The sequence below is a fragment of the Ambystoma mexicanum genome, chromosome 10 (genome assembly GCF_040938575.1).
Source record: "Ambystoma mexicanum isolate Mex_15411 chromosome 10, UKY_AmexF1_1, whole genome shotgun sequence".
NCBI classification, from domain to species: Eukaryota; Metazoa; Chordata; class Amphibia; order Caudata; family Ambystomatidae; genus Ambystoma; species Ambystoma mexicanum.
Genome location: NC_090932.1, coordinates 637,654,009 through 637,726,097, shown reverse-complemented (window position 1 = coordinate 637,726,097; position 72,089 = coordinate 637,654,009).

The following is a 72,089-nucleotide window of genomic DNA, read 5'->3' as shown; positions in this document are numbered from 1 at the left end:
GCACTGGACTGGCTGACCTCTTTCCTCACTAACTGCTCTTCTCAAGTCATTCTGGGCATCTCCTCCTCTCCTCCTTCCCTCTTCACCCATGGTGTCTCCAAGGCTCTATACTCTCCCCCTGGCTCTTTATCATCTACCTTGCTCTCCTTGCATGCCTCATTGCCTCCTTCTCCTCCAACTTCCAGTGTTACTCAGATGACACACAGCTCTTTTTCAAACTCCCTGCTGACCCTCTTGCACCCTCCTTCATCCCTGATTGCCTATCTGCCATCAAGTCCTGTTGTGCCTCCAATGATCTCTGACTCAACGCCTGTAAATCTGAGTTCCTTCCAATCAGGACCCCTTCTTCCTCCTTCTTTCCCTCACTTTGACCTTCTTCCTTGGGCTCTGCCCCTGCACCTTCAACTGAAAGCAGAAACCTTGGAGTCATCTTTGACTCCTCTCTCTCCTTCCTCCCTCACACTCAGGACATTGCCAAGAAGTCCCACTTTCAGCTCTTCCGTCTCAAAGGAATTTGACCTTTTCTCACTTTCCCTCAGAGGTTCAATGTAACACAAGGCCTGGGGCTCTCTAGGCTTGACTACTGCAATAGCCTCGGCCTAAATCTTTCATCTTCCACTCTGTGACCCCTCCAGCTAATCCAGAATAGGGCAGCAAGACTTATCCTTGGCCTTAAACCCAGGGGCCGCATCTCTCCTGCACTAAAAAGTCTTCACTGGTTCCCGGTTGCTGCACGGATTAAATTAAAATCCCTCTGCATCATCCACAAGGCTATCTGGGCCCGGGGACCACGCGATCTTCAACTTTATTTCACTAAATACTCTCCCTGTTGACCAGTATGTTCCTCTGGCACCAACTCTTTGTGTGTAAAGTGGTTTGCTAAACAGAGAATAGGTAGTTGTTCACTTTCCTCTCTGGGCTCCCTCCTACAGAATAGCTTCTCCCTCCCTCTATGTCTTGAGCAGGATCTTGTTAAATTCCAGAAGCTCCTTAAAACTTTCCTCTTTTCCTTCTCCTTCCCTTCTTCCCTCCTCTGCTAACCCCACAGTTATTTTGCGATTGGCTTCCTGGGCCCTTATGCATTATCTGGTCCCTGAGCTCCCACACCTATTCTGCCCAGCCTCTGTCTATCCACAGCACTTGCATCTGCACACCCTCACCCTGGAGGTTCGCACTTACTCCTCCCTCGGGCTCAGTCTGTGTAGCACTCAACATTACTAGCACTTCATCTGTGGCTCATCCATGAGCTCAGATCCCCTGCACTTACCCCCTCTTCCCTCTTCCTTGCTGCACCTGCACGTTCTGAATACTCACAAGGCATAGCAGGTTCATACCTTGTACCTTTTTCACCCCTCTGCTCTTAAATATTGTGTTTTAAATGTATTTCCCACCCTTGCTCCCTCACTGCCCTGTGGCGACTTTTTCTTATTGTGTAAGCGCCTAACAAGCAAACAATAAATTCACAAATGAAATAGAGCAACCAGTTAGCTGATGCCGAACAATGGAGATCCTTTTTGGAAGTGGCTAAATCTTATGCATGATTTGTTAAGTCCTTTGCACATAAAACAGAATCCCTGCGGCATCTACTAAAATAAGGGGCTAAGTATAAATGGACTGTTGAAATAGAGTGTTGTTTTAGTCAGATAAAGAAGGATATTAAACACTCTAGAGCCTTGCACAGGTTTGACATTAGCAAAGCATGCACCCTTAACTTGGATTCCAGTACCTATGGATTGGGATCAGCTTTGAGTCTCTGTATATGAGGTGAGATGAGGAAACTTCAGGATTGTTAACCTAGAGTGAGCAGAACCATTCCATAATTGATGTGGAAGCCCCAGTGTGCACATGGGCTATGGAAGATTATAAAATGCAACTGTGTGTAAAGAATTCTCAATGTGTACTGACCACAAGTACATTTTTGAGTGTGCTTATGCCAGGTAGTGAGATGACATTATCATCCAGATTAATTAGACTGGTAAGAAAATTGCAACAGTTCCATTTCTGTGTTGAATATGTGCTGGGCAGGAATACTGTTGAGGCGGACTTCCGTTCACACTTACCCTTAAATGATGTGGCATGTGCTAGTGATGATGAATGCAAGGGTGCATGGATGGACGAGTGGGAACAGGATATTTTAATGTACTTTTGGTAGGGGAACACAGACTTTCTGCTTATGAGTGGGAGAATCCAAAATTGAAGGATAATATCCTGTACAAGGTAGACAAATATTGCTGAGAAGGATGCCACCTTCATTTTTCCTTTGTAGCGAGCTGCAAATTTGAACAGCTGAGTAGAAGGAAGGGTTATTTGGTTCAGAAAGAGAGAATTGTATCCCCATAAAGGATTTATCACATGCCCTTTGCTTGTTGTTTGGACATATTGTTGTATGGCCTTCTTCCTGCCTTGTCGGGTCAGAAAATCTCATATAAAGGTCATGTACTTGCCCAGAAAAGGCCCAGCTCCCGAGACTGTTTGGTCCCACTCCACATCTGTGGTGCCTGAAAGTTTGGGTGTGGGTCATGAGTGAAACCCACAGAGGTCCCTGATTGGAGCACTTCTGACTGTTTGAATAGTGCAGATCCTTACCACGGTTGGGCTGGGACTTGCTTCCAGGCTGTATTTTGGATAAGAAGAGGAATCCTGCAGCTATGTCATCAGATTATTGTTGGAGCCAAGAATCCTGTGCAGATGTAAAACCGACTGAAGATATGGTATGATGTGGCATTTACAGCACACCTTTACACAAGTGTTTCTAGGAGCAACAAGACAAGGAGGGGGAAACAAAGGGAGGACACAATAATGAACTTTCTATGCCTTGTATCATTCAGATTGCGCAAGTGTGGGGAAGAGGGAAGGGGAGAAGTGTCAGGAGGGATTTCTAATAAGTGCAGAGAGAAGGGACTGTAGGGATGCAGATACAGACCCTTAAGTGCTGGAGAGCCAGGATGCATTGTGAGGACAGGAGCCTGGGCCTGAGTTCAGAGGGTGACTAGTGCACGGAGCAGAGAGGTGCATCAGCAGGGGAGAGGAAGAGAGAAAACGGAAGCAAAAGGGAAGGTCTTGAGTTGCTTCTGGTCCCGGAGGTGGTTCTGCTCAAGGTTGAGAGAAGCAGGGAGGCTGTTTGAAAGGGAGGCCTCGGCTGAGGAGATAGATCTGCCCCCACTCTTTGCTTGGAGAAGCATCTGACCCTCAGAGAGTTAGAGGTGGATAAGTGGAGAGCACGAGAAGGAATATGTTTTGGAAGAGAAAATTGGATGTAGAGCAGTCCCAGGCCCCAGAAATCCTTGTGGATGATGCAGATGGTCGTCAAGTTCATACTTGCAGCCATGGGGAGCCAGTGAAGAGATTTCAGAGCTGGAGAGATATGATCCATGAGCTTGGGGAGCCAGTGAAGAGATTTCAGAGCTGGAGAGATATGATCCATGGGCTTGAGGCAAACAACAAGTCTTAAAGTCTGGTTCTGGATAAGTTGTAAAGGTTGAAGAGTAGAGGCAGGAAGGTTTAGAAAGAGGCTGTTGCAATAGTTCAGCCTAGAGAGGACAAGAACTCTGGAGACAGTGGGCTTCTGGGGGAAAGTGAGAAAGGAAGAATACTTCTGAGGAAGTGCAGCTGATAGTTTGACTTCTTAGAGACATCAGAGATGTGAGGAGAGAAGGAGAGGGTGGAGTCGAAGATGACATCAAGGTTCATGGCCTAACAGGAAGGAGCAGGAAGAGGGCCCTGAGTGGGTCGCCAGAGCAAGAGAACAAAGGAGGGAACGGGTGTCACAATGAGGAGGATATCAGTCTTACTGACATTAAGGCAGAGTTCATTGATTGCACACCATCATGAATTGCAGCCAGACAGTCGGGTAAGAGAGAAGAAGCAGAGGTGGCTGAGGGGAGCCTGAAAGAGAGCTGAGTGTCATCTGCATAGCATTGAAAATTGGAGCAGAAAGTAGCAATGCAGGGGGCAAGCAGTTCCACCTATTGGTTGAAAAGCCAGGGAGAGTGGTTGGACCCCTGGGGAACACCACAAGTAGAGAGAGCCATAGAAGAGAGGAAAGACCCCAGCTGGACCCGAGAGGGTCTGTCCGTGAGAAAGGAAGTCAACCAGGCTAGATGCAAAGAAGATTCCTGAAGAGGCCCAGCAACCCTTTCTGCATCTGTCCATGTAAATCCCTGATTGACTACCTGATCTGTGAAGTCCTTGTGCAGTGCTTAAACTCATGGACTGGCGGGACCAACCATTCTCGATGTGTGCTCGAGGATCCAGCCATCCTGAGCCTTCAGAACTGTCCCTGGACCACGCAGTGGACTGACCGGCTCTCCATTTGGCTACCTTCGCTAGAACCATTGCTGTTCTGCATTTGCAGTCAGAACTTTGATGGTTACCAGCTTGTGGTAAAAGTCAACATCCAAGCAACATGGGACCCTGCTCTGGAAGGTCTTCTTTAACTGTGACTGGAAGGATGCCTTCCTTTATCTGTGTGTAGTGGCCATCACTGGACCTCGCCTTCCTCCATCCGGTGAAGTGTCCCAAAAATATTTACATCAGTGCTTTCTGCATTTCCCCATCACAAAGGGTTGCACTCAGCCCCTGGAGCCACCCGGAATAAGCCTTGCACCTGCAGCTCCTGGGTACCTCTCATTGGAAACAACAATTAGGAATTCTACTTCCAGCAACCCTCAGTTGACCAATCCAGTACTCTGGAAAATCGGTGTCAGGGGGGTGAGTAAATGCATAGCATTTGTCTCCCCATGTCCTCCATAGGATAATATTGAGAACACGTTTTTTGATTGTTGTACCTGAGCAGTGTAACCTGAACGATAAGAACACATCTTTACTCAGCAGTACATATATCGCATCTCTTCTCTTGAACATTTCACCAACACAAGCACTTTACCTGCATCAGATATATTGTGGGGAGAAGCCTTATGACTTTTAGGCACAAGGCCGCACTCTTCATAGGGATTGGACTTCTGAAGCTAGGGCATATTTTTTGTGACTCAGCTCTATTTTACTGCATCATTTACTTAACCTTTTTTATGAATTTAACAAATTGAATCTATATTAGCTATGATAACTGTGTATATGGTTATTATTGAGTGTTGAGCAACATCACCACCTGCTCATTTCATTTTATTAGTGTGTGTTTTGGGCTTAGAATTAATAAAATCATTTTGTACATACATGTTTTAAATGTAATTATTGCGTGTTTCACTGTGTGGACACATCGTGAACCCCTGACCCCACTCACACTCTCCTGAGAATAGCCTTGACTGCTCTCCATTGCTACCTTGATTGGGTTTTGGCTAACCTCTCAGAGTTCCCCTGATCACTATAACTAGGGAGGCCTTCTAAAATCTGTCCACCAGGCCAGATTCTAGAAATCCATCTTAACGCTCACCTCACAAAAAGATGGTGGCCAATCAGTTTAAGGTGTTTGCCTTCGGATTTTGGGTCCAGAAGCATCAACCATCAATATGTATAGATAGTTTAAGGTTAAAACTTTTCCCGTAACAGATGTTCACTGGGAGGATAGCTTGTGCTGTCTTTGAGAACAGGACAATGCTGTGCAAAACGGGTTTGAGTCCTGGTTGTGCACTTCTAAGCAAGAGGAGTCCAGCATTAGGCACTATGTAAATCACCAATTAAAATGAATATTGTTTTTTTATTTTCAGAACACTTTACCTCGCCTCGCAAATCTGATGTGTGTGTGTCCAGCAGCTTTCGTTAGGAAGATGTCCTACTGAAGGTTGAACTGGATTTGGACATTAAGCGACCACTCCTCTATAACTTTGGGATCCTTGACGGATCGCAACAAAATGTTCCAAATATACAACAGCTGACAGCATTTTTTCTCTGATGATTCGTCCAACAGCATTACATTTATTAGCATCTCAAAAATAGGTCTTTCAAAGAAAGAGCGAACGGAACTCTGACAGAGACTGCACACAGAGAATGGGATTGTGCGGTGAGATAATGAGTGGTAAAAGAATAGGCTTAGCCATGTGCTATTTGCAGAAACATTATTTTTCTGCACGGGGAGAACGCATTCAGTTTCCTGCAGATTCTAATTCCTCCTGGGATAAATTGTTTACCCCACACATGAAACGAGCGCTGTTTGGTGATGTGGCAGCTCTTGATAGAGATGTATGCCCTGAAATGCCCTGTGTTGTCTGCCATTTAGCTTCATTTTTCTGTGAATAGATAATAAAGATGGTTGGAGGAAGACGTTCGAATGGGATACTTGATTATAGAGAATAATGAGTTACAGGCGAGCACATAACTTCAGCATCAATGCTTTTAATATTCAGAGCAGAAGATGAACGGAGCACGCTGGATATAGAACATACAGCAGGCAGCTATAATTTAAAACCCTGAAGAGGTATAATTACGCAGATACACACACACACACACACAACATAATGTTCGCATGAGATGGAAATCTATTGTTACAAATAAAAGCAATTTGAAGTCTGCCAGGGTGCTGTACACAAAATTGTTTAAAAAGTATTTTCTTCCCAAAAACATTTACATAAAAGTGATTAAGGAAACATGAGGACTGTTGAGAATTTAAGAGCAGTGAGATCGGGCACTGAAACGTCTAAATTAACGGTTTTGAAAGGTTGGCATTCAAGAGGGGGCAGGGGGACCCAAGACATTCTTTATGATGCGTTTTCAACAAATAAACAGATTTCCTTATTCAAGAACTGCCCATATATCTAAGACCATATGCATTGTAATGCAGGCTCCCTCAAAGGTACTAATCAAATAGATCATAGTCCAACAGGCAGAGGCAGAGGCCATTATTAAAGATTATTGACTGACCCACAAATTATGCCACGGTAAAGCCAAGGTCCTTAATTTGATGAAGAGTCATCACATCAAGCAATAATGCCCCCCTACCCACTCCCTTATATGTATAAGCCTATTAGCAAATAGTGGTAATCCAATATACATTTTTGAGGTGTGTTGATGAAGTAAAACATGTTACTTTAATAGAGAGAAAAGAAAATACACAAAACGGAATAGTAAATGAAATGTGATTTTAATTTGCAATTGTCAGATAACAAGATTGGCTTCATAATGTTTGCATTTTAATTGCAAACAATTCAATTGGAACAGTTTGTGCATGGGTGTGCGTTATGTGTAACGTAAAAGTGAACAGTTTCTCTTTAAAAAGTGAAATCATTGTTCTATATTTTAGCTTTCACTGTGATGCGTTAAATTGGATGTTCCTCCTTGCGTTGGTGGCACAGTAATAGAAATCTTGCAGGGACATCTTTGAGCTCCTTCCTGAATACAAATATGTTAGCACCCGGCACACGCGGCGCAACGGGAATACTGCGTGGCGATTGGCTCATTTGCGAGCCATACCACACGGTATTCCCTTTTACGCCATGCGTGCCGGCTACTATCTTCCCGGCGAGGGGCGTGGCAGCCCCTCAGCCAGTGAGGAGGCTCGAAACGGGGCAATCCCCGCTCTGAGCCTCCCCATGGCTGGAGGCTTCCTTCGTCCCCCGCCGGGGACTCAGGTAAGAATTCTTTTTTTTTCCTCCCTCCGACCACCTCCCACCACACCCGACTTACCTTTTATCCTGCGATCTCCGGCGGGGGACGATGGAAACCTCCAGCCATGTGGAGACTCGGAGCGGGGCCATCCCCGCTCCAAGCCTCCACACGGCTGGAGGCTTCCATCGTCCCCCGCCGGAGACCGCGGTTCTTTTTTTTTTTCCTTCCCCTTTCCCCTCCCTTCCGCCCTCCCAACTCCACTTACCTTCTTTTTTATTCTGGTCTTGTGTTCCCAGCGCGTCCGCTCCCGATGGCTGCTACGGAAAGGGAAAACAGACTACGTTTTCCCTTTCCCGGCGGCCTTTTTATTTATTTTTTTCTGTTTCGAAACAAGCAAAACAGAAAAAAAAATGCCATTAGCACCCCGGTCTAACGGGCCGGGGTGCTAATGGCAATAAGACCCTCAGTGGCGGGCCAATACCACCCACGGTAATGCCCCCGGGGCTTCATTAAGGCCCTCGCTACGCTCGGCCTGTAACTACGGCCCTGGGGGCATTACATGGGGCGGTATTGGCCAGTCGCCTCGGGTCTTATTGCCACATTATGGTGCTTCATGGTCAGAATCCTAGAGTACTAATGTTTGTAATGCAGACACCAGTAGTCATTGACTGAATAATGAACTTTCTAATTGGCTGAGAGAAGGTCAATAATGACCTCCACGAGCAGATTACAAAAACGTTTGCACCATTGCGAGTGCAATTTATCATTAGGTCAAAGTTTGCCCTAGTGCAAAAAACACTTGGGCCACGTTAGAAAACCTTTGCAGCATTGTATTGTAATCTGGCCCAGGGTGCTTTGTAAGTTAGTAAAACCATTTTCTGGAAATGTACAGGGTACAGAAAAAAAATATCCAGTTTATTTCAACTCAATTTCTGAATAATGCTTGTCGTAATTAATTAGGACTTTTGTTAACACTGATGCAGCCACGAATATGCTTTTGAGGAAGGGTCCAGCATGATCAATATGAATAGAGGGGCTGGAGGGGAAGGAGATCAATGTATGGTCAAGGGGCTAAGTGAAGAACAGTGACTACACAAGTGAATGGGAAAAGATTCAGAAGGACTGAGTTTTTACGTGATGGTGACAACACACTGAATCCTTGACATCCAAGATTGGAATTGATTTGCCTGAGGACCATCATGAGTTATGTGTTAGCTAATCTGAGTAGTTGGTATTTATGGCCTCTGGACCACATCCTTGAGCTAAGACAAGATTAAAGTAGTGGAGAGCTTTGTTTGCAATGCAGTTAATTTGAAACTTACTACAGTTCTGCAATGAATGCCAGTGCAGAAGCATTTTTACAGGTGTGATTGGGTGTTGGAGATCATCCACACTGCTTCGTTATTGATGCAGTGAATGTTAGAAAACAAGTAAAGGCTCAAGCATAACACATTTCCATAATACGGCCTGGTGTTTGTCACAGCTGCACAACTTTTTGATTAATGTGAAAGAAGAATACGGGATAAAATTAACCCTCATATTCTTGTCCCCAAAGGAAGGGAAATCAAATGATTCTTGTGAGTATGCTTTGCCTCTCAGGGTGGCAGCTCATGCCAAAACCCAGTTCATACCACCTCAGAGTTGTAAATGGAGGCAGAAATAAATAGCTACAATTCTATTCCTCAATAAGGATATTCAGAACCTAGGTACACAGTAGTATTAATGAAAAATAAAATAATTGTTAAGCAATATTACAAGAGCAGGGTGGACATTAATAGGCCAGGTAATGCCCGCTTTGCAATGGTAATATTGCGAACAGTATAACGGCACAATGTAGTTTTTTTTTTTTCAAGTTGAGAAAGCACGCAGTCGTTACTCAACTTAACAAAAAAGAAAAATGATGGGCGCCATGCATCCGGATAAGGGACTACATTGTCCCTTCTCCCTTTCCATGGTGGCGTGTCACGCTTTGGAAAATGCCTGGAACACTTCTGTTTCCGGCACAGTGCAGGACAAGAAAGGAGAAGTTCAGGGGGCGGGAGTGAGAGGGAGTGACATCTCTGGGAGGCGGGGTGGAGGACGCAGGGTGGTACTTGTCTCATTCCACAGCAGGGAACATGGCGAGTACTGGGATCTGTCGGCCACCAGCACTGAGGAGTATTGGAGCAGTGGGGATTATCATATGTCTTCTTAAATCGGTTAATAGTTTGATAAGGGATTTGTGAAATGTGGGTGATTCTTTGTGTTCTAAGTGGTGTACTCTAGTGCCACAGTAGGAAGGGATCTGATGGTGAGAGGGAGATGGCTAGTACTCCCTCTGAGTGTCTCTCCCACATTTGTGGAATTAAGGTTTAGTAAAGCTTCTGTTATGGAGGTTGCCATATGGTGGCCATTCACAATTGGTAATAGGATATCACAGTACTTCACAGTACCCTTCCCTTAAACTCTCAGACACAGCGGCAGTGTTAAGGTCTGCTCCCTAAAATTAGTGCACCCTAGTATTGGAGCTGAACCTGATGTCAGATGAGGATTTAGATATGCCCCATGCTTTATTTTAGTCCCACAAATTGCTGAGGTTTCCAAAACATACCAAGTCAGAGGGTAAGTTGGCAGCTTGGATGTCCCAATGTCCTCTGAAGCAACGATTTACTAATCTAATCCTACACGTATAGGCATTTTAACGAAACATACAAGTGGGTGAATAGGTGATATATTTCCTCCAGTGTTTCAGTTATATATTTGGGAGATAAAGCAATACAATTCCACCGCTAAACATGTGTCAGAATACCCCCATGCTTAATGGTGAGACAGTAAAGGAATTAATTTACAAAACTGTTTAAAGGTCACTAGACAGGTACGATTCTTTCTTTTTTTTTCTGAGAACAACATTGATGAGAAAGTAGCAAAATGATTTGTAAAACTTACAGTGGGGGCAGACAATTTTGGAAATGTTCAAGTTAAATGTTAGTAGAATCAGCATGTTTAAAAATACTTCCACGGTGGAAATGATGGATGAACTCTGGAAGCACATGTGTGCCCGTACCCATGCCGTATCATTTTACTCTCGTTTTAAACTAATTCAATTCAAAATCCTACATAAGTAAAACTACACCCCAATTAGATTGCATCACATGTCAAGGACCACTCCCTCAGGTGTCCTAGGTGTGGATCTGAAAATGCTACATACATACATATGATCTGGTCCTGCCCACGCCTGTCTCAGTTCTGGCAGGAGATCTGCTCCACAATGTCTGAAATTCTCGATTACACTATTGCCCTGTCCCCACTGCTATGCCTCTTCCATGAATTCCCGGTGCTGGGTCGAGACTCCAAAAAACTGGGGGGTCTCTGCATGCTCCTCACAGTACGCTGTATTCTACTTTGTTGGCTCCGCCCTGGAGCGCCCACACATACGCAGTGGCTCAGGGCAGTGACCTGGGCTTTGGACACGGAGGAAGCCTGGTCGAACCAGCAGTCACTCCACTCCAAAGCCAGAAATGTCTGGTCTCTTATATTGCCTCTACCTCACATGCCCTTTCTCAGTGGAGTTTACCTCAGAGTGTAAAGCACATAAAGCAATATGCGAAACGGAACAGTGACCTGCAGGATCATTGATTTTCAACAATTGATGTGAGTGTTGTCATGTCTGTCTACAGGACCTGTTCAGAGAATGTGTACTTTTGGCTAGTACGTTTATAAAAAAAAATAAACCTACTAGCAAAAATAATTCTACACCCTTGACAAATGGTAACTCCTCACATGACCAACAACAACAAACACCCTGAAATATAGACATGGCTCTTGGCTATGAACCTCAAGAGACTCACAGCCCAGATGACCACCTGCACTTACTCCCTTGGGTTCTACATAAACACACACCTCTTCTTCAAAGAGGACATAGCAAGAAAGATACAAATGTCTGGGTGGCAACATCCCCACCTGTAGAAAATCAAGCCCTTCATCCAAGAAAAGTACAGATCTGCTGTATGAGCCTTTGTCCTCTCCCTCCACCAACAGTACGACAATACTGTATACAATTCCAAGCCCAGTTCTGCCACAATCAAGTTGTAAAGCTCTTCGCTGAACTTAAACTAGGTGTGAGCTATACACAATAAAATAAATATAATAAAGTAGATGGTGTCAATGCCTTCCTGGAAAGCAGCAATCCAGCAATCACCTTGGCACTATTGAGATGTGTTTCACATGCTGCAGCATAACTCATCAAAGCACTCTGCAAATTCAACCATATCACCCTGACCCTCGTCGAACCTCACTGGCTCTTGCTGCAAGCACATACCACCTTCAAATCCTGCTGCATCATCTAAAAGAACATCACTCTCAAGCCCTTAGTTTACTTCACTTTGAAGTCCAGAATCTCAAGAGGCCTTTGAAACACCAAAGGCCAGGGCACGTGTAGAGGTGAAAAAAGACCCATAAGACAGGCTTTCTCTGTGAACTAATCCAGTCTCTGGAACCAGCTCACCATCAACATCAGGCTCACCCTTGGCTTCTACATTTCAGTTAGGAGCTCAAGTCACTCCTCTTCAAGCAACAGCTCCTCCTTGACATGTAGGTCAACACCCCTTCCACTTCCCACCTAACCTGAGACTGGGTGATCTTTTTTGGATCCACCACCTCCCCTGTTATTAGCAACCCACTCCCTTGAATTGATCTCTTGTGATCTGATTCCCTCATCATGTACTTACCCCTATGAGTTGAATTGTGCTCTGTTGCTTCCTGAATCTAGGTTTGCCCTCAATAAATAATAATAATAATAATAATAATAATAATAATAATAATAATAATAATAATAATAATAATAATAATAATAATGTGCTGGCATACTTTCCCCTATCTATGAATTATTTTGTGTATAAGACCTTGGGGTGCACTCCCCTCCCAATAAAATGATTGTGATTTAGGAATATTTAGCACTCTGCCCACCTACAAAAATGGTGTTCACCTAAGAATGTTTTGGTGTGCTCCCTTACCATCTACAAAAGTAAAACATGCCTAAGGCTGATTTTGCCATGTTCTTCCCACCCACATAGTAAATATATTCCTACCAATGTTTTGGTGTGTTTCCCCCTCCAGCCATAGTTCTGAAATAAAGTACTGATGGAAAACAAATATCCTTGACTTTTGAATAAAGGCACCATAGTCAGCTGAAACCAAAAGACAACATATCTGTATAGGGTGTATTTGATGAATTCCATGCACACCCACAGAGACAAAATAATCCATGCAGTATTGTTCATGGGCACTGTAAATGATCACTTTCATTCTGCTTAGCTCTAAACCCATTAGGCAGTCTAATGAAGTTTGGATTTAGATGTAGCCTTAAGCACAGGTAAAATGCAACACCAGTAAATAATTTGCTACGATTTGTAGCTGAGATAAATTCTAAATTACACAACTTATCTGATAAGCATCTGATGCAACCTGCTTAGAAGAACGCGCATCAAAACAACTACTCAGAACTTCAAATCTTTAAAGTTTATTTTGCTGGAGTTTCCTTTCATGCTGAAAAACAATGGGTCTCATTACAAATGTGGTGGAAAGGCAACAACGACGCCGGTAGTGCTACCGGCACCGTTGTTACCTCTCTGCCACGTTACAAGTTCTGCTTGCCTGTGCCGGACTGTACGCATGGTCTGCCCAGGCCCCTGATTGTGTAACCATGCTCCCGACCCCCGTTCTGCCGGCAGAATGGGGATCGGGAGCCCGGCCATACCGGCATCCACGAATGGGCAATTACCGGCCCATTCATCTTGTAATGGGCCGGTAATGGCCCATATGTGGGTGCCGGGGCTTTTAGCGAGTTTGTCGGTAGCCGTGCCCTTAATAACTGCCAAACTTATATTGAGGCCTAATGAGTGGTATTGCAGAACATTTTACTATCACATTCTTGAACAGTATCCAGCAAATATATTAACCAACCTGCTATTCATAAACTATCTTGAGTATCAGAATTATAGATTTACCATGTAAGCAGCAATGCTGAATTTTGAGAGTATTACCAGATGGCAAAAGGCCTCTATTCAACTTAATATGGCTGAATAAAGTGAGGGCCTTTAACGAGGGCCTAGGGGTGTTAAGATCTGGTAATGGGCAATGGAGCGGAGCATTAATGCTATTAGAACATTCCGCCCAGAGAGGGTGGAATGTTCATATAAAAACGAAGTAAAAGTGAAGGTGAAACATTGGAATGTTGGGGCAGAAGACTTATACCAGCCATTATTTTCTGCAAATGAACTGCCAATATTCCTATATTAAGATACATCTGGTTTGATGTGAGAACAAGTAAAGTTAACACACTCTGCAGGTAAGCTAAACAAATATGAACAGCAATACAATGCGCCATTTACAGAATGCTAACTTTCTGCTGTGGTGGCTTGTAAATGTTCCCTTTAAGAGGTCATGCTTGGCTGGAGTAGGTTACGCAACGTTCCTGTTCATCAGCGGACACAGCCATTACTGCCCACTGGTCTGGGTTAGTTACTGCTGAACAGAAATGACTCCACTGGTCCGAGAGCTATCATTTGTGCCCCAACCAGACGATAGCCATCAGTGAAGGCCTCCTCATACTTAGGAGGACCTGCTGGGACGGTCCCAAATGAGAATGTTCTCACCAAGACCTATGTGTGCCCCTGATAAACCATTGTGAGTTCAATGAGTTCACTAAAATACTGTTCCAATCAGAAGTAGTTGTCTTTTTCTCACTTGCAGCTCTGTAATACTGATTTGGTGCATGGAGCCAGTTTAAAAATGGAGCAGGCTCTATTGAATGGGAGACGCCCCCATGTAAAAAGCCCTCATGCATTCACTTCATCAGCAGTTGGCCTGCTGACACATGCCTCTCTATGGTCAAGGAGCCCTTCAGTAAGTTGCAATATTCTTACAACATACAGTGGTTGCCAATGTTCGTACATATTTGCATTACGGAGCATTATACCCTTAAAGGTGTGAAAATGCTTCTCAAATTCATAGAGGACGACAGGGACACTTTCATAGCCCACAGTCAGAATTGCAATTAATTTCTTTCTTTCTTTCTTTCTTTCTTTCTTTCTTTCTTTCTTTCTTTCTTTCTTTCTTTCTTTCTTTCTTTCTTTCTTTCTTTCTTTCTTTCTTTCTTTCCCAAATTCTAACTCTGGTGAACAATTGAGAACTACACATACTGTAGGCTCTCCAGTTGCGACTCCTTACCCGAATGTGTTTCAGTAAATCAGTCAGTGTCGGCAGACATTAATTAGTTAATTAGTGGGCAGAGTGAAGTCCACTGGCTTTGGTGTTTGAGCACACCTAGATCTACATAAGGATCACCAATTGACCACAATTGTTCTATTGCACTTGCTTTGTTGTGTTGTACAGGGAAACAGCTAAATGCATTTTGGGCTATTATTGAGCTATTTAGAACCAACTTGTGTGTACCACGTTTGTACTTCAAACATCTCAAAGCATAATTAATTAAGCAATAATCCCAGAGCACGGCGGTATTACCACTTCAGGCATTACCTGCAGTGGTAATGCCCCCCCCCCCGACTCCCGCAAGGTGCGTATTGCTATTAGTACTCTGACACAAGACCGGGGTACTAAAAGCGTACTTTTTTCTCTGTTGCGAAAAGTGGCAATGGAGAAAAAAACGTATACAAATTGGCCTCCAAGGAAGGGAGAACATAGTCCGTTCTCCCTTTCTATGGCAGCCACTGGAATTAGTAAAAAAAAAAAGTAAACAAAAAAAATGTCCACCATGGAAAGACAGAAGGGACTACACATAGACGCTCCCCCCTTTCCACGAAGGCCATTAAAAAATATAGGGAAAAACGTCAGCAAAAAAAATGGCCACCATGGAAAGGAGATAAGGGACAATGGACCTCATTCCGAGTAGGGCGGTAAGGGTTAACGGTCACCGGTAACGAGACCGGTGCCGTTAAACCCTTACCGCCCTACTACGAGTTCCCTTTGCGGGTCATTCCTGCGCAAAGGGACTCCGGGGTCAATAACGGTACCGTAATTTACGGTACCGTTATTGCCGCCTTCCCATTGAGCCCTATGGGGGCTCAAATGGGAATGGGGAATGGCCCTGGTGAATGGGGCATTACCGGTCCCTCCGACTTCGGAATGAACCGGTAATTACTCCATTCACCAGGCCGGAGTTTGGACGAGTTCGGAGGCAGCCATGCCGCAAATAGCGGCGTGGTTACCTCCCAACTCGGAATGAGGCCCAATGTGTGGTCCTTTCTCCCTTTTCATGGAGGTGTGCCACAGATAGGCAGCGGATGCGCCGGGGAAAGAGGTGTACCTGGCACATCCACTCCCGATAAGGAACAGCTTAAGGTAAGTGGGTACTAACAGCACATTCTCAGTTTTCAATGCAGCTAAATATACACAACTTTCAGTTCAAATGAATAAAGCATGTATAACAGTTGCCAAAACGTTTTGAAATTCCATTACTGGCCCACTATACATTTGAAGGTGCTAACTTAAATCTTGTTATTTTGTACATCACTTTCTACTTTTGATAACAGCCGGTGCAAACATATCATTGATTACGTGCTGATTTCAATGTGATGGTGGGGCTCTATCCTGGGCTTTGAAATATTGTGAAGGCCTTAAGGCAACCACAATCCTTTACTGGATCATGCTGAAACATTACCGTTTTATACTCTGAACCATATGGAGACATGTGTGAGAAATACTTGTTTAGAATTCAATTCAATTAAGATGAATGTCATGGTATTGCATCACAGAAAACATATAAATACCTTGATTTTGAAACTGGGTAGAAATACACTTAATTTGGGAGTGAACAATGATTTAAAGAAAAAGGTGACTATATAAATAAAAAATATCATTTGAGATTATTTTAATTTCTTCTTAACTGCACTAAAACATTAATTGACACCAATGATTACATATGGATTGGAGGAAAGGACAATAACATCAGAAAATTGTTGACTCAATAGACGTGCAGTTTCGGGATCCAGGTTTGAGTTTGGCTAAAAAGATTCTGTTACAATTGCTATGTTGTGCATTGGGCTTAATATGCCTATTTCCATTAGTAAATATACGGAGATGGATATTTTATTTAAATATTAACTCACTGGGGAATGATCCACTACATTTGATGATGAGGGAAACTTTAGGAAAGAAGAATTGAAATGAAAGTATGAATTTTAGTGAGGTAAATTAAAACTTTTTTTAAGGAGATTGATTGGAAGATAGATTGGGATTTACCTATTTTGATATTATTGAGAATTTCCAAGAAAAGGTCCATCCTACGGGACTGAAATAGGAACTTGAAATATTTGAATATCGAAAGCTTCTTAAGCACTGTGCACAGATATTTCAGAGACATTTGAATTTGTAATATTATTTGAAGAACATTAATTACAACAATATTAGGAAAGGATGAAATTTACAGTTATTATTTAGAAATTCTTGACCCGAAGTCAATACATAAAACTGAGGTTTGGGGAAATGTTGTTCTATATGTAAAAAAAGGTGGGATTAAAAACTGTGAGAATTATTGATTTACTGTAAGAAATTAGATGAACGCTGAGAAACGTATCTAGGGAACATGTGGAAGAGGTTAATGATAAAAACAGAAGAAGATGGGCATGCTGCTTTAAGGGATTTCAGATGTACTTGACTACTGCCCTAAGTGGAATCTGGGTTTATATACAAAGTATTTTGAAAACCAGGGACTATCTTACCTTATGGCTTCACATTAACATGAATTATACCTATTAGAATGTTTTTATCATTATGAAATAAGGCCTTTAATTGTAAACCAGTTCAAAGAGTAAATATATTTAAAGCATGTCCATAAGGTTTTCTGTAACCTATGACACTTATTACATACATAAAACAATAGTGTATATTTTGCAACTTTAAAGTTAACTGGCAGATTATTATGTATTATTATTAGAGATTTATTTAGGGTGGACATGGCTCCGATAAGCAATGGAGCACTTTACAATTATAGGAGGATAAACATGAAGAGGAAAACACAGAAATAGGGGACTGGGGTGTTAGCAACAGGGGAGGGGCAAGATGGGCAATTTGTCAGCAAGTGATCTGCAAGCAACCAGGGGAGTAAACAGTGGGAATTAAATGACCCAGTCTCTGGTAAGGTAGGTTGTGGATGGTGTGTCGACCTAGACGTTAGAACAAAGTCATTCAATTAAGAGGGGGGTCTTGCGCGCCTTCAAATGCTTGTTCTTTGAAAGTTAACCATACTTGGGATTCTGAACTCTGAAAGTTAATCATACATCTTCCTCATGTAACTTACTTTTAATTGTAAGGAATATGCAGAAGTAAATGCTTGCTTCAAAGTAAAAAAAAAAGAAGGAGAACCATGTTTCATTTTAGAGGGCATAATGTACGAATAACAGATTGTGAAAGACCTACCACAAATCGCCCATGTCTTTTCTTGTTTGCTTGGTCTAATGAGGAAATAACCAGGGAAATGCATATGCAGTATTGTTTCCGCACTACAGAGGCCCCCTTGGACGCTGTATGCGTTTAGGAAACAGAAAGTCAGGTAGCAGTCAAGTGTTTTGACTGCTACGTCATTATGCATGTTCTACGCTGCTGCACTGAAGCATCATCTGGCATTCTGATACCGGACCACTCGCATTGCAATGCTATGCACTTGCAGGTATGCCGCTGTTTCATTCTCCCTTCATTTCCTCCTTCTTGTTCCTGCTCCGTGCCTATCCCTCTCTCTGCTAATCTTGTCCTGAGACCTGGGTACTTTCTAGAATCTTCCCTTTTTTCATTCTTATCTCTACTGTGGTTCAGGATGCCCTCTTGTCACTCTGTTTCTTGCTAATATTCTCATTGCCTTCTGCCAGCCAGTCCTACATCATGTACTCCTGGAACCTTTTGCCACTCCAGCTTCTCCTTCTCAGCACCTGGACACTGCATCATGCAGAGCATTTTCTTCCCCAGAGGGTTTCCCCCGTAGTGGTTGGACTGTCTCCTACGGTGATTGCGCTTGGTGCCGGATACCTATTTGACCCCAGGTTGGCCTCGCATAGGGACATACCCTATGTCTTCAAAACCATTGACCAAGAGACTCAGCCAAAATCAAAGGCCTCCAGAGAGGAACAGTCTTAAAGGTGAAATGGAAATCAACAAACAAGGTACCATTACTGACAATTTGCAATGCCAAAGTGGCTTACATGGGTACCAGTTTGATGGAAATGCCCTGGCTTGGGTAACACCCATGGTGATAGCCAGTAGTCCTGTCTTGAATGCTTACCCCACATTTGTTGATGCTATCAGAGCAATGTTTGAGAGACATGATATGCAGCCTACACCGCTCAAGAAACACTCCTTGCTGCTTGGACACCCTGACGTATGGAACCAAGTTCCAGCAACTGGCTGAAGAGACTGGATGACCAAAAGAGACCAGGTTCCCTTTGCAAAGGAGAGGCTTATCAGATGAGATAAAGGATGAACTTACTCACATAGCTCAACCTGCATCGTTTTTAGTGATCATCACCATGGTCCTACAATTGGATTACCGACTCCAAGAAAGGAAGTCAAAATGTAAGAAATAATGTGTTTATACATGCAGCCTTGAACCAGGCCACACAACCCCTAAACCGAAACAGGATTATGCAGAAAGTATGTACATTGGAATAACCAGAGCTCCTATTACTGAAGAAGAGAGAAGAAGGAGGAGTTCATTTGTTCCTTGCAAATACCTTGGTGGACGAGGTCATTTAGTTAAGGAATGTCCTGTAGCACGAGGTCATAGACAGGGAATGCTCCCTCCCGTTCCTAAGTGGTACCTTGGCACAGGAGACTAACCACAGTTCTGCATCTCAAAAAGAGGAAAAGGATAAAGAAACTTCCCTCCTTGTACTTAAGAAATGAGTGTCTATTTCTGGAAATACTGCATATAAAATACATGCATAGATTGACTGTGGATCCGGCAGTTTGTTATTGAACATTCAATAGGCTATTCAACACCTATTACCCAACTGAGTTGTCTAATCCATGGAAGGAGCGGACAGACAACCATTTAGTTCAGGTTCTGTTATAGAACAAACCACTGATATGACCGTAATGATTAGACCACATGTTGAAACCTTACATCTTGATGTTATCAAGACGGTTAATTAAAAACCCATTTTAGGTATGCCATGGCTAAAAAGACATGAGCCTGTTGGGTATTTTTGTGGAGATTTGGGGCCTGACAGTATTTTCTTACTGCCAAAATAATCATTTAGATTTGGCTATGTATAACAATAACACAGTGCATATGCATTATTTCAGCACACAGACCTATTTAGATGGCATGCGCGGTTGGTATGTATGTATAGTGGTGAGCATAATTCCTTTGGTTTATTTGTGACCCCAATATCCAGAACCCCTTGTTTTGTTTAGATTCCGTGTGATCACTAGAGAGACCTCAGGCCTACATTTCAGAAATACCACATCTTCAGTTTTAGTGTGCCACCATGGGCGAGTCCCACTGAATTATTTACAACCGTGAGCTATATGTGGTAATTTTCACTACCTCATATACGGTAGTGAACTATGTCCCGGGTCTCTAATTTTTGCTGACTCATGTACCTTCAGCAAAGGGCTATTTTACACCCAGTCACTTATTATGTTCTGTCCAGAAAACACCCACTTATATACTGAATGGAATCATGCAGACAACTACCGCCAAGCCTTATTTTTAAGTTACCTTAAAAATGACAATTGCACTGTTTACACATTTCCCCACGTTTAAACATTTCCCCACCACAAAGGAAAGAGAAAAATAAAACACACTATCCGTCTGCTTTCAGACATTTTTTTGTATAATAACAATTGAAATAAATGAAATGGCACACTCAATGTTGTCAGTAACAAAATGAGAATAGAACGACAAGAGCAGTCTAATTCGCAACTTTAAACATGTTGATAAAACACTGGAATTCCCTCTCCTACACTGACTGAAGAGCTTTGCACACATACACTGCCCCCACACGCTGCAGAGTAATTACCTTATCTATTCCGCATGTATTTTTCTCCGGCTGTTCATTTTCTGAATGTGGCAAGTCCCTTGAAGAGCACCCCCAGTGAAAACAGACATCTGTTCTTAAACCAGGGTTATTGCCTGGAACTCCCAGCTTCTGCAATGTAGTTGGGATCTGCTTCTCCCTCAATTATGAACTGCCCAGCCAGCCAAAAAGGTCCTTCTCCCAGCTCTGCCAAAATCGTCTGCCTTCGCCTCCTTTTCAAGATTCTACAGGAAAACTTGGTTACCGAATGCTTGTCCAATAAGATTCTATCATGCCCTAACCACCCTCTGTACACAATGGCTTGGCTTATACAGTTGCAACTGTAACCAAACTGATTTCCTGCTTATTCGAAGTCTTTGCTTCCTGCAGTTACTGTGGACAGAGCACAGAAAGGCAAAAGAAAAAAAAAACTTGAATGTGTGTTTAAAACTGATTTTCCGAGTAGGCCTCATTTTGCAGTGAAGACACATTCTTTTATTAATGAGTTATAATTATTAGTCTTGTTAGTGAGATTAGTTTGTTAATTACCAAATGTGTCTCTTGCAACATAGGCATTTCAGGTGAGAAATGGTGTACATTTTGAAGGTACAGATGTGTGCTTTTAACTGTGAAAATTGTATTTGCATTTTATATGTAAAAATCGTTTTTGACTGAATAGCCTGCCCTTACTTATATGTCCATGTTACACTGGCAACACATAGCTTGAAACAACTGCATCATAGCAATGCAGCAAACCCATGGAGTGGTGCTGCATAAAAAAAAAACATGCTACACATTTATCCTGTGCAGTAGTGCTGTACTCTGGGCTGTACTCTCTGCTGTAACACGCCAAATAACCTTACAAGCCATATATAAATTGGGTAGCAGGTACCCTGGCTTTAGGTTCTGAATACTGTATCAGAAATTGTCTTGTTCCCAACTCTTGTCTGAGATAATAGACCAGTCTGCTAAAGATAACCTAACAGTGGCCACAGTCTTTCTGTTCCTCAGGAATAGTCAGACTTCAGTTAAGTATTTTTTTAACCATTGGAAACCGAGTTGCCACCCCGTAGAGAATAAGATTGTGCCATTGACCTTGTACCAGGAGCAACCTTACCCATTGGCCGCATTTACATACTGTCTGAACCAGAGAAAGAGGCCTTGTGAGAGTATCTGGACAAACATCTGAGTAACAGCTTACTTGTGCATTATATGGCCCCAGATGGGGAACAATTGTTTTTTGTATGTTTAAAAGGAGACCAATGAACTGAGACCCTGTTTAGACTACAAAGGGCTTAATAAGATCACTCTCAAGGGCAAGTACCCCCTGCTCTTGATTTCTGATATCCTCAAGACTGTGCTACCATCATTTCTAAATTAGATCGTCGAGGGGCATATCATTGGGTGAGGATCAGGGAAGTGGGTGAATAGAAGACCACATTCCGAACTCCCTTTGGTTTGTATGAGTACAAAATGGTGTCATTTGGGTTGGCCAACACGCCAGTGGTCTTTCAATGCCTTATAGGTTCGTTTTTCTCAGACCCACTCTTCATCTCAGTGATTGTGTATCTGGAGGATATTCTTGTGTTTTCCAAATCCACAACTGATCGTGTTTTCCATGTTAGAGAAGACATTTGTGTGATAACCATTTAAAGTCCAAGGCAGAGAAAGGCCAGTTTAACGTCTCCTGAGCACATTACCTGTGATTCATCCTTTATGCTAACAGTGTCGAAATGGATCCACGCAAGACCATGGCAATAAAGCAATGGCAGATTCCATCTTCTGTAAAGCAGCTACAGCGATTTTTGGGACTGGCAAATTTCTATAACAAATTCATACAGAATTTCCCACATCAGGTATATCTGCTATACCAAATACAGACACGGAAGGTTGCAGTACCTGGTGGATTGGAAAGATCACCCAGCTTGTAACTGGATATAGGAACTTGCATACCATGTTCATGGACCGATATTGCTTTGAATGTTCCATCGTCTTCACCCGGGCAAGCCGGGTTCTCACGTTTCAGCAAGGGGCATGCTCTCATGTTTCAGTGCTACCAAGGGCCCTTTGGGACTTGGCATGCATTCAGGAAACATAACGTTGGGTAGCAGTTTTGTGTTTTGACCTCTACATCATCACGCACATTCTATGTAGCCTCCCAGAAGCCTCACATGCCTTGCTGAGACCGTCTTGCTCACGTGGCACCAATATACACATGCAGATACACTGTTGTTTAGTTCTTCCTCTATTTCTTACTTCATGTTCCTGCTCCGTGCCTATACCTCTCTGTTCACTTTGTCCTGCAACCTGGTGTACATCCTAGAAACATCCTTTTTCTGCTCCCTACTGCTTCTCAGGGAGCTTTCTTGTCACTCTGTTTCTTGCTCCTGCTCTCGGAGACTTCTGTCAGCCAGTCCGCCACCAACTACTCCTGGAACACTTCACAACTCCAGCTGCTCCTGCTCAGAACCAGGACACTACTTCACGCTGAGGGTTTTCTTCCCCAGAGGGTTTCCCCGTTATGGGATGGGTTGTCTCATGGGGTGGGTTCGGCCAGTGCCTGATAGCTTTTTGGCCCCCAGGCTGGTCCTCCATAGGGACAGACCCTATCTCTTCAAAACCAGTGATCAGACACAGCCAAAATCAAAGGACTCCAGAGAGGAGCAGTCTTAAAGGTTAACCAGAAATCAACAAACAGGTTCCATTCCTTACATATGTTTCTTCTTACCCACAACTGCTTTTATATTGGGGTCATGCCATATTCAAGCCTAATAAATTGTTGGACGGAAGGTCTAATTAATTTCATAGTTGTCACCTTTACTGTTGCTTACCCTTTAAAGAGCGATGTTATTTTTTATGAATGTTAATGTTGGGATTTAAATGATGGGTTAATAGAAAACTACAATCATACATTTCTGGCCGGTTTGAACATCTTGTCTATTCATGGAAAAAATGGACATGAAGGTGCACATGGGTAAAAAAAAACAAATACTAATATGTGCAATCCTTTGCATGTGTTCAGTATTTGTTTTGTATGAGCTTTTTACGATTAGTCAAAAACATTCCATCAAACTTCTCCAGTATGTTCATGAAGTCATTTATTTCAAAACAAGTCCATGCAATGTAATGGGATTATGTAAAATGCTAATGGGAATCTTTTTGCCATCATTCCCCAACCCCTTTTTGCTTTTCAGTGAACCCATGTCTTGCATCTGCAAAGAATGAGGTCATGTGGGTGAAAAGGATGCAAAGCTGCCATGTGGACGACAATGCCTAGCACTTTCATTTGACTAAAAGTGGACTACAAAGGCTCCTGGGATAACATGCTAAGCTGCTGAATACTCTCAAAGTCTTACAAGCACCGCTCTGACATACAAGAATAAAGGAGCATTTGGTTCAGAACAATGCTATTATGTCTGCCAAGTGTGGATGAACTAGATTGCACTCTGAAGAGGAAAATATCACAGTGATTGTATTAGATGAAATAGCTTTTAAAGTATTGACCAAAGATAATGTTAGTCTTTGACAATCAATGAATAGGCTAAAATAGTGCACTTTTTGTTATCTCGACAAAACATTTTATTTAATTCACACATTTAAAGTGCAAATATCTTTACAGAAAATGATTTACAACAAAGCAATTAAAGGAATTTTTTTAACATAGACATTAAGATCAAGCCGTACAGAAATTAACTAGAAAAGGACTCATTCTGGAGCATTCAACCGGGTCAATAAAAGATTGGCAACTACAGGTACTAGAAACAATCTTCTGATATTTGTAGTACTCATTTAGAAATAGTCACAAATATAGGTCGTGCATCAATATAAAAATGGAGAAGAAAATATTGGACTGTTAATACCTTTAGTGATATTCCATCGAGTTCCAATAACTGACATATTTATCTTTAGAGCAACTTGAAGGACAGAAGAAGTATGGGAACGAACGTCCTCCTTCAGAAGTGAGGACGTGAGAAAGAGCCTACCTACACAACCCTATTTCGGGGGTGCTCCAGATTCTTGCCCATAATAAAATGGGACTAAGTAAGGCTCTATCTGATATAGAACAAATTTTGCACTCCATATGGAGAGAAGCATTTGATGAGCTGTTTGGAAGCTTCAGTTGTAGCTTTGAGAACTTATTCTCAACAATTGCCAGGGATGAACAATTTGAGTAGCCCCAAATTTCGACACCATGGAAATTAGATTGAAGATCCTGCACGTTTTAAATCTCAATAGTAGGAGACATAGGGCCTCATTACGACCCTGTCGGTAAGGGGTTAACGCCAGCGTTAGCTGCGCCGACCCCTTACCGCCAATTACGAGGTCCCCTAGCGCCATGGTGCTTTTAACACCTGCTTTTAGCAGGTGTTAAAATCCATGGCGCTAAGGGACCATGGAGTTAATTACGCCACCGTAATTTACGGTGGCGTAATTAACGCCTTCCCCACTCCCATTATGCCCTATGGGGCAAAAATGGGAATGGGGAAGGGTAAATGGGGATTGGGGACTTACCGCCCCGCCTAGGTCGGAATGGGGCGGTAAGTCCGCCAACCACCATGGCGTAAACGTAGTTTACGCCATGGTGGTAAAGTCACGGCCCAGGCGGTAACTTACCGCCTGGGTCGTAATGAGGCCCATAGAACTACACATTTGATTTACTGCAAACTTCTGTACTTCCCCACTATTTTTCTCCAAGTTAATACATGATTTAGTAAGCTGATCTTGCCATAAGCCATTTTCATGGAACCAGGTCCCTAAATAGTCATAGAATGGGACCTGCTCAAGCTTGCTTCCATCTACCTCCACAATCAACCTACGAGGCCTGGCAAATTTTGTCCGGAAGCCTGTGACTTTCATTTTGATCTTATTGAGCTCCAGCCTTAGTTGATCGCATTTATAGATGAAACGGCATAAGGTATATCTGAGCCCCATTTGGGAGGCAGCAAACACCACAGCATCATCGGTGAAAAAGAGTGCTGGGAATTTGTAATTTCCCAATCTTGCTGGATCAACACAGTTCCCAGTGAGTTCAGTGATGACCTTGTCTATATACATGTTGAAGAGGAGCAGGGCAAGCACACAGCCCTAACTCACTCATCTTCCAACCCTGAATTTGGCCGTCTATTCGCCACCCAGGCCCCATCGCACAACTGCTTTATTGTCAGTGTATAATTTGGAAATAATAGACAATAAAAGGTTCGGAATGGCCCTATTGCTTAAAGCATACAACAATTGCGGGGAACAATGACAAATCTGGCCTTCAGGTCAACAGATACTGGTAAAAATGAACGTTCTTTATGATAGTTTAACTCTGGAGTATCAAGAATAACCTATAGCTCTGGTCAATGGTGCTCAAACTTGGTTTGAATCCTGTTTGAAGATGGATAATTACCCCACTTGACTCCACCCACTGTTGAAGGTGATTCAAGACCACCTTTGCAAAGGTTTTACTTACCACATCTAGTAACAAAATTGGTCTGTAGTTTCCCTGGAACTCCCAGCCATCCTTTTTAAAAATTGGGACTATGACAGCCTGTTGCCATGAAGTAGGGATAATACCTGTTCAGTACACTGTTTTATGAAGTTGGTGTCCATATTGTCAGCTCAACCTTAAACAAGTCTATGGGTACAGAGTCCAGCCTAGGGGCCTTGTAGGGTTTTGCAGAATTCAGAGCTTCTTTAATTTCTTCTACAGTACAGTCTCTGGTGGATCCCTCTTGTTAGTGATACTGGAGAGGTCGGAACCTCAGGTGTACCTATTTGAGCTTTATATAGCCCCGAAACGTCTTCCTGCCATCCTTCAGGACGGATGCAATTCCATTGCCAGTACTTTTTTTTGCAGTAACATTATTATTTCCAGTTTTACAACAACACGGAAATCAGACTTTGTCAGTGAAGTGGAGGATTTCCTTCCAGCTCATAGCCTGAGGTAAATACTCAACTTTACCTCCAAAAATTGCTGGATTTGTCATTGTGGGATTACTGCTCTCTGTAAATTCAACAAAATATCCATTGAGTTCTATAGAATGGGGATTAAACTGCCTTACTACCAGTTAGAAGCAGTGGTAAATCCACACGACCAAGTGGCAGAATCAGTAAATGTATTTTGCAGTACTTATTGCATAATTACTGCCAAACACATAATGTGGGGGACTCTTTCTGTATTGCCCAGACTCAGTGAGAAGTAGTACCCCAATAAGAGGAGATAGTGCGCCTCACTACAAGTTTTGCAGTATTCTGGTGGTAAATCCACCTGAATACTGCAAACAGAAATACTGTTAGCGCCACTTGGTCCAGTGGAATTACTGCTGGATTACAAGTGGTGGTATGGTGGTGTTAGTCCTATTTATGTAGTCCATGCATTCCATGAGGATTTTGGCAGAATTACCGTCAGCAGTAATTCCACTGGTGGTAATTCTGCCAATCTGGCATTTTTTGGTGGATAAAGCATCAAAATCACCTCCAGTTTTTTGCTGGAGGTTTTGACTCTGCCTCGTCAGCAAAGTTTTAGTATGGCAGTCCGATAATGCAGTGGTAATGCAGTGGTAATGTAGTTACCACTGCATAACCACCATTTCTCCCTCCCCACTGCCGTACTTGTAATGAGGCCCAGTATTCTTTCACTCACGTTGATACTGAGCGCAGAGGGCAACTCACCCCTGTGTCGCTGTTGAATATCAGCAAGTGCATATGTCTTTCAATGTGGAGTTCTTCTGTATACAGTATGTCCACAGGAGTTTGCAGTGACTGTTGTCTCAGTGAACATTCCAGTGTAGACAGAGGCAGAGGTAAACGTTTCTGGACATTAGGTAGAACAACAGGATGGTTTTGTAGAAGCTAAGAATGAATGTGTACAGCAAGTGTGGGAGTGGTTCAGAAGCAGAAGGAAGTTATGGGTGTGCTCCAAGTGGTGAGAAGGAAATAGTAATACATAAGGATGTTGATGACTGATGCCTGTTGGAGTTTCTATGAACACGTGGGGCCAGAAGGATAGTAATGAGTCAAAGAAGCTGCTTTGATCATTACACTGGGTGACTAACAATCCCAGAAATAACATATTTTGAAGTGCAACTTGTATATACAAGTGCTTTGAGATTGTAACATTTTGAAGGTGGGCCCACATCTCTGACCTATGCAGTATTTTAAGATTGCATGTTCCATATTGAAAGTTCGTAATGAATAGTGTCATTAGTAAACTAGTTCCAAGCCACCATCATACGTTTTGTGATCAAAACAAATGCAATACTTTATCTGACGGTGGCAAAGAAGTCGTTTCTTGTTCTAATGTACAAATATCTGAATCCTGCTGGTTGATTCGTGATAAGCACAACAAACACTATCTCAAAAAATCGCCCAGTAATAGCTGTAAGCATTAAAGTTAAGGTTTTTTCAAATTTCTTACAGCTCACCTCTAAGGCTGTGTAGTATGTTGTTTCCCCCTGGGGGGTTTTTGTGTTATCTAATTTTCATTAACATGCAGAATCAATGTATCAAAATAATTGTAAAGAAAATGGGGTAGTCCTACCAGACTGAGAGGTATTGCTGTAGCGCGGCTGGATAGTTAAGTCAATTTAGAATGTTTTTATATTGAATACATGAAGATCTCTAAAAATCTAGAAGGATCAGTCAATATTCATGTGTTTTTTTCTTAAAATGATTGCAGTCACTTTTAATCATTTTGAATATCATGATTTCCTGTATCTTCCTCTAATCTTTCCATCGTCTTACTTGGAAATCAGCTGTTTGGGCAGCGTTAACTCTACATGTGTTCTTGTTTGGTTTCCATAATGATGCATTCCAGTTTATTCTTCTGAACCCCCTCTACCACGTGTTTTTTGACAAAGAATTCAATCAATCAGCCCAATGGTGTTTCATTATGACCAGCTCTTAAAACATCTGGAAAACTCTGTCTTTGTTAATTTGGCAGACATTTAAATAGACTTTATCAATGAATTGTGTGTGGTAGAATGCCCAGACAATGGAGTGATTATGATGCATCTAACTATTGAACATGGACCAATTCTAAAAGAAAATATATATTTATATATAATATTTCAAAGTCATTGAACATGCCATACATTTCTCCATTCTAATGTTATTAAGTAGTTATTAGCATTGTAGACTCGAGGCAAATAGCTAAGCTTGTTTTTTTTAAAGTGTTTTTCCAAGAGAAAACCTAATGGCCGGCTATAGGATATGTTTATGAGAGAGGTTGACAAAAACGAAATGGTTCTAGTTGGAGCACAATAAATGGTGGTGAGTTGGGTCGTAAATAGATGTGATGATCTAACATTTAACAAATAGTCTTTTTTGGCAACTCATCACTGCCACCCAGGCCACCTTTAAATTCTAACTTAATAGCCATGCTATTTTCTACAGCAAAATCAATGATAAGCATGTTTATTTTTTTAATTAATTACGTGTGTTTTATTATTACAACTTTTCAAACTACAATATAGGTAATATTTGTTTCATATAAAAACTATACAAATGCAATAACTACTGTGTGTACCTCCTAAAGTCAATCACTATTTAAAATTCCATCATCATCAAAAACAATGATGATATAGTTCCATAGGTGCATAAGTGCAATACATAACACACTAGTGCTGCCTGCTATAAAACAATTCCAAAACATATCAGGGTGTATTGACCCAAAATGTTAAAATCTGTTATAGGGAGGTCTGCTCGGATGGGTAGCTGTCAGAAACGTTCCCAACTAATAAAGGCGTGAAGCTGGACCCCAATACTATTTATTTTATATTTGTCTGATTTTATTTTAGCATGTTTGGGAAACGGGGGAAAACGTCCCTAGTCTGAATGGTTTTAATTTGGGGTTTTTAGTGTATGCGGAGATACCACCCTGATCGATTTAACTCCCAGCGGGCTCCAGCACAGCCTTTTGTATGACGAGGCATATTTGTCTTCACATGAGCTGAAATTAATTAGAACTAAGACAAAAATGTTGGTCTTTGGCATGGGCTTTACATGACATCTTGGTGGATAACCGGTCAAGGTAGTTAAATCTTATTGCTATCTTGGCATGTTATTCGCCAAGAATGGACAATGGACAGAGCACTTTGCAGCCTTTACGGAGAAGGCCTCTGCCAGGTTGGGTGGCCTTCTTAGACTTTATCATATGTATGGCAGACATATGCTTGATAAGTGTCTGGAGGTGTACCAAACCAAGGTCCGCACCCTGATGTCCTATGGGAGCGTGATATGGGGCTTTGTCAATTGTCACATTTTGGAGAAACTCCAGAATAGAATAATGAAAGAATTAGTGGGCCTCCCACAAAGTACACCAAATAGTGCGCTGCAGTTGGAACTGGGGAATCCATCATTGGAGGTAGAGGCACAAATAAGGTTTGCTGGTTCTTTTTTTTTAAAGTCTGTGTTGGCCAACTTAATAAACCCAAATGTAAAGAGAGTGATAGGGGGAAATCAGGGATCTCCAAAAATTGAATACTAATGGTATAATGAGGGAATTAAGTTGTTGACTAGGTGGTAAATCCATTACAAGGACTTTAGTTCCTGCTATACGTTATCTAATATTGTGAGTATGGTAAAGCAGGAAGCAAGCAGGTGGGATTTGGAGAGAAGTGTCGGGATGGCACGTTTATTGGCCTCACTTGCTTCTTTTACAGCCTTAAGACATTTTACCTATGGGGTGGGGACATTTGTTCAGTCAGATCAGGGCCCTACAGAAGACTTATAATAATAGGTTGAATCTGTTACCCTTGAAGGATAGAAGGAGGTGGGAGCATAAAGAAATGTCTATGACAGGCCTCTGTAATCATGATAGAGTTGAGGACATGGGGCACTTTTTACTTTTATGCCCATTATGCAATTCGTTTAATTATGGAGTATAATGATGAGGAATGTTTGAATAGCATATATAATTATGTTTTTAGACCACTTCATATTTTAAATATTGTATAAGTTATGGCAAACTGTAATATGATAATGTATGTTTGTATGAATTTAAATTTAAATGTTTTGTTGCTAATGATGAAATCCAAATCTAATAAAGAAATTGATTGATTGACCAAACATCTTGTACAAAATTGGCCAAAATGTGTCATATGTACGCGGCGTAGAGCAGTGCAACATGTTAATAAGTCACATGTGCTTTCTAGGCAAGCGTTGTTTTTACACAGTCTACATGACCTTTGGTCTTGGGGTATCTTTAGTCTTGCACCAATCACCATGAACAACAGAGGTAAATTGAAACGAAGTTGCAAAAAAAATATTCGCAATGCATCAGACGGGTATATTACAAGCATTTTTGCTGCCTTTGCGTAGGAGGTATTTCAGATAAATGACCTTTGTGGGAATTTTGTTGGGATATATATTCAATGTTTTTCCTCCAAGTTACATATGCATGTTTTAATTACCAATGTACTTTAAGTCGATTGTGTTGTCGATTAAATATTTGGTCCAAACAATGTAAATACAAAAGGGTTTTTTACTTAAAACATTAGTGATAGGCATTATTTATTTTAAGACTTGAAGTAACCAATAGTGGCACATCAGATGACCAACGTAAGGGTTACTGTCACTAATCTATCCTTTTTACTTCGTAACATTTGATACAGAGAGGCAATCATTAATTGTAAAATGGCTCTGAAAAAAACTGTCAGTGTTCATTTTGGGGGCTGGTTTACACAATACCCACATAGTGTATTGCTATTATCCAAAGTTCCATTGATGATTACTTTAATTTTTTCTTAATACATTACACATACCACATATCTAACTTCATTCATTACTCTTTCCTTAGGTAAATTATAGACAATTGTTTTGTAACTCAAAAATTCTGCGTTCGCATGTATTTTACTCAGTGACATGTGACACAGCTTCATCTGTTATTGTTGATATAAAGTGCATCCTGGTAAATTTAATTTAATATTGTCGCATATCTCGTTATTGATTGGCTAATCAGAATGACATGTCAGGCCGTATATTGCAAGAGAACCCATCAGCTTGCATTGTCTCTTTACATTGTAACATAGGTTCCTTTCTCGCATAGTTATTGAAGTATGGCAGACTAGATTGCAGTTTAGCTCTATAATTACGGTAACACAGGGTTTACTAAGAAGATTAATTGTGATCTAGCCTGTAGATGTCAAGGAATCCATTTTTTGATAAGTTCTCGACGCCCCAATGTGCATTTTTACACAGTAAAATATAGTGGTCTGAAGTGTTGAACAGATTTGCATACTGGGAGTTGATGTCTGTCAGTTTAATCTGTACTACGCTGATTGCAGGATATTAGTTTGGCTGTGTACCTGGTTAGAACTAAACACTGCGTGTGTTGGTATTGTTGTGCACTTGTTGTGACCTGCTGATTGTTCTTCCTTTTGAAAAGCCGAGAGAAAAAGCACTCTAAAAGCAACATGCAGTGAGCGCACCGCGGTAAACTACACCTCCCATAATTCCGAGAATCACCTTAATGAAACATCAGGCACTTCATCGCTGGCGCTTCTGCGACCAGCCAGTCTTCGCCCGTCCATGACGGACGCACCGCATACCATGTCCAGGACGCTTACGAGTTTGTCCTGCCACCTGCAGAGGTACGAGTTGCTTTCACTTAACCCGGCCACAGTGCAATGGATTCTTCTAGCGTCTTGTCCCCTCAAGACCAGTACCACTCACCAGACCCCCTCACCTGTAACACTACTCCAAGCAGCTCCCTCAAGCTCATGCACCACCCACCAGCCCCTCTCAGCACTGCCAATACCCTCAGGCAGCCCCCTGACAGTGTGTCACCTTACCAGTCCAATGTATAGTTGCAACTCACCTGAACCTCTGTGGTCTGCCTATACCATGAAGAAGACATCCAACATATCCACTACCAACACAATCAACTGGTAGCACTGCTGAGCAATCCAGGACCGGAGCATCTCCTGTCACTCCCTGCAGACATGAATCTGCAGTACTTCAACTGGACAGTGCAATGTTGCACCAACAACTCTGTGGACAACCCATCCACATGTGATTTGTGAATGCAGTGCAATGTGCCATGTGCATATTGGCCATGGGTTGTTGCAAAGGCTTCAAAACACAGCAAGTGAATGCATGTTGAGGACAGAAGCACACAGAATCAAACATTAGGCATATCCACAAATAATGACTAGGCATATTACAGCCTGTGCATAAGTGCCCAGGCGGTAGCGGTGGCAAAATCCCTGTCAGGGATGAGAACATGACAGGCCTGTACATGGGTGATGGGAGGTCAGTCAGAGAGTGCTGCCACACAGAAACAGCAAACATGGGACACAACTACATTCCAGTGGCAGAGGCGGAGCATGACATGAAAGCAGACAGTATGTAGACTGCAGATGTCGCTGGGCGTGTGAGCATGAGATAGGAGTGACACAGCTATGTAATAACAAATGCACAAGTGATGTGTCCAGGCCACCCATCCACAGTGAGCCCAATTACTACTACAGCACCCACAATGATAAATACACACTACAGTGAATAGAGTGTGGGCACATGCACAATCCCTAGCAGGTTCAAAGGGGACACATGAACAACAGTGGACCTGAAATGAAAACAATGAGAAAGAGTGCAAATACACATGAACAGGTGTCAATCCATCCCCAATGGGAGACAACAAAAGAATTCATAACACATCCATATTTCACTGCAACCATACCCATATGTACATCATCACACACACACACACAACAGAAGCCTCCACGCCTACCACATTGACACACTGACGCCAAATGCACAGTGACACTGCAAACATAATTGAAAATGAAAATCAGCGAGTGCAGTCACAAGTCGTCTGATGGCCTCACCCCCACATGTCAGGCACATGTGCATTCCTCCACCTGCAAACATCACAACATCAACATTACACACACAGTCATGCCACAATACACATGATCTGCAATGAAGAGATGCACTGGGCGATATTGAAACAATCAAAGGTGCAAACAGACACATTAACTGTATGTGGCATGGAATGAACTATATACATGGAAAACTGTGTAGGAATGTCTCTGAAGTCCAGAGGGAAAGAAAAATAAGAAACAAAACCTATACCTAAAGAACTTTATACAAAGGCAGCTAGTCCTCCTCTCCAATTTCCCACAACATGTCCACCAGGGCTAAGTCACAGGCCACGCCCTCCTCCCTCAGGTGGTCCTCTGTTGTTGCCTGGAGGGCTTGCAGGATGGCCAACAACTGATGCTCTGCATCCTATGATGAACGTGCAAGTCACCTCCAGGATGGCAGCCTGCCCCTGTGCCCGACGGAGTGCCACCTCATCCCTGGGCACCATGACTTGCATCTCATGTGCATGCTGCCTCTGTGCAAGCAGCTGACTCTAGTATCACTGGAACACAGATGAAATGGCTTTCAAGCCCCCCTATCATCCTCCTGCCTCATTGGTGCCACCTGCCTACTCAAGTATTTTTGTCCTGTGACTGTCTGCCTCCTCACAGTTGCCATCTGCTGACGCCATGCCCAGTGCATGCTGTGTTGTTATGCCCTCTGACATGACCTGTTGACATCTGTCAGGGGCATACAGCACCTGCACTGCTCTGAGGTACCTGCTGACCCTCTATTTCCTGTGGCCATGTCAGTGCCTGTGTAGGCATGGTGACCACCTCAGCTGACTTTGATGGGACTCCCAACTCGGGCAGGGAAGTTGGCTCCACCAGATGAGGCGTTGGTGGGGGAATGGATGGACAGAGGGCCGTGCTGGTATGCGGCTTGGAAGGCACCCCAGAGGATGACTGGTGCATAGAGGAGGAAGCCGAGTACGGGGTTGTGGCAGAGAACAGCCCATGGAGCCTACCGGAGAACAGGGCATTTGCAAGCAAAGCCATGAGATGTCACAGATTATCGTGATGATGAACAAGCATACCACAAGTAGCCTGTCCATCATCATGAATGACTGCGGTCCACCTCGTGAGACCAGTGAGCAGGGGCAGCGCATGATCTCTGATGGACACATCATCTGGCATTGGGATGCTGGTGTGGGTGGAGGCATCCCAGAAGGTGCCCACTGCTGCTTCTGATTGTCCAGGGATAGAATTTTGTGCAGGCACCTCTATGGTGGCCTGCACAGTCTCATTCCCCAGGGACAGGGTTGCAGCATGAACTACCTCCTCGACACCCCCACCTGACCCATGGGCTGGGCTGCAAAAGCCACCTCCACCACCTCCGTCAACCTGGATGACTCCAGGATGTCACCCCCCATGGATGGCCCTTGTATGGCATCACCCTGTCCCACTGCTGCTGAGGAGTCACCTGCCTCCTTCACCTCCTGGGACTTACCCTCAGCAGTCATGCCCAATGTTCCTGGCGCTCCCTCAGCCACATCGCTCCCTGAAGATGAGCTGTCACAGGGGAGTGGCTGGTGTCTGCGTCTTTGTCTGGTGGACAGCACGAAGAGGGTGTGCACAGACACATACCAAGAAATATGACATAGCACAATGGCAAAGGAAATGTGACCCAACTGCAACCTGCTGCGTTGCTACGGGAGATATGGCACAGGATCACAGGGGTGGGCAGGGAGTCAACTGGTAGGTTGACCAAACACAGAATGCATGGAAGCACATGATGGTGTGGGGTACCACTGTGTACACATTGGTGGTAAGACACACAGTGTAGACACTCATGATTGCACTAGTCACAGCATGGCCGTGCCAACACCTATCTTGGGCATCTGTCCACACAATCAGATCAAACAACATGGCTCCCTGACAGCCTGAATGGTGAGCATGCAACATATACCTGGCAGAGGCACATGTGATTATGCTATAGCCCTAAGCACATACACATTGCATGTGGCCACATCAACTCAGAGTACACATGCAGTGGCATGATAGGAATTATCAGTCATGCTCCATACTCTTCTGACTCTGTTGATTCTGATGCAGAACCAGTAGTGGATGACTCGTGAAGGGAAAAGGTGAGTTGCCAAACGGGCAAGTCAGATGGGGCTATTGGATATGTGGCGGTGCAGCTGCCTTTACAAGGCCAGTCATTGGTGGGCCCCCCGTCTGCGGTGGTTGTGGCTGCAAAGCCACCCTCCCATGTATTGGTGTCAGGTTCTGGGTCTGATGACCAATCGAGGGATGCAGACCTGCAGCCAACAACAGGGGCATCACAGCAATGGGCCTGATCCCTTGCATCACACCACCATGGGCCCCATACACCTGGTGGAGGTGTGCATGCTGGGAAGACAGTGTGGGAGCGGCACATGTTGCATACCATTATGCAGCATCAGAATGTGTTGAATTGAATTGTAGAGGGCAGGGATCGACTGGCCGAGACCATCACCCCACCACCGGCCCAGGATGCACGGTGGCTGCAGATCATGTGGTCCTCCAGCCGCACCCACAGACTGGCGTGGAGGCCAACATCAAGGGCCAACGGGCTGATCTCAGGTTTCTGCAGGAGTCCCTGCATGCAGATGCTTGGGCACATAGAGATGCCCTGAGGTGTGAGATGTTAGCATCTTGTAGATCACATCACCGTGAGATGGAGAGCTTGAGGACTGCACTGCATGATGAGCTCTCAGCCACAAGGACACTTCTCCACGAGGAGATGGATTCCTTGTGGCAGACACTATAACAGCAACTCAATGCATCATGAGTGAGCCTGCATACAGACTCTGGGCCTCATTAGGACCCAGGCGGTAAGGGGTTTACGGCGGCGTAAACAGCGCCGACCCTTACTGCCTGATTCCGAGGTCCCTTAGCGCCATGGAGGATTTAACACCTGCTTTGAGCAGGTGTTAAAATCCATGGCACTAAGGGACCTTGTTGTTAATTACGCCACCGTAATTTACGGTGGTGTAATTAACGCCTTCCCCACTCCCATTATGCCCTATGGGGCAAAAATGGGAATGGGGAAGGGTAAATGGGGATTGGGGACTTACCGCCCCGCCAACCTCGGAATGGGGCGGTAAGTCCGCCAACCACCATGGCGTAAACATAGTTTACGCCATGGTGGTAAAGGTACGACCCAGGCGGTAATTTACTGCCTGGGTCGTAATGAGGCCCTCTGTAGCCATTCGCGATAAAGCGCATTGTGACCTCACCTTCATTGGGATGCTGGTGCATGCATCCATTTCACGGCTGGCCCTTGCCAATGAAGACCAGGCATTGGCACTGCATGGATTGGATCCACCACCACACCCTCCTGCTGATCAACTTCAGGATGTGGGCTCAAGCACATGCCTCCTCAACCACAGTTGCTGGGAATGTCCATGAGCCCATGGAGGGTTTTTTCTTATTTTTTTTTTTTTCACTCATGTGGATATTGACATGCACCCTCCCCTTCGCCCCCCCCCAGGGTGTAAATTATAAATGATTTTTACCCCCAGTCCAGGATGGACATTTTCTTTTGCACCTCTTGATCAGTATGGACCTATTTTTAACATGTTCTAATACCCCTGTCCAGGATGGAGGCATGTGTTGTTTTTCCCCAATCCTAAATTTACTTATTTTGTTGTATTTGTTTTTTTTTCCTTGAGAGATGTGCTATTGCTGTCTCAAAGGAATGATGGTTGCAGTACTGGAGATGCAGCCATGTGCAGTGGTGTCAACTGCCCTGGTTGCCTTGAGAACTACAGGATGACATGTGCAGGTAACAATGGGTTTTTCTACATATGTGCTGTATGCATGTGTTGAACTATGGCTGGTGACATACCATGTCCCATGTTGGTGCAGTGATCCTGATTCATCTAGAGACTGCACTGCATGGGAGGTCCACCCGGTGCCCTTTATAACTCTCTAGTCCCCTTGCCCTCTGCCAGGCACTGGCCCTCCTTTTACAAATGTGGAGCTACAGTTTCTGGTGGAGGTGATGAAGGAATCACATTAAGGCAGCTCCGTCAGCAGGTAAGTATGATCAGGAATCGTACCAAAATGTCGCCCTCACAATTACGACGGCCGAAAATGCCAACTTCTTTTTTTTTGGACCCCCCTTACGCAAACTATTGAGGTCAGCCTGATCCTTGAAAATAAGGCAAATGTTCTCTCATCCCAGACACATAGTTGCCCCCATGAGGCCTCCCAACCGCAATCTTATTAATATTGGCATCACCCTTAGCTCTCCCTGGTACAAATGATAGACCTTGCTCTCTGTTGCACCCTTTGTCTCTTACTCCTCCCAAGAGGTAGGCCTGGGGTTCATGCATGTCTCACTGATCCATCTGATTTATGATGGATTTATGATCTTCCTCCGTGGATATCGCGTGATTCAAATGGGATGACCATTATCCTGGGGGGGCTCTGATGTCCTAAACCTCAGCTCATGTTTTGGCAGCTCAGCACCTCTGCCATGGCTCATATAATAATGACCTTCACAATTGGCCACATCCCGAGTCTCATTTGACTGCTTGCATTCTTGTCTAATTGTACATAGTTGTAACATTAAATATCTGTATGTGTGTGTATGTGTTTGTTCCCTTCTTTGCATGGGGGTTGTGTTGTGATAGTCAAGCAAGAGAAGAGGCCTATTGTTCTGTGATTCAAACATAGCCTGCGAGGAGTGAGGCCTACTGTTGACTACAGTGTTAGTTCATGTTCAGTATACCATGTGCATGTAATGTATTGTATGTGACATTTCTGCAAAGCAAGAGTTTCCTTTCACCTGAATATGTATGTGCTTCTACAATACACATGTCTTCTACCAGTCACCTCTACCCACATGTTTCCCCCTTCCTCCTATGCCCACCCATGTAAATTCACCACGTATTAGTGCTCATTTCACAATGTGAATCATGTTGGAGGGGTTTGGATCTGAACATGCTTCCTGACAACAAAATTGATTCTGTTGTTTCATTTTGCTATGACTGTGTTGGTGCTTGGTGCATGTTATAAAATTATGACATGATTGTTATTGGCACTTATTGTCAAGGTATGTTGTTCAGTGTGTCATGCGCATGCCAGATCATGCTCACCCATGAGCCAGGTGTTGCCATATTTTCCTGATGCCAGGGCCCAGTAGAGTGGTCACTTGCGGTAAATAAGTAAGTCGGGTTCAACAGGACAAAGAGGATTACCCAATTATTTTATAGGCTATAGTTTTCAGTGCACAATAGGGAATGAGCTTTGTTAATTTCGAAATTTAACAAAAAACACCATAGTGTTCTGCTAAAGGGAATTAATTAAATTAATATTTTTAGTTAAATATGCTAAGGATCTACCCAGGTTTGCCCCCTAACCCCCTATAAGGGGAAAGGGCGGGGGCCTGGTCACTCCACGCTCAAGGATGGCCTCCCGCTCTCCACCATAGGACTCAGTGAGCATTTAGTCCTTCTTAGCAATAGACAGCTCCATCCAGATGCACTCTCAGAAATCTACTCTGGTGTTTCCTTGCAGCTGTCAGATTGTTAGTTGCAGTAGCACTCTTTTGATAGTAAATTTCAGAAACCGGGACCTTTCCTCATAATGCACTCCCCCTTATATATCAGCAATGTCACCACCGATTTTACAATCTTGGGGAAGTCCATGCCAGAGTTCTCGCACCTAGGATTGGACAGTTACCCTTCTCTCTCATCACCACTCCAGCACCTCTCTATGGATTCATTTAAGAGTCTGGAGCAGACATATGGCAGCTTAATTTACAAGCACAATGTATTCTCATGTCAAATTTTTACCAAAAACTAGTTATGTGGCAAACATAATTGTACTAATAACTGCCATAATATACATATTTTCCGATTCAGCTATTTGTGGGGAAATAAATAAGGCGACAGCCAGGTCTGTACCATGCTATTTCAGTAAAAATCATAACAGTTATGAAAATGTAATGTATTACCCATTGTCCTAATTTTATCCTCCACCCATTCACCAACTCTCACATTTGTGACATTTTCAGATTAGCCAGAAATGTAGTTTAACTGGCCTTTACAGTTCCCTAACTCATAGGCACACAAATTGTATATGTCCAAAATTGTCTGGAAATTACCTAAAATTTTGTACATAAATGAATAAAATCTGCCTTATTGTTGTTGGGAAAAAGGCCAATATGATAATAGTCATTTTAAATTAATAGTAAATCATCATGTGGGACAAATGGCAATTCTCCTGCCTTCAGGCCATATGGTCTCACTGGGCTTGCCTATAAACAGAGTTTTTTCTTTATCAGTGAAGTGAGTTACCTGTTTGAAGTTGGAGTTTCAGGCTAATTGTCTTGACAACTCCCCTCTTCACACCTGCTATCTACATTGTGGTCCCGCATCACCCAGGCAAAATGGTCCTGCAGAGACAGCCAGTCTAAAGAACAATTGGCTTTCCATACCTTCCAGTGCAAGCCACATTTTATGGCAGTTGTAAACATGGTCTTCCAGTGTTGAGGTTCCTTGTGACATGTGTCCAACAGCCAGCAAAAGGGTTTGCCATGGGCCTACACAACCTTTTCCATGGTAAACAAAGTGGCTTTTCAAATGCCACTGGTATTTTGTATGCAAAACGTAATGGCCCTCATTCCGACCCAGGCGTTAAGGGTTTAACGGCGCCGTCGGCGCCGTTAACCCTTAACGCCTGATTTCCACCATAATGCCTGCTTTTAGCAGGCGTTAAGTACCAAGGCGCTAAGCGTCCTTGGCGCTAATTACGGCACCGTAATTTACGGTGCCGTAATTGGCGCCTTCCCCACTCCCATTATGCCCTATGGGGCAAAAATGGGAATGGGGAAGGGTAAATGGGGATTGGGGATTTACTGCCCCAATCACCTTGGAATGGGGCGGTAAATCCGCCATCCACCATGGTGTAAACAGAGTTTACACCATGGTGGTAAAGTAGGGAACTTACCACCTGGGTTGGAATGAGGGCCAATATACATTACTTTTTGTCAACACAGACAATGGGGGTCATTCCGAGTATGGTGGTAGCCATGGAGCAATTAGCTCCATGGCTGCCTCCCATACCGGTACCAACTCCGGTTTGGTTCAATGGGGACTTACCGGTCCATTCCGACCCTGGAGGGACCGGTAAGTCCCCATTGACCAAACCATTCCCCATTCCCATTTGAGCCCCCATAGGGCTCAATGGGAAAGGGGAGGGTGCAAATAAAGGGCTCGCGAATGCAAGCCCGTTATTTGCGCCCTGGTCCCTTAGCGGGACCCGTAAGGGACATGTGGAACACCCACACATGGGCGGTAGGGGATTACCGGCACTGGTCTCCTTACCGGTGCCCGGAATCCCATATCGGCCACTTCGGAATGACCCCTAATATTTCCCTGACATTTTTCCTGTTGGCATTGGTACAATTTTCATATTTAAACTGCAAATACACATGACTAGCCATTTTTGTGACAGTGGGCCTCATTACGACCCAGGCGGAGGACCATGGTGCTATTAGCACCATGGTCCATGCCGGTGTCCGCAATGGCGGAATGGGGAATTACCACCCCATTCCGAGGTTGGTGGGGCGGTAATTCCTCATGCCGCCATGGCCCTTTCCCCATTCCCATTTTTGCCCCATAGGGCTCGATGGGAATGGGGAAGGCACTAATAACGGTACCGCAAATTGAGGTACCGTTATTAGCACCAAAGTCCCTTTGCGGGTCCCTACTTTAACAGCTGGAAAAACCAGCCATTAAGGTCGGGTCACGCAAAGGGACCTCGTAATGAGGTGTTAAGGGTTTAACGGCGCCAACACCTTTTACAACGCCTTTAAACCCTTAACGCCAGGGTCGTAATGAGGCCCAGTGTTTAAAAATACTGTTTTTCATTTGAAGAACATAAGATTTTTGAACTTGCTTTGTGAATTACAATGCTGCTTTTCCTTCGGTAATGACAGGTAGGCCTTTTTCACATGGCCCTCCAGTTTTCATTTGCAATTACACATGTAAAGCCATTTTGTGTAATTACTGAAAAATCCTGCTTTTGATGTGAAAGGGACCTTTGGTTTTGGGCCTTTTAGTGCACCCAACATGCCCCCCCCCCTGTTTTCCTATGAGTCTTTGGTGGAGAAGAGCCAGGCAGAGTGGGGCTTCATTAGGTGCAATTTATTTTCTGTCTTTTTCACCATGATCACCAAATAAATTACTCCCTGTTATATATATATATATATGCTAATCTTAGTTTCCATCCGATTTTTCATCCTCCTTTTTCATTCTTCAGATGGTTCCTCTGTTCAAGTTTCATTTGGCCCCTCAATCAGTCATAAAGCGTGTCTGGGTTGACAGCTTTTCAACTAATTGATGTGGACCCATTATTTTTTTGTCTGGTATACCTTTGGGAAGCAGATCTTGTAAGCAACAGGTGATATTTTATCTACAACTTCAAAGGCACAATGCCACGATGGAAGGAATTTCCACTCCTTGCACTGATTCCTTTGAAAATTGTACAGACAAACCTTGTTACCTACTTTATATTCTTTCTTGGTGGTCTTTAGATCATAATCGGTCTTCATTCCTTCAGCCGACTTTTCTAAATTGCGCTGGGCATACGCAAAAGCATGCTGGAGGTGCTTCCTTAAATGTTCAATGTACTCATAAGTAGTGGACGCATTTATCAGTGTCTGCTCTTGGGTTCCATAGAGCAGATGCGGCACTAACACCATTTTTCATATAGTCATGAGCTCAAATTGAGACATCTTTGTTGCAGAAGATGGTGTAGACCTAATAGTCATCATGGCAAGTGGTAATCGGATGTCCCAACATTGCCCAGAGTCTGCCACAAACTTCTTTAAGATACTCACAATTGTTTTGTTTTATCTCTCTACCCCCCACCCCCCGCCCTGCTTGTGGCCTGGCAGTAGGCAAGCTGGAGTTTTCTTTTTACCCCTAGAATCTCCCACCTCTTCGCCATCACCTCACTTGTAAAATGGCTTCCTCGGTCCGACTCAATCCTTTGTGGGAGGCCAAAACAATAGAAAATGTGATGGATCATTAGTGCAGCAGCTGTCTCTGCCTTACAGTTCGGGGCTGGAAGACATTCTACCCACTTAGGAACAAGCATGTCACAGCCAACATGTACTTGTTTCCTCTAGAGGAGCCACTCACTGCTCCCTGTTGCCTCCCCACAAAAGTAAAAGATGGTTCCACCTGGGTTAGGACCTCAGGTGGCTGGAAACAGAGGGCAGAGACTGTGTATTTTCGCTTGCTGTTCCAATCACCTGATTGGCTGAGCGCCCTCCACCGGTTGAAAATGTTGATGAATGTTTGGTGTAAATGTTCTTAATGTGTCAGTTAGTGTCAGGAGCTGGAGTACATGGGGGTGGCAGGTGGATGGTCTCTCATTGTAGTATAGTCAAGAGAAACTGGAACTTCAAAGTAACTGTAAATATGTAACTACTGGACTATTCTACCGACTTTTCTACCAACTGTCTGGAGCAACGGTAATTCATATTACAGCATTGTCAATGAGTGGAAAAGCTCCTTCAAGGAGCTACACCTAACAAGTAGGAAGAGCTATAGTGGGGCTAGCAGTGAAAGATAGATCACCCACTGCCACTAAAAAGTTTTGCCGTTCTCCAATGGTGAGCTGAGCGAAGCTGCATAGTTCAGTCAAAGCATAATCATTGAAAAATACACAGTTTAGCAAAACAGACACCTTCCAACAAGCTGTGCAAAGGAAGGAGAGCAAGGGAAAAGCATATGACAATTGACAGTCCAAGGAAATTATCCCATCTGTTCATTACATCACATTTTAGCATTGAATTCTTCAAACATTTGGGTATAAGTGCATAGCGCTAAAAGAATGACATTTCTGCCACATCAGACATAGGTGTTGAATGCCTTACACATTTGGGTATATGTGCATAGTAGGACAAGGATACCATTACTGCCTACCTACCCAGCATTTCAGCGACCTCTATGTTCATAGTTTGGACATAGAGCCACTGAGCTTTGGGTGAAGTCAGCGGTAAAGGCCTGGCTGGGAGAAGTAGTGATTGTCAGAGCAGTCTCTTCCTGGGGCAGTGGCTTTGAAGTGGAGCGGCTGGAAGCACAGTCCAGTTCAGGGGTGTCCATGAAATGATGGCATCTTCTTTGATATGATATGATATTTTATTTATATTGCACCAAGATACAAGTGTTTCAGGGTGCAACAAGGCAAGGGAGAGGTACAGAACAATGATATTAGTAGGCCCGGTGTCATTGAGAACGTGCAAGTGCAGGGGATAGGGAAGGGGGAAAGTGCAAGGGGGCAGGGAAGGAGTAGAAAGTGCTGAACGTCATGTCTGCCTTCTAATGGCCGCGTCAGATATTTCTAAGCAGTCGTGCAACAGAAGGCACCCCCGCCCTGCAAAAGGAAACAGACGAGTAGAACCTCTCTTCTGTGGAGTGTCAGTTCCCAGTCATTTAATTATTGTCAGTCTTTTTATGGACACTCCCCTTTCAAGAAATCATGCATTGAAATGTGTGTTGTGTCTGCGCAGATGTTCGCTGTACGTTTGGAGTGCTGGAGTTTTGATACAGATAATCCAAGTCCCAAGGATATGCTGTGTTTTACATCAATGTCTCTTGGAACCCCTTAGGAACTTATTGGTGGTCAATCAAGGATCTTCTTTTATTGGGGGAAATGTTGTTTTGTGGTGGAGGTGGGCCGACTATTCCCCCTATTGCTTGTTGGGAGGTGTTTTGTGCCTCTCATGTATGTGCTAAGGTGCCAGAAGTTGCAGCAAGAGACATCATGGTTTGGATCACTTCCTACAAAGTACTGTGCAACATTTTAAGATTCACCAAAGTATACCAACCTCATTAGATGTGATGATGTGGATTGGTGAAAACCTGGCCGGGGCACAGAATAGTGTGGACGGGCAATGTTAAATATTGGGGGCTGTTATATTGTGTGAGTTTGGTGCCCCACGTTTAGAGTTCTAATTGTTAAGAGTATAACTCATAATATTTATGAAAGTGTAGTGGGGGTGAAGTTAGGTATAGACCCCCTCACTTAGTTAATTTTGAGTTTAGATCCCCTCATCCGAGACAAGCAATTCTTAGGGGTTGGTGCTAGTTGTATGCCCTCCCGTTAGGTCAGGGTTTAGGTGGCTGTCTCCTTTTATTGACCATACTTACCTCCTCTGTGTTTTGGCCACACAAGATCCCTAGGTTAGGGAACTTACAATGTGCATTGTCAGATGGACCTAAAGGAAAAGGGGAAAGATGTTGGTGCTTGCGGGACACCCACCACCAGGGGGGTAACGTGTGACATTTCAAAATAGCAACGCTTGGGGTTAGGGTGAAGTGGGATGGCCACTCAAATAACTCAAATAAGAACTAAAAACAAATAGAGACAACTGTGGCACCGAGGGAATACACACAATGAGGAGTTATGTGGTCCGGAAATTGATAGATGGAGGCAGGGAGTCCATTCGGTATAACAGAGACACAACCGATCAAATTGAATATTTGAAACTAAAATGAGTTGACAAAACAAAGAAGATTTTAGAAAATATTACAAGCAACGCTTGCAAAAAAAATAAACACAGTGGACCTAATCATGAGTTAGTCTGTAACTTAAAAAAAAAAAAACAGCATTGGAAATGCCACTTGTTTTTTTTGTTTCATCACTCCACTAATAATGGCTTTATGGGACGTTGCCACAGGTGGCATCCCATACATACCACATGTGGGAACTACTCATGATTGTGAGGTACAATTCTGCATTGGAATCCTGCAGAGGTTTACAGCCGCCCAACGGGTGGTGTTAAGACCGTTTGCCCTGCAAGCATGGTATAACGAATGCGCTCGTGCATCCCATCAGTTTAACGAATAAACAGAGGCTGGAGACCCCCAGAGGGAGTGAGATTGTAGGCATTCCAGATACGGACATTCTCACTCCCTTTACTGAATAATGCACAGAAGAGTCCTTTCCAACCCCAACCAGCAGTACACATTCATGCATTACATATTTAAAAAGCCTGGCATGCAGCATTTGATGAAACACTCCTTCATTAATCCCTGCAGAGGCCAGAGAATTCCACAGGTTATACAGCAATATTTTGTGGAATATTGCGAAACTTGTAATGGGGGCATTTGCACTTGCTCCTCTGGCTGGTAAAACGTAATCCACAAGAAGGTATTATTAATTTAAGGCTGCAACCTGCTTAAACAAGTTGTATATATTATAATAAAAATGTCAGCAAGTGAGACCAATTTCTCATGAAGAAAAAGTCTGAGTTAATTCAATGCAATTGACTAGCACCAGACTGTGCCTACACTTGGGCACGAGCCTTCGTTTCTCCTTTACTTCGGCTTTGTCAAGACTATTGCAATTTAAGAAACATTCAATACAGCAACACCCTGAAATGAAAAGAAATACAATTCAGAATCATTAACATTCTCTTCTGTTAGGAATATGTGTCTTCATTGGCAATAGTCAAACACTTTATTCGACATTGCGCCTTCAAGTTAAGTATTATACATTTAAAAAGAAAAAAATAATAAACAGAGGGTACAGAAATATGTAAAAGTACAAAGTTGGTACACAATTGATCCAAGGGATGTATACAATTCAGGCAAGTGTTAAAATCTAGAAAACAAGTATATTCAAAACAAGAAGGTTAAAACCAGTGAGGAGAGCCCTGCTCGCAGTCTCATTAGACAGTTTTACCATGTTTCTATACAACAAGTTGGAATTGTTCAAGCTGTGTGGTATGATTGAAAACGCAGTCAATTGTCCTACTTGCTACCATACAGGCTTCTATCACTTAGGCATACTCAGTTTCACTTTCGGGCTCAACAACTTCTTCCTTAAGAGCCAGGATCTGTGAATGTAACGTGTACACTCAAATACCACAAAGGGTCTAGGCTCTGCCTAAGTAATTTCATTGCCAAATTGGTGTCCCTTCACCCAGCCTTCCGCAAGACTGGTCTCAAATACATTCGCGTCAGGTGCTTAGATTTTTCACATACTAACATAAAATGTCAAACTGTTTATTTCATGTTCCCACACATCGGACACTGAGCTGTGTCAACAGAGGCCCATGATTGTGTGAAAACAGCCAATGGTAGCATGCCTATTCTTATGCATAGGTAGAGAGACCTTTCAAATGACGACCAAATAGAATTCAAATATGGTTTATATCCAAGGGGGGGTGGACTTGAGGTAGGCCAAGCCCGTTTCGAGTTTCAAAGCCTCATACAACATTTAATCTCGGGTATTATTGGCCAGATCCTCTTTAATTATTTTATTTAACTAACTGGCTGGCTCTCGGGATTACTTCCCAAGTTGGCATCACCCACTTCGTGGAGTTTTTTTTTTATGTGACAAACTCAAGCTATAGATCTCCCACCATCTAATGACACAAGGTGACTTAGTGCTGACTGAGAGATTTTCCACCCCTCTTGGTTCCACAGACTGGTCTAAGCTTAAACTGGACTGCCACAGGGGCAAGGTTAAGATCCATGAGGACCAGGGCGATGCAGCACTCTTGGGTAATAACATCAGTTTTTTTAGGAACTTGTGTTAGCTTGTGGTGATATCTTTGACATTAGTGTGTCCCCATAGTCCAGACCCATATAAGGCTGCAGGTAGGGCTTGCTTTCCATATAGATTCAGAGCATGGGAAATAGCACCACTTCCATGTGTAACATGGAAGGGCTTGATGGACCCTCTACATATCTCCATGGTGGTCACCGAGCGCCTCACCAGCTTTACCCAACCACCTGTGTCTTGGAACCTTGCAGCGAGGCAATCCAAACATTTAACTTGAGCAAGCTGAACTCCCTCCACCTTGTGCACCAAGGGTGCATATTTTGAGAAGCGAGGCCTAAATACCATAACCTTTGATTTTTCTATATTCAGTTCCAATTGTAGTCCCTTACATTTGGAAGTGAAGATCGCCAAGGCTTTCTCCAGGCCTTTCAGGGAGGTAGTCAAAAGCACTGCCTCATCCGCATAGAATCATGCTGAGTATTTGTTTGGGGTCATTTTGGGGCCATCCTGGCACCCCTTCAATAGATCATCAATAACGTCTTGTAAGTATAAATAGTAGTGTTGCCAGGGTGCAACCTTGCCTTAACCCCCCACCCCGTTGACCGGGAAGGACATTGTAGTTTCCCCACCCATGCCACAGCGGGCAGAGGCAATACTTACAGAATACAAAAGGCAAATGATTTTTATCAGATTGCAAGGGGCTTTACGATGGATGAGAATGTCCCACAGTCTTGCACGGAAAACTGAATCAAATGCAGTTTTAAGATCCAGAAATACTGCATACAGTTTAAATCTCCTTAAAACTATGCATTTCTGGATCAACAGATATAGTATAAAGCATTTATGTAGTGTACGCTTTTCCTCCTAAAACCAGCCAGTAGATTTATAATTATGTTGTTGTTATCTGCCCAATCCTGGAGGTGAGCAAGGATTACCTTGACAAAAAGTTTACCTGTACTGCCCAGAAGGGAAATCGGGCAATAGTTTGCCAGGAGATCCCACCCACCCTTCTTGTACAGCGTGATTATTACACCCTTCCTACAGGACTCTGGTATTTGGCCTTTCTTAATGATAAAAATGAAAACTCTGCAAAGGATTGGAGGCCAGATATTTACCTAGGTCTGGACCCGCAGCTTTACCGCGTTTCTGATACGATAGGGAACGTTCAACTTCCTCTATAGTGATGCATAGGTAATCAGTGGAAAATGGGAACTCTATGGTACAAGGCGGGGAAGACAGCACTGCAGAGTCTTGGTGGCCATAAAGAGTTGAAAAGTGCTGCCACCAGTACTCTGCATTGATGCAACAATCTAATTTATGGTCACCTTTCAGTTCTTTATCTGTTACCAGTTTCCAAAACAGAACATTGTTTTTAGTTTGTAAGGCATCATCCATGGACCTCCATTTGTCTAACACAAATTCCTTTTTCTTCCTATGCGTTAGCTTTTTATAATCCAAATGGGCTTGGCGCAGATTCTGTTTGTCAACCCTTTCCTTCCTGCAGCACAGTCAAGATTTTCCTTTTGTCCTCTCAACAGTCCTCATCAAACCACTCCTCTATGAAGATTACCTTCTCTCTAACCTTCCCCTCGGCAACAGAGGTGTAAGATAGTGTTCTCTCATTGATCTTCTTATAGGCTTCCAAAACAGCCAGATCATTGTCATCATTATCACAGATTACCTCAATATCACCAATTATTGCAGCATAAAGTGCTGGTTTGGACTTGTTTTCCAGCACTTTCACCCATTTTACAGATTGACATACATGCCCAACAATAGCTAAAACTTAGTTTGGTTTTGGCCCTTGACCTTTGGACAAGGAGGACCCCCTTCCCAATTGGCTTAATGCCGTTGGATAGTGGTCACTCTCTGTTCTGTTTTGTACTTCAAAATCAATTCCCTTTGCCCAGTCTGCTGCTGAGACCAATATGTAGTCTATGGGGGTCGCCCCATTATGCCCGTTAAATGTTTTCTTTGCTGGTTGATCCTTAAAGGTTCTCCTGTTACAGGCCCTTAAGTTTAGGTTATATAGTAAACAAGTAAATTCTATTGAAAATTGATGTAATCACACTGGAGCAACTACCACTCCTTCGGTGATGTCCCAGGCCATATCCTGGTCCTACCATAAACCCACAAGAACTCCCACGGATTCAATCTGAAGATTTAAGTCACCAACCACCAAGGTCAACCTATCTATGCCACCGTACTCATATTCTTGGTCTAAAGAGTTCTTAAGTATGGTAAATGTCTCCATTCCCTGGGTGTTTTGTGGCCTATTATATATGTTCATAAGAAGAATGTCCTCCCATCCCCAGTGATGATAGATTTGAATTGGAGATCTCGGGAGCCTGTTTAAATCACCAAAAACCTCCACCTTAGGGTAACGTCCACCATACTAGTAGCCCTTCGCTAGGTCTGCCCTTCTTTTTATTTTTTTTTGGCAGGTATACAATAGGATTGGAACTCTTGGAAAGAAACAAGTTCCATAGCCCAAGTCTCCTGGAGCACTATTAAATTGAAACCTCTGATAAAGGTTTTCCATGACATATCTGCCAATAGGCTAACTCTCTACCTCCTCATAGGTCTTATGACTGCCAGATAGACCTGATACCTGGATCTACTCCTCCTTGTAGTAGAATTTATGCCCTCACCGAGCCTGAGAACCTTCACCTTCGACAATACCTGGATCAATACCTGGCAAATGGGTTTATTCGTCCTTCCAAGTCCCCTTCTTCTTCAGCTTTGTTCTTCGTTCCAAAAAAGGAAGGAGACCTTAGAACTTGTATCGATTATCGCTCCCTGAACCAGATCACCGTTAAGAATAGATATCCGTTACCTTTGATCCCTGAACTCCTGGACCAAGTCAGAAAAGCATGCATATATACAAAGCTGGATCTTAGAGGAGCTTACCACTTGGTACGAGTAAAAGAGGGCGATGAATGGAAGACGGCCTTCCGCACCAAGTATGGGCTATTTGAATATCAGGTCATGCCCTTCGGACTTTGCAATGCCCCGGCCGCCTTTCAATATTTTATGAACGATGTCCTCAGAGAGCTCATAGATGTATGTGTTGTTGTTTACATTGACGACATCCTCGTTTATTCTTCATCGGAATCTGAACATCGGAAACACGTGAAAATGGTCCTCGAAAGATTGCGTCAACACAAACTTTTCGCTAAGTTGGAAAAATGTGTTTTCAACGTAACTGAAGTTGAATTCTTGGGATTCATATTATCACCTGGCGGAGTGCGTATGGATTCAAAGAAGGTCGATGCAGTTCTCAAATGGCCATCACCATCCTCCGTAAAAGGTGTGCAAAGCATGTTAGGCTTCGCTAACTTTTACCGCAGGTTTATCCCCGAATTCTCTCGAATAGTCCAGCCCATCACTGCCTTGTTAAAGAAAAACAAACGTTTTGAATGGTCTACCGAGGCGGAACAAGCTTTCCAGGATTTGAAGACTAAATTTATCTCTGCACCAATCTTAAAACACCCTCGCCCCGAACTCCCCTACATCGTGGAAACTGATGCTTCAAGCCTTGCCATGGGGGCAGTTCTATCACAAAAGGACCCGGTAACCAATCAGTTGCATCCCGTGGCATTTTGGTCCCGCAAATTCTCGCCTCCTGAAATCAATTACACGATTACTGACAAGGAACTTCTGGCTATCAAGTCTGCCTTTAAGGCTTGGCGGCATTATCTGCTGGGGGCCCGACACACCGTTAATGTGATTACGGATCACCGAAACCTGCAATATTTGAAGACCGCAAAAGCCCAATCCTCTAGACAACTCCGTTGGGCATTATTCTTTGCCGAGTTTGACTTCATAATTACCTATCGACCTGGTACAAAGAACGGTAAAGCCGATGCCCTTTCTCGGATGGGAGTGGAAGAACACTTGGTCAACCCTAAACCTGTACCAATCATTCCCGAACAAAGAATTCTGGGTGTAATCGCCACAGAATCCATAGAGGAAGTTAAGGATAAAGCCAGGCAACTTGTAACTCCAGCAGACATACAGAATTGGCATCTGCAGGGAAAGGACTTTGCAGTAAAGGACAACTTATTGTATTTCCAAGAACGATTATACCTACCCAGCACAGATTTACAGAAAAAAGTAATCTCTTGTTATCACGACTCTTTAATGGAAGGTCATCCCGGTATAGCCAAGACCTCAGAAAAGATCAAGCGCTACTTCTGGTGGCCGTCTTGGAAAAAAGATATCAGAGACTTTATAATGTCCTGTGGAGTATGCGCCCAAAACAAGAGTCAAAAGGAAAGACCAGCAGGCCTCTTACGCCCTATTGACATCCCACCTCGCCCTTGGCATACGCTTTCTATGGACTTCATCACCGATCTACCTCCATGCTCCGGATACAATACGATTCTAGTAATCGTGGACTTATTCTCCAAGATGGCGCATTTCATTCCGCTCAAAGGCTTGCCAACAGCAGCAACTCTGGCCCGAGAATTTCTCGAAAACATCGTCCGACTGCACGGTTTTCCTTCGGTTCCAATTTCGGATCGAGGTAGTCAATTTATTTCTCATTTTTGGCGAAGTTGCTGTCGGTCGGCTCAAATTGATGTGAGACTATCGACCAGTCACCACCCTCAGACCGACGGACAAACCGAGAGGACCAATCAAACTCTGGAACAGTATTTACGCTGCATGCTGCAACAAACTGAAAAAACTTGGAAAGATATCCTTTGGATAGCCGAGTATGCCTACAATAACTCTGTCCATTCGGGAACTGGGAAAACCCCGTTTTTTCTTTTGTACGGCAGTCACCCTCGAACCTCGGAGTTGGATCCCCTCCAAGATCTTGAAACACCAGCAGTAGACTACCTGCATTCTACAATCACACAAGCCTTTAAGGAAGCTGTTTCTCACCTTCAAAGGGCTAAAGAACAATACAAGAAAGGAGCAGATCAACATCGGAAGGAAGCCCCTCACTATCAAGTAGGGGATCAAGTCTGGTTATCCACCAAATATCTATCTCTAAAAGGGCCACGCACATTCAACCCAAGATACCTTGGTCCCTATTCCATCACTACCATAGTAAACCCAGTAGCGGTCAAGTTGGACTTGCCCCCGCACATGAAGATACATCCGGTCTTCCACGTCTCTCTAATAAAACCCGTGCAACCTCAAACCCGACTAACCAAATCTCCAAAACCTATCCTAGTGGATGGAGAACTCGAGTTTGAAGTCAAAAGCATCTTGGACTCCAAGATCTCCAAATCTAAACTATTCTACCTAATTGACTGGAAAGGCTACGGCCCCCAAGAGAGATCCTGGGAACCTGCTGAATATGTCCACGCTCCTCGCCTAATCAAAAGATTTCACCGAACATTTCCTGACAAACCAAAACCCCCGGAGAAGCCCGGTTTGGGAGGGGCCTTGAGGGGGGGTACTGTCATGATCTCTGCTTCCAAAAGGTCAGGGTTTTCCCAACTCCCTTGGAAGCAGATCCATAACCCAGGTTCCGAGTGCCAACCAGTCCCAATTGGGACCTTTTGGACCCAGTCCTGGCGCCAGTGGCACCAGGCTCATAAATATGCCCAGTCCCAGCGCTGGAAGCGCCGGGCTCATAATGCTTGGGTGGACTTACCTTCAGCAGACCATGCTGCTTACTTGCCTGCCAGTTGAGCCTCTGATCCTCTTCTGTTTGGAACTACTTTTCCTGTTGGGTGGGGCTGGAGCCTCTCCCTAGATTCAGAACACTGGAACTCTTCTGGAAGGCAGGAACTCTTTTCTTACCAGGAACTCTTTTCTTACTTGGGCGTGGCTGTGGAAGGAGACACCTAAGCACTACAGGAGGCTATTTAAACCACACCCGGTGGATGAATCTTGCTTTGCGTTATTCTGCAACCTCTGCAGCAGAACGCTCATCGTGTCTTCTGCATCCGGTCCTGGGCCTAAGGAAAAAGGCTTACCATCCTGAATCCAGTCTTCAGCAACACCTATAAAGACAAGAAAGAACAGGTTAGCATTCCGGCATCTGAAAGGCAAAGGCTTACCATCCTGAATCCAGTCTTCAGCAACACCTATAAAGACAAGAAAGAACAGGTTAGCATTCCGGCATCTGAAAGGCAAAGGCTTACCTACTCTTCGTGCGCTCCGGAGGTCTTCACACTGCATTCCGGCATCTGAAAGACAAAAGTTTACCAACTCTTCGCACGCTCCGGAGGCCTTCGGCGCTGCATCCCGCATCTGAAAGACAAAACAAGGTGCGTTTAAAGACATTGGGGAACTTTAATACTCACGTGCCATTACTCCTTTCCACATCTAATCCAGTGGGTATTCCGGCACCCTGCAGCCGCTCCGAACTCGTACCTGCAAAATAAAAAGACGGTTAGAGCGCATAGTGAAGCAGGCAACAAGCGCTTACTTACGTGCTTCCAGGCGCTTCTATTCATCACACGGGCTCCATCTTCAACTCACTTCAGCCTTTCATCCGCCATCGCCGGAACCCTGCAAAACAAGAGACATCATTACTAAAGACTTTAAAGACATTTGAATGACTCGAAACTTACCGTTCGTGCAGTAAACGACGGACAGCAGTCCTCTGAAGTCAAGAGGCCTGCGCTACCTATCCAGTGAAGAAACTGGTTACAGCACCCTGCCCTGAGGCAGATGGAGAGCTCGGCATTCACTTACCTAAGGTGAGAGCGTTAACCTTTGGGGGTCTACAGGAGAGGAGAAGAGGAAAGAGATAGGGACACCCCAATAACCCCAGTTCATTAACCCCATATTTTCTATCTGCAGACATCTTACTCTACACGTCAGGCATACAGTGCACAGAGGTCCAGCCCAAAGAGCCAACCGGGTGCTACACATCACCTTTGAAGATACGGTAGTCGCCCAGTCAAGACCGGCGCCTCTGCGAGAATCAGGTGAGCGTTACATGTTTTCATGAGCAGACAGGGAAGCAACAATTCAATTTCCATGCAATATTTATTTTAAAAAGACACTTCCTCTCTGGTAGGACCTTGTTTTCTTGTTGCAACATCCGATTTAACACCTGAAAGGGAATGCTAAAGTATGGGACAATGCGTTAACTTTCTTATGCAGAAACGGATTACCTTTATATAACACCAAATGCATTCTTATTTTAAACTTGTATCAGTTTTGCAATTAAAATGCTTACCTTGTGAAAACAACCATGTCATTTAAATACTACAAAATAAAAACACATGTCTTTACTTACTCATTTTATCCATTTACTTTTCCTACCATTAAAAAGTGCCATTGTTTTACGTGGCCACCAAAACAGGTATTAATACCGCCACGATGTGCTAATAGCCTTATAGACCTTGGGAGGTGTTATTATCGCTTGGGATAAGGATCCTTCTCCAATTTATGGCCCTCGGTTTTGCATCAGGCCCTAACTTGCTGGCGGGTCATAATGCTGCGATAATTAACCTTCCCTCGAACAATAAAGCTATATAATTATTACTCTGCTTAAAAGTGGGAACCCTCACTACATGAAAACAGGATTTTGTTGTGTTAACTACGATTATTATTTTCTAGGGTATTTATTGAGTGCGGACCTAGCTTCGGGAGCTATGACCAGGGAGGGCACGGTGGATAATTTGCCAGCAAGGGATCTCTACAAGAAACCAGGTGAGGAAACAGTTGTATACAAATTGTTCGTATTACAACTGTTCGAATGACAATTGATCTTTTCACAATTGACCGAATTGTGAAGGTCAATTGAAACATATATGCAGGGGGAAACCCCCCGCAACTCCCCACCCAACCCAAACCCACCCAAAACCCCATATATCCCCATATATATATATATATATATATATATATATATATATATATATATATATATATATATATATATATATATATATACGGCCAATTGTGAAAAGGTCAATTGTGACCCTTTAAATTCAGTCAATTGTTCATTCGAACAATTGTAAACAAACAATTTGGGTAATACAGAGGAAACAGTGGAGAGCAGATCACCCAGTCTCAGGTAGGGTGGGAATTGAAGTGTGCCACCTTCCTAACAGTCTAGCTACTTATTCTAATTTGATCCCAAGCATCTCATGATTTTGTAGGTCATTCTTGTGCTCAGTATACAAAAGCTAACAAGGCCCACTATTTTATGGGCTAAAAGCTTCTGCTATTGGCTCCTCCCTTACATTTGTGAAAAAAAACTATCTCAAAATAGAAGCCTATTACTCTGCAAGACATACTTAACTTTCCATTGAACATTACATGTGCAATATTTTATTGTCCAAAAACATACGCTAACATTCATATAGTCAGTTATATGTATAAACTATAAACGCGTTTTGGACAGTGAATTTTCTAAGTAAATGTATTTTTTTTGTGAAAGATGAATATATTTATTATTTACATGGGATAAAAAAAGGACATACAGTTTTTAAAAAACATCAATCATTTTGACGCTGATGGTCCTTGTTTGATCGTCTGCATATTTTCCATTAAAATAAATGTTGTGATCTATGATACCTTCAACATTTTTGCAATTATTTTTCTTGCTGTGGCCAAATCCAGTTAAAGTTAAAGTACGGGCACCTCAATTTTGTGTACTGCTTTCAATGACTTGAATGGATCTAACTTTATTGGTGTTGTCATCCCCACCTTCAAATCGACTAAAATAAGAGGTTCCTCCTTCTCTGTCCAAGCCCCACTATCTGGAATTCAATGCTGCTTAACATAGAATGTATAGAGGACCACCTGGCCTTCCTGAGGAACCTCAGGATATGGCTATTTTCCCTACCACACTGCCTTCTTGAGCCAGTAAACCAATTCAGGTAGGCCAGTGCTGAAAAGAACTTCCATAAAATCACTGAATGACGGTAGGAATACTCTAACAATCTCCAGCAGAACACATTAGAGAGTCCATGCCACCCCTACAAAACCGAGGAGCCAGCCAGAGAACACAGGCGCATTTCACACTCATGCTTATTGAAGTTAGCCGAAGTCAAGGCCACCCACCCACACACATATGCAACCATACACCACTACCAACTGCACATCACACAACACATCTGCCATTAGAATGCAGCTATCCCCCACGACAAAAATCGCTCTAGCTGGTCACATAAGGGGTCATCAGGAGTTGGGTAGTGACGCTATTAGTGCTGAATTACCGCTCTGCCCAATCCCAGGTTTGGACAGAAAGTGGGAGGTTTACTGCCAGCTTTTTGCTGGAGGTAAAATCATCCTCTTTCGGCCCATTTGCAGAGCTATTAGCGCCAGACCGAGTTGCGGTATCTCAATTTGAGCTGGGGTATCCTGACGGAATTACCGCTGACATACCGCCAGAATTGTGATAGAGCCCATAATGAGTTCTACTACTCTCGCATACTCTATTGTCAACTTCCAAGCACCTATTCACTTGCCAGCTCATTATAGGCAGCTAGTAGGGACTTGGCCACTCCTACCCAACTGCACACATGAATACTAAACTCCTCTGATGAATTTCCCAAACCTTGTAATATGATCCCTCAATGGCGTTTATCTATAGTGCTTTGAGTTCATACCAATGGGCTAAAGATGAAATATAAATGACATGTAAAGTAAAAGAAAATGCAACCCTTAACTAAACCACTTTGCAGCTATGACAGATCTGCAAATTTCACTTCCTCTCCTACTCTTCCCCTTTAAAGACTTGAAACCAGCACACAAAATGAAGGACAACAATAGCAAAGAAAAAGATTACAAATCTAGTGATATTCATCCTGGGTCCTCCGATTCAAGATTCAAACTCTGATTCAAGCTTTTCAGACTTGGAAAAGGAAATGGCAGAAACATAGTATTAAAGGTAGTATGGGTTGTGGTAGGCTAGTATTTTTCCATTTTTTTTCAAATAATTTGGGCCTCAACTACAAAATGTTTGTGAAGTGAGCGTAGGTGTGACAAATTGACTACTTCTCTGGAGGAGTACAAGGATGAATAGTGGCGAAACCGCCTGTTCATCCCATACACTACTACAAATCGACAGTGATCCCAGTCATAGATATAACTACTTTGCCTTTTGTGGTTAAGTGGGCTGGGGGCAGGACACATTCTTCAGAGTGGTGTGAATGTAATAATATTATCAACCCAAAGAGCAAGAGTGCACAATGCCAAAAAAAGAATTTCCAATCAAGGTTCTATGAAAAATATATACTTTAATTAAACACACATATATAACTTTAACTAACTAACAACACCCTAACAAAAACCCACCCCTGTGAAGAGAACATAACATAGTTCATAACATAAAAAGAGAGCACTCTTGGTGCTTGTAGAATGGGTTACTGGCAAGACAGTGGGCCTCATTACGACCCAGGCTAATTGCACCATGGTTTATGCCGGTAATTTACCGACTCCGCCATGGAGAAAGGGGGAATTACCACCCCATTACAAGGTTGGTGGGGCGGTAATTCCCCCTTCCTCCATGGCCCTTCCCCATTCCCATTTTTGCACCATAGGGCTCAATGGGAATGGGGAAGGTGCTAAGTACGGTACCGCAAATTGCGGTACCGTACTTAGCACCAAGGTCCCTTTGCGGGTCCCTACTTTAACGGCTGGTGTAGATCAGTCGTTAAGGTCGGGTCCCGCAAAGGGACCTCGTAATCAGGCGCTAATGGGTTAACGGCGCCGCAGCCTTTTACGGCACTGTTAACCCATTAGCGCCAGGGTCATAATGAGGCACATTGCAATTATGTCACTTAAAAGGATGTCTTGTATGAAAAATCTGCAAATGACCACCTTCCGCAAAAAACCTTGAGAACCACCCTGTTTGCTTGATTCTCTACCGTCTCTCATGTACACCCGCCATATGTATTCCTGACCTGTGTACGCCTCTATGCATATTATATGTTACGCCTATGTACCCAATCTGTAACTTATGCATAATGTAACTAAGTTGTCTGCAAGTAACAGCGCCACAATGCCCTTGGGCTGCCTATGCGCTTTACAAATGTAAAAAATAAATAAAATACGGCTTAGTAGTAACTATGGCCCCATAAATGCACAAGGGGGTTTGGTCCTCTCAACAGTACCCTTTTCTGGTACTTGGGTGATTTCACAGCATCAAACCAGTCTTCAGTGCTTTGCAGGTCAAACCAGTTTGAAGGTTGCAAGCAGCAGTTTGAGGTTACAAATGGAGTGCCAAAACAGCCTGTGAGTCCTGTTTTGGTTCAAAGGGCATTGAATTTGGTTTCAAGCTGTGCAAACCGGGGTCCTGTGTTAGTGCGAGGGCATCAAATGCAGAATTAAAATGTGCTAACCTGATTTCAGCTGCTCATGAACTCTGGCAGTAGTGAGTCCCAATCCAGGGGCTCTGGGATAAGATGAGTGCTTTTCTACTTAACTCCCAGTCTGGCGAGGCAAACTGGAACTTGTAGGAGTGCTTAACTCCAGTGAGGAGCCTGGGTAGTGGTGCAGCTGGCAGGGAGTGCAGCTCTTGGTCCAATCACAAGGATCCCTACTGTTCCCTGAGCATGGTTAGGTCGCAGTGCTTGATTCAACCTTAGAACACCTGCCTTCAAGTCTGTTAGAGGGCTTAGTAAAGGAATTCTCTCTCGAGAGGGTCCACACCAATACTTCTATTTCTAAAAGTCCAAGATAAATCAAGGAAGGGTGTAAGACCCCTTTCTTATAAAGATAAAAGGTCATAGGTGTTTGGATAAAAGCAAGTTTGCTTAACGCTGTTCAGTCCCTATCCAGGTGACAAGTTACTTTTGTCTTCTTGCATCATGGCCAAAGTCACTGTTCTGAAGGAAGTGGAGGAGACAGTAAGGAAAGAGAAGGCCACATAAAAAAAAAATAAGTAAACCTTCCTCTTGTCCCTTCTGGTCTGTCTGAATATTTTAATTCCTCCCCCATATGAAACATGCATGCATGAAGCAATAGAAGCTAAATAAAATAAACAAACAAACAAAGGCCCTTTGGTATTTAACACCCTGGTGTGAAGCTGGTACTTTTGTTATGGTTTTGCCTCCATAGTGCCCAGAACTCTCCCACTGAGAGTTTCCTGGGCTGGAGAGGTGTTAGCCACCCGCCCAGAGGATCAAAAGAGACAGCATTTCTGCCTACTTTCCTGCTTATGGAATCAGAGACAGAGAAACGATGCTTGGCTATGAATAGACATAATATTTACACAGCTGGGATTAGCTCACATGGTTGGCATGAATATAATACAAATCAGATTTGGCTTTTAGGAATTATGTTAACTATCAGTCACCTTACCAAATCTCAGAGATTATACTGACACCAGATGGATAGTCTTCACAATTGTTAGGTTTTGGCTCAGAGGTGCATAAGTTAAATTCAAAATGCAATGTCTGACTGCAGTGACATTGGAGTCACACCAGATGTCAAACAGGGCACATCTGACCTTTGAACCTTCCCTGTGACATTGAAGGTGAGGTGCTGCAGATCAGGAGACTCATGCAGCAGATAACATCTGTTCACTATGCCTTTGGCATGTAACTTTCTGAAAAAACAGTCTGCTTAGCAGACCACCCATTCTGAGACAGATGGTAATTACTCACAATAAGGCCTTGAAATGGATTGATACTTCCACTGGTAACCGGGGAAGTAGTTTCAAGTCTAGGTTTATATGCTCACAAGTCTTCATTTTCAGGCAAGCTCTTGCTGCCTTGATTATAAGCCTTTGTACTTTCTAAAGATGGCATGTTGGATGACTAAAAGACGCGTTGCTGCCATAGTCCAGCTAAGATAGTATGGGTGATCTGGTGATATGATATGATATGATATGATATGATATGATATGATAAGGCATTTGTAACACGCCTATACACAAGTGTTTCAAGGCGCGACGAGGCAGGGGGGGAAACAAGGGGAGACAGACAACGATCTTACTAGGCCAGGTGTCATTCAGATCGCGCAAGTGCAAGGGTAGAGGGGAAGGGAAAAGTGCATGGAGGAAAGGGAGAGGGGAAAGTGCAGAACAGGGTTATTAGCATACAGCATACAGGATAAATAACAAGGGCCAGCTGGTGGCAAGTGCGAGGTAAGTGCAGACAAGTGCTGGGAAGGGGGGCTGTATGGATACAGACACAGTCCCGTAGTGCAGGGGTTGCCGTGGAGGCAGTGAAGGGGAGAGTGGCTGGGCCGAGAACAGTGAATGGCCCAGTTGCAGATTCAGTGCAGTTTCAGTAGTATTAGCAGGGGAGAGGGGGAGAGAAAGCGGAGGCAAAGAGGAAGGTTTTGAGGTGCTTCCGGAACCGGAGGTGGTTCTCCTCAAGTTTCAGGGAGGCAGGAAGGCTGTTCCAGAGGGAGGCCCCTGCAGTGGAAAGAGATCTGCCCCCAACTCGTTGTTTGGAGAAGCGGCTGACCCTGAGGGAGTTGGAGGCGGATGAGCGAAGAGCTCGAGAAGGAAGATATTTAGGAAGAGAGAGTTGAAGGTATTTTGGCCCAAGGCCCCAGACGGCCTTGTGGACAATGCAGAGGGTTTTGAACTTGATCCTCGCAGTCACTGGGAGCCAGTGTAGTGATTTCAGTCCTGGAGAGATACGGTCCCTGGGCTTGAGGCCAAGGACAAGTCTTGCAGTCCTGTTCTGGATGAGTTGCAAAGGGCGGAGAGTAGAGGCGGGCAGATTTAGATAGAGGCTGTTACAGTAGTCTAGCTTAGAGAGAACCAGGGCTCTAGAGACAGTGAGCTTCTGGGGGAAGGAGAGGAAAGGAAGGATACCTCTGAGGAGGTGTAGCTGGTAGTGTGACTTCTTAGATACGTCGGATATGTGAGGAGAGAAGGAGAGTGTGGAGTCGAAGATGACCCCAAGGTTTTTTGCCTTGCAGGTAGGAGCAGGAAGAGGGCCCAGAGAGGCTGGCCAGAGAGCAGCAGGGAAGGAGGGAGTGGGAGTGCCGATGAGTAGAATCTCAGTCTTACTGGCATTAAGGCAGAGGTCGTTGGCGGCACACCATTCCTGGATAGCAGAAAGACAGTCAGAGATGAGGGAAGGAGAAGAGGAGGCCGAGGGTAGCCTGGAAATGAGCTGGGTATCATCCGCATAGCACTGAAAGTAGGGGCAGAGAGCGGCGATGTGGTGGGTGAGAAGTGCCAGATACTGGTTGAACAGCCAGGGAGAGAGGTTCGATCCCTGGGGGACACCACAGGTAGAGAAGAAGATGTCAGAGAGGAAAGACCCCAGTTGGACCTGGGAGGTTCGATTTGAGAGGAAAGAGGTCAGCCACGCCAGAGCCTGACCAGTGATACCGAGGTTATCACGGAGACGGTTGAGCAGGATGGTATGGTTGACAGTATCAAAGGCAGAAGAGAGATCAAGCAAAATGAGAACACATGGAATGTTAAAGTCAAGGTTCGAGAGCAGGTCCTCACAGATGTTCAGGAGAGCAGTTTCCGTGCTTCTGGCAGCTCTAAAGCCAGACTGATGGTCATGAAGACTACCAACACATTCAGCATGGAGATTAAGCTGGGAGATGGCCAGTTTCTCCAGGAGCTTGCCCAGGAAGGGAGTGATAGAGATTGAGCGATAGTTAGCTGGGCAGGAAGGGTCGGAAGAGGGTTTCTTAAGAAGGGGGTGCACAAGAGAGTGCTTGGGAGGGGATGGGAAGATGGTGAGTTTGTTTTAAGTGGTCAGAGTTGGAACATGCTTTTTAGTGGGGCACATTCTCTGTTTTAAGCCATCAAGACAATGGCAATGTCTTCTTATTCGGTGGTGGAGCACAAGCTATGCATTCTGAGATGATGCTTTAAATCTTGAGGCTCTGCCCATTCTAAGGTGTGTATTGGTAATGTTAGCATTAATCTGGAACCAAAGGTGTTGTGTTATAATCAAATGATCCAACTGTGGTATGTAGACATTAAATACCAATAGGGCGAGCTTGTCCAGGGTAGTGTGTGCAGTAGGGATAACTCATTGCACCAGCAGCTAATATCCAGAATTACATTCTTAGGGCATTTTTTGATTTTTTTTAGAGCACCTAAACTTTTGCCCAGGGTTCAGTGCTCCACTTGGGATCTACAGGTATTATTCAGCATAGCACACCTTCTATAGAAATGGCACTGTCATGAAGTCAGGTAGATAAAGTTTTTGAGATGGGCTCTTTATTTATATTGCACAGTCACTTCCAGATTCTATAACTGTCAGGTAGAGGACATAGTCACATATTTCCTTACCTTTTCTTCAAACCCTCCCCATGTAGCTCAGGGGTGCATGAGGCACATAAGTTTACTTGGTAGTGTGTAGACTACCTAGGCCTTACCTCTCCTGCAATATTAATTGGTTAGATGGCAGGTCAGACACCATCAACAGTGACGCCCTGATTATCAACTGGGGAGTCTTCTTGCTGCACTGCAGAAACAAGGTTTAAAACAATTCAGTTAATCAAGTTTCTAGTGACAGTTTTGGTATCTCTGCATGTAGTGTTTCTCTGCAAAACATAAGATGACCCCAGAGCTTTGGGCAAATGATCTGATCCCTAGTGATGCAGGTGATAGAGCGAGGTTCATCTGGGCAGAAATGATCAGCAGGCACAGCTGAATGATGACTTAAATATTGCAACAAAGTTTGAGTTGATCTATGGTCCATCGCCACTGTCAGGGTTGGCCAGAGAACACACCGACGAGGAGCTGGTACACCAGGAAGATGCAGGCACATTACACTTAGTGACAGAGTCCACAAGTACAGGACACTATTTAGGTAGGCAGGCATCAAAGGGTTCTCCAGGCTCTCTGATTGGCAGTAAAAAGGGAGAAACATTGTGATGCCCAGCAACACCTGTAGATTTTTGCAGGAGGAAAATAATACATTACCACATTACCAATTAACCCCTGTAGTTCCTTAATGGGACCCAGCAAGAGATAACACATCACAGGGGCCATTTTCAGAGCTCCCACTATAAATAGCCACAGCCTCCTTGTGTCCGTGCTTGGCATTGTAGAGTCTTACTTGCATGTCTCTGGATTACACGCCGTCGCCGTCCACTGCTGTCTCGCTCTGCCACACGTCCTGAGCTAGCATCCAGGACCCATCATCTGTAAGAAAGGAAAAGAGAGAACAATGAACAATGAGTCTGTTACGAGGCGCTGATGTGCATAATAGCATTACTAACCTAAATGCTAGGTCCTTCATGAGCACCTTTACGGCTTCTTTATGCCTGTAGGAGGAAAAAGAAAGGGCAACAGTTAAATACATGTCCATGAGCTATTTTCTGCATAGGAAGTGACTAAACACTAGTCTTGGAACTAACACACCGCTAACTTGGTGAATACAACATGGCTGGCTACTTGCAAAGGATATTCACAAATTGACAGAACAGGAGTGAAGCAACTTCTGGAGCCACAACTGGTTGGAGATTCCATGGCCATTGAGTGGGATTAACCAGGTACAAGGGTGGGGAGGATTGATGTGTGGAGCGGGCTCTGGAGTGAGGGTTGGAGAAGTCATTTGGTATGTGCTAACTGTCACCTTGTTTTACCACAGGAGCCCGCAGCCCCGGGAAGAAGACCAAGGATAGGATTCAGAGAAAGGCACATGCAATCCCACTCTTTTGGGGGGCTGCCTCTGGCACCATTATCAGAGCATGGGGACAGCCTCACAGAAGGTTGAGGGATGACTTGACGAGTACCACAAACTGTCCGGAGTCTACCTGTGTCCCTTGAGTGGAACTAACCTGAACAATGGCAAAGTAAGGTAACATTTCTTGTGATTTTCATCCCGAGCAACATTGCTTGGCTATCTTCTATGAAGTGAGCTTGTGATTCCTCCTAAGCCTAATAATTCCATGATTCTTTTTCTTTTTTGGTACACAGCAGCTTGTGTCCTTTGAGTCAGGCTTTGGAGTGCAGGGGCAATGCCTGGTCAAAAGCCCTATTTTGGGCAGGCAAAATAGTATATTGGGGCTTTATCTACAGAGAGGATAGGGTCTTCTTGTCTTATATGGGCGTTTATCCAGGCAAGAAGGGGGTTGAATAAGATGGAATTTTTCATTGATTCTCTAGAGAGCCCCTCATGTTTCTTCTTGAGATAGTCTCCCCTTCTGTTCAAATGGTTCCAAAATGTGATTTCTTATAGAGGACCTCATGGCCTAAAGATCACCATTGTGGGGTTCTCTTGAAACTGGTAGCAGGAGGGGGCGCTTGAGATCCCGGCCAAGGTGGTCTATTTCTGCTCATCTCTGTCAGCACCCACTCATATCCAGTACAACTATCCGTTTAATCTGGCTATAGACCATGTAACAATGATGAAGTAAGCTGGCTGACACTCCCCTGAGTGGAAAGAAGGATTTTCTGGGAAAATCAGTGGCTGGTGAGCGAAGATCGAGACTCCTATCTGCTTCTAAGACCAAAATCTGGTAACTGCAAACAAGATAAGAGAAGACCAACAGTCACAGGTAAAATATAAACAACAGTTTATTCGCTACAAGCAGACTCAGGTTAATCTACAACAAAGTACAGTTGTAGTGAAGGGCTGCAATTTGCAACAAGATCTCTTTGTCTTTTATACACATTGATTTGCAGAGGTTGTCATTTCCCAGACAGTTTATTATTTCCTGCAATGTATAGAATGTTCTACAAAAATATGCATAAACATGCATTACTCATCAGTATTGTAATTGCTTACTTGAACCTTCTCAGAGTTCAGGTTGTTCCCAGCGCCTAGGACACATTCTCACTCATCTAATCTATGTTTTTCTGACCAAAGGTTCACTGTGCATCTGTAGTTTATTTAGGATACCCCTTTCCTGGTATGCACAGAATGTCTCTTGCATTGTTAATCATTGGCACATACATCTTGGGACCCACGCAATTAGCAGAGAGAGACGAGGAAGGCATACATTATCTATTATCTTATTTGGACCTTCCAAGGTGAGCACATAGCCCCTGAGCTATCCTCCCAAGACATTCTTATGCCACAAACATATTTAGTTTCAGAAGAGAAAATAGGAGACACAAAATTGGGTCTGTTTGTGAACAAAATGAATGGCTTAGGCTAACTAAACATTAATGCAGTTTCACAAACCCTACTTTTAGCCTGAGCTAACCCATTTTGTCCAAACATTGTTGTAATCATTTATATTAATGGCCATACATTTATGTATCTCCATATCCTGCATAATCAGTGCATTAGTCACATTTACAGGGGGGCAGCGTTCAGGCTGTAGCTTTTCCAGAGCCCTAAAACAATTACCCAGCATGGATCCCAAAACTGGGAGACATTGTATGCAGCAGTAGCAGAATAAAATAAGTCCAACAAATATTGCAAGTGCAGAGAATATTTTCCAACTCCAGGCTGTAACTATATTCCAAGCCCAGGTCCCAATGTCCAAACTACCTTCGTCGACGTGAATTTCGGACCCCAATGTGTGCAATCTTTTAATAGCCTGAAACACAGTAGGAGAAGAATCTGCTATGTAAACACAACAAGATGACCCAACCATTTTACAAACCCCTCCTCTTTCAGCCGATATGGTGTCCAGCACCATTCTATTTTGAAGTTCAACCAGCCTAATAGCTCTCTGTTCTAATGTCACATTGAATAGTATATCAGTTGCCACATTAATTGTTTTTTCTGACACTCAGACCAACCTTCTAATATCTCTGGAGTTTATCACCGGGCCCCAAAAAGAAACTATTGCTTTTGACACATTTGCTAATATTTGGCCAGGTGTATCATCATCAGTATCTCTCCTAGGTAAATGTATCAATATTTCTAACGTTGATATCAAGTAAACCCCTGGTAACAGCATTCCTAAGTAACATGTTCCACTCCAATTCTTGGGTAACCATGGATATGCTTGCTTCCCACAAAGTAAATGGATCCCCCAATGTACAAGGCCCTTGTCTTGTTCACCAAAACTGCAGTATGCATACATTTGTCAGATGTATCCATTTTGTTTAAGTAAGGAGGGTTCTAGACCTTCCATACTTAAAGAGAATGGTGCTCTGACAGGATTATTGTTAATGATGTATGCTGGAAGTGTTGCTTCCCTATTCACTACTGGTGACATGCAAAATGATATTGTTGATTGGTATGACCTAGAATTCCATTCTTAGCATTTGATAGAGGCAGTTTTGTTAGTGATCTTGTTAGCAAACACTGAGTATCCCAAAGGTAGTAGCACCTGCTGATCAAACGTATTTATGTTTGTTGCATCAAAGTTACCAGTGCTACTGTCATTACACCTACCAGAAAACGTTAAACTAAAGGATGCATAGCACGCAGCTGATAATGGCAGAGGATATATGTACCATCCAAACCCTTTCTCACTGTGTTGTGGAAGGTGGGAACATGCGCAACAATTGGTTTTGTTTAGTATTGCATGGGTATCATTCAATCTTTTTATGAGGTTGTTATTGAGATATCCCTCTCTGTGTTCAAGATCAAGGGGCCGAAGTGCGCAGGATTGTACATTAAAAGGAGACATAGTAGTGGAGCTGACCGTAGGCTATAGTGAGCTAAGGGGGTATGAGCTCTCCAGAAACCATAAAACAGGTATTAATATAAGTACAATTCATGTCATAATAGCTTTAATCAAACATGTATCCCTAGTTGACCACAATCCTTTCGACCGGGTCATTCCAGTGGAAAAACCTTCAATGTCCTCACTTCTACGTACCCAAAACAGAGGCATAGGGCCTCATTACGACCCAGGCGGTAATCTTCCGTCATTACCGCCATGGCGTAATGAGCGTTTACGCCATGGGCCGATGGCGTAAAGAGCGCCACATTACGACCCATCGCGCACGAGCATTACGCCATGGCGGTAATGCAATTAACGCCATGGCGGAAAAGGCCCCTCCGGCATCGTGAAGCGAGCAAGGTGCACTTCCGCCATCGTAATTAGCGGCCACCGTAATTAGCGGCCACCGTAATTAGCGGCCACCGTAATTAGCGGCCACCGTAATTTGCGGTGGCCGTAAAAAGCAGGACCGGAAATAGCATCATTGCGCCGGAACGGGAAACAGCACGTCGGCCATCTTTAAAAACACAATCCATTGCCATCCTACCGAACAACACCAGATCCAACCCTGACACCTGTCCCAACCAATCACCCACCCATCCAACTACCCAAAAATGCCTAAAGCTGTTAAGAAGGCATGTGACCGCCAGCGCCAGGAAAGATTCAGCCGGGAGGAACTCTGCATGCTTGCGGAGACCCTGCAAGACAACGCAGCTGTCGTTTTTTCCCCTGAAATGACCAGGACAGCGATAGGGAAAAAGAAGGCCATCTGGGCCCTGGTGGCCGAGCGCGTCAGCGCGGTGGGGACCGTACCCCGCACCCCACAGCAGTGCAGGAAGCGCTGGGACGACCTCCGCATACGGGTCAGAGCGGTCATCTCTGCTAACCGCAACCTTGCAATGGGTACCGGTGGAGGGTCGGAATCCCCACTAAAACTCCAACCGTGGGAGGAGATTTGTGCAACCACCATTGGCATGGAAGCCATTGAAGGCGTCGGAGGGATGGAAAGGGGAGCTCCGACATCAGGCGATGAAGGTAGGTGCCTCAAACAAGACATGCCATAGTCACTGCAGTCCATTCATGTGTAGCACAAGGTTGCCCTAGAGTGTAAATGCAACACATTTCCACACTGCCCATAGCCACATGCGAGCGCCACCCTGTATACACTGCTGGCACCCGCATACCTGCATCCACATTCCACACTAAAAGGAGACAACCTGCATGGCCCTGCCTGACATCTGCCTCATCTACTGACCAGAATAATGTCTATCATTGTCATTCCAAAGTCCGCAGACCCATCAATAACGCCCTCCCTCCTTTGCTCCACCACAGGCACAGATTCACACCCCGAGGACCAGGACACTCCTGCGACGAAGAGAGCCAAGAAGGCCAATTATACCGTCCCCGCACCCTCAACCTCAGCTGCAGTGAGGCAGACCCCACAACAAGCAGGACCCACTGCAAGCATACCGGACGTCCCACCGGCAAGCACCCCTGTAGTCAGCAGGCCAGCAGCAGCTGCTCCACATCTACCAAAATTGCCTGCCACAGAAGGCACCGGGTCAGCGGCCAGCAGCAACATGGGTGAGACAGCTGCAATAGCTGCATGTTCAGACTCAGACATTGAGGAGCACGAAGTCCGAAGCCCCACTGACCTACTACATTCCCCCTGTTTGTCAGACGCCAGCCGCCATGAGGATCACACACAGGGGCACACAGAGGTAGAGGAGTGACCTTCTACCCCATGCCCAGTCTTCAGTCCACAGGAGGGGAGCAGCCCCTCCATCACACCACCAGCACTGGCCATGGGCCAGCAGGGGCAGCAGTCCCTCGAGGACATCACAGAACGGCAGCAACAACTGTCCATGATGCTGGCTGAGCATGCCGCGGAATGTGTGGGGGCTAGGGCAACCATTGAAAAGGCCACGGAGACCCTAAGGGCCGAAGTTGCGCAGAGCACTGCCACCCTGAGGGATGCCATGCAGGCCATGTCCAGGGACATCTGTGCTGAACTTGCCGGCTTGCGTCGTGCGCTCACTGAGCTCACCCACACCCTACAGGACGGGCATGCACGGGGGCAGGCAGGGACATCCTCCACTGCCAGTTCTGCACAGAGCAGCCCCGTCCGACCTTCCGGACGTAACCTGCGTTCCACAGCCAGGGGTGCCCCGGGGGCCGGGAGAGGGGGCTTGTAACAGCCTGTGCCCACTGTCACAGGCATCTGTTGACACCTACATGGGGTGTGTTGGGGTGTGCAGGGGGGAGGGGGGAGGGGGTGTGTTGGGGTGTGCAGGGGGGAGGGGGGAGGGGGTGTGTTGGGGTGTGCAGGGGGGAGGGGGGAGGGGGTGTGTCACGACGTTTCATAGTTTAAATACACTTTTTTCTTTCCCAAAATGAAATGTGTGGACATTTTCATTGCGTATGTGTGCTTTATTGGTGTACAGTCCACAGTGTGCATGTCCCAGAGACACACAGTGCCCCAAGTGCAGTCTCCATGTGATTCACACCAGCCGTGTGTGCTAGAAGCAGTGGTCGATGATACTAAGGCGCATTGCACGCCCCTCCTGTGCGTCGCCTCCTCCATGGGGTGCCGCCCCATCTGCACCCTCCTCATCCTCATCGTCAGGTGGTTGCAGTTCTGCGTCAGGGGGCAGGGGCACATTCCGTCTGACGCACATATTGTGTAGCATGACACATGCCATGACGATCTTTGCCACCTTCTCATGGTGGTACAGGAGTGCCCCACCAGACCTGCTGAGGCTTCGGAACCGTGCCTTCAATAGGCCGAATGTCTGCTCTATGACCACACGAGTACGTGTATGTGCACGGTTGAAGTCCTCCTCGTGCTGGTTCTGCGGGTTACGGACTGGTGTAAGGAGCCACCTCTTCAGGGGATAGCCTGCATCACCTGTATGTAGGCGAGAATGTGTGTGTCAGTCATGTCGTCTGATCAAGAACATGATGTGCCAACATGGCTTGCATCCAACTGTTACTTTGGCTCACTTCTACATGCACTAATTGATTCACACAATGCAACCAGTATATGCTCATGGCTCCCATGGCCTGTTTTGCATGCCATCACCCAATGTATGCAGAGGGGTTGAGTGCATTGTGAGTGCCCATCCTGTGTCTCCGTTCTCTGTGTTACTCACAGCCAGGTGGAGTATGCATCATTCCCCCCCCCTATCAGCCAGGTGGAGTATGCATCATCCCCCCCCTTTCAGCCAGGTGGAGTATGCATCATCCCCCCCCTTTCAGCCAGGTGGAGTATGCATCACCCCCCCCTTTCAGCCAGGTGGAGTATGCATCATTCCCCCCCCTATCAGCCAGGTGGAGTATGCATCATCCCCCCCTTTCAGCCAGGTGGAGTATGCATCATCCCCCCCCCTATCAGCCAGGTAGAGTATGCATCATCCCCTCCCCCTTTCAGCCAGGTGGAGTATGCATCGGTACGTCATTCACCTGCCCACTTCCATGACATTGGACTCACCGAGTAGCCAGGATCTTGGGCCTGCATGTCGCTCCATGTAGCCTGGTATTGTGGAGTTCCTCAGGACCATAGAATCATGGGTTGATCCGGGGAATCGGGCACAACAATGTGTGATGATCTTGTTGGAGTCACAGACCATTTGCACGTTGATTGAGTGGAACTGTTTCCGGTTGCGGTACGGTACCTCCATGGCACGTGGAACCACCAATTCCACATGGGTGCAGTCGATGGCACCAATGCAACCGGGTATGCCGGCAAGTGCATGGAAACCCACTTTGGTGTTTGCAATGTCCTGGCCAGTCCGTGGTAATGAGATGTGGTCGTCTGTGTGCTTGAGGAGGGCATCGAGCACTTGGATGAGTGTTCGTGAGAATAATGGTTGTGAAATGCCATGCAAGTGCCCCACTGTGTGCTGGTAGGTGCCTGTGGCCAGGAAGTGGAGTACAGACACTACCTTCAGTAGGGGGGGGGATGTCGGTTGGAGTTTCTATCATGCTGACGATGTCGTTGTGTATCATGTCTACGATGGCGGTGATGGTGTCCCGGTCCAAACGGTACAGGGTGTGGATCGGCTCAGCAGTGAGGTTGAATGGATTGGCTCTGATGCGTGGGATTGGGGGCTGCCTGCGTGGTGGCACTGGCTGTGCTGGTGGGGCTTGCTGGGCCTGCCTTGCCCTCCTTCTCCTCCTGCGTCTCCTCTGTGCTGCCTGTTGTTGTTGTTGCTGTTGTAGCACATGCATTGCTATCAGGTCCTCCAGCCCCAACATTGCTAGTCGTATTGGTATCATTGTGGAGTGTGACTGGGTGTGGGAAGGGGTGGGGTGTGCTCTTTTTGTACTTCCTGAGTCTGTATTGCCTTCACCTGTGCTGTTTCTGTGCACCTGTGGCAGCTGCATTCACTTTACATGGCCCTTTACGGTTGGTTCGCGATGGCGTAATTAGCACCATGGCGGTAAGGTACTTAACGGGCTGGGTGATGGCGTTAGGTGCATGTCCGCTTGGGTCGGCATTTGCGTACCTTTCCGCCATGGCGCTAAGTACGGTGTGGCCGGTTGCGTGCGCGCACCCTTAGCGCAGTTAGCGGCAGCGTTAACTACGATGCCGCTAATGGCATCGTAGTTAACGGTCACGGGTCATGATCGGACCTGGCGGAAAACGATGGCGGTAACCATTTACCGCCATCGTTTTTCACTTAGCGCCAGGGTCGTAATGAGGCCCATAGTCTTTCAGTGTCCGTTAAGAAGCCTGACTGATAAAGGCTTTATAAGTTCATCTGTGGGTGGCACCTGACCACGTGGCCTTTCTTGCTTGCAGTCTTCTTTTCCCTGCCACCCTCTACCTCCAGGCTTTTTTGGGGGGTATGGAGAGAATATCATTGGTTTCCTGTGGGTGCAGTATTTTATAAACAAAAATACCACACTTTCCTACTTGCAAAAAGTCATTCCCTATCTATTTCCATGATCGAAGATTGTATCCTGGCACCCCGGGCATGGAGTGATCCTCAAACAATGTGTCAGTGGCTGCCAAAGGTGAAACGTCTGGCTGCATACAATTTGGGTTAATGTATTCTCTGTCACTGAAAGGTACATGCTGAGGAATGTATTTGTGTTCCGAGTCAGCAAGCCCCTCCTTTAATTATCTGTCATAGGGCAAAGGCAAAGGTACTCTTTTCAGATGTGCTGCATGAGTCCAATGTTTCTTGCTGTCGACACGTACAGCAGTCTGGGTGGCCAATGGGACCTGGAGTGCCCCTTTCCAGCATGGTTCAAGGCTGGATCTCCATTGGAACGTAGTCGCCAGGCCGAAAGGTGTGGCCACGACCCACGTATCAATCAGGCAAAGCTTCTTGCACCTGTTGGTGAATCAAACGTTCTGAGTCAACTGGTTACAATAGTGTACCAATAATGGATACTCAATCCCAGAAAATGTCTTCGGCTTAGGTACATTCCAAACATTAACAGGTCTCCCCATCACAATCTCATATGGGGACTGACCTGTCTTTGCTTGGGCTTTCATTCTCATTAACATTTACAGGCCATTTCAGCTGGCTGTGCGCACAAATCTTGGCTAGCTTCGTTTTCAGGGTGCTGTTGTGTCTCTTTACTAATCCCACCGATTGGGAATGATTAGCTAAATGAAATGTCTTTCTTATCTGTAATCCCTCATACACGTGCTGGATGACTGATGGATGGATGACTGATGCTATAAAATTGGGACCATTGTAGCACCATGTTATCCTTGGTAAACCAAAACGGGGGAGTACTATTTTAGCATCACTTTTGCTGTTGACATTGCACTGCA